Source organism: Agelaius phoeniceus, chromosome 22, assembly GCF_051311805.1.
Source record: "Agelaius phoeniceus isolate bAgePho1 chromosome 22, bAgePho1.hap1, whole genome shotgun sequence".
NCBI lineage: Eukaryota > Metazoa > Chordata > Aves > Passeriformes > Icteridae > Agelaius > Agelaius phoeniceus.
The window spans coordinates 8,037,344-8,109,110 of record NC_135286.1 but is presented as its reverse complement, the minus strand read 5'-3'; positions in this window follow the sequence as shown (position 1 = coordinate 8,109,110).

Genomic DNA, 71,767 nt, shown 5'->3' with positions numbered 1-71,767 from the left:
CCTGCATTTGACGCCTCTCGCCCTGACCAAGAGGGTGGGGCCTAGCAATATATTTGCAATCTTTGATGGATTTCTCCAAATCTAAAGGTGCCAGTAAGAAGTGCCCTGCAAGTCCTTAAAGCCCCAAAGGCCACCTTTCATCTGACACCCAGGCCCTTGGGATAGGACTTCTTTTTCCCATGGGAAATGGCCTCCGTTTGCAGCCCCTCACCCTGGCAGAAAGTGGGGAGCCAAGCTAGAATGACGCAATCTCTGCTGGATTTTTCCAAAAGAAAAGCTGGCAGCAACCTGGACCCTGTAAATACTTAGAGCCTCAAAGGCCACCTTGAACATATTACTGAGACCCTGGGTGAAGGACATTTTTCCCATGGAAAATGGCCTTCAATTTTGGCCATTTGGCCTGGCAGGCAGGGCAGTGTCAAGCGAGAAATTTGCAAACTGTGCTGGATTCTTCCAAAAGGAAAGCTGCCAGCAACGAGGACGCTGCCAGTCCTTAGAGCCCCAAAAGCCACCTTTCACCTGATACGCAGACCCTGGGCCAATGACTTCATTTTGCCCATGGAAAATGGCCTCCATTTCTGGCCTCTCACCCTGACCAACAGGGTGGGGCCCAGCAAGAAATTTGCAATCGTTGCTGGATTTCTCCAAATCTAAAGCTGCTGCCACTTGTTATTGTTCTATTTCTCTAGAGTCCCATAATGCTGTTATCAGATTTCTAAAGTCCATACCTCCTCGGTGTGTTCTTATGGCTGCAGATCTTCACAGCACAGACGCTTTCTTCTGCATGCTGTTCTTTCCCAGTTCAGGGCTCCTTCAAGGCTCTCCCTGAATGGCTAACCCGCCCCCTTTTATCCCAGTTCTCTTCAATGGTCCCAGCTGCAGCCCATCAAGGACAACCCGGAGCTCTGGGGCAAAGCCTCTATACAGATATTCAAATACAATACATTTCCTCTACTATAGCCAGTAAGTAGTACCCTGCAAGTCCTTAGAGCCCCAAAGGCCACCTTTCATCTGACACTCAGACCCTGGGGAAAGGAACTTCTTTTTCCCATGCAAAATGGCAACTCTTTGCAGCCACGTGCCCTGGCCAACAGGGCAGTGCCCAGTGAGAAATTTTAAACCTTGGCTGGATTCCTCCACAACTAAAGCTGGCAGCAACTAGGAGCTTGCAAGTCCTTAGAGGCCCAAAAGCCACCTTTCATTGATACCCAGACCCTGGGGACATGACTTCATTTTCCCCATGGAAAATTGGTTCAGTTTGAGGACACTCGGCCTGGCCATCGGCATCATTCCCTGTGGGAAATTGGCAAACTTGGCTGATTTTCTCCAAAACTAAAGCTGCTGGCAACGAGGACCCTGCAAGTCCTTAAGGTCCCAGATGCCACCTTTCATCTGATACCCAGACCCTGGGCCAATGACTTCATTTTCCCCATGGAAAATGGCCTCCATTTCTGGCCTCTCGCCCTGAGCAATAGTGTCGGGTCCAGCAAGAAATTTGAAATCTTTGCTGCATTTCTCAAAATATAAAGCTCCCAGTGAGAAGTAATCTGCAAGTCCTTTGAGCACCAAAAGCCACCTTTCATTGATTCCTAGACCCTGGAGACGTGACTTCATTTTCCCCATGGAAAATGGGGTCAGTTTGAGGTTGCTCGACCTGGCCATCTGCATCGTTCCCTGTGGGAAATTGGCAAACTTGGCTGATTTTCTCCAAAACTACAGCTGCTGGCAACGAGGACCCTGCAAGTCCTTAAGGTCCCAGATGCCACCTTTCATCTGATACCCAGACCCTGGGCCAATGACTTCATTTTCCCCATGGAAAATGGCCTGCATTTGACGCCTCTCGCCCTGACCAAGAGGGTGGGGCCCAGCAATATATTTGCAATCTTTGCTGGATTTCTCCAAATCTAAAGGTGCCAGTAAGAAGTACCCTGCAAGTCCTCAAAGCCCCAAAGGCCACCTTTCATCTGACACCCAGAGCCTGGGGATAGGACTTCTTCTTCCCATGGGAAATGGCCTCCGTTTGCAGCCCCTCACCCTGGCAGAAAGTGGGGAGCCAAGCTAGAATGACGCAATCTCTGCTGGATTTTTCCAAAAGAAAAGCTGGCAGCAACCTGGACCCTGTAAATACTTAGAGCCTCAAAGGCCACCTTGAACATATTACTGAGACCCTGGGTGAAGGACATTTTTCCCATGGAAAATGGCCTTCAATTTTGGCCATTTGGCCTGGCAGGCAGGGCAGTGTCAAGCGAGAAATTTGCAAACTGTGCTGGATTCTTCCAAAAGGAAAGCTGCCAGCAACTAGGACGCTGCAACTCCTTAGAGCCCCAAAGGCCACCTTTCATCTGACACTCAGACCCTGGGGAAATGACTTCTTTTTCCCATGGAAAATGGCAACCATTTGCAGCCATGTGCCCTGGCCAACAGGGCAATGCCCAGTGAGAAATTTTAAAACTTGGCTGCATTCTTCCACAACTAAAGCTGCCGGCAACAAGGAGCTTGCAAGTCCTTAGATCCCCAAAGGCCACCTTTCATTGATACCCAGACTCTGGAAAAGGACTTCTTTTCCCCATGGAAAATTGGTTCAGTTTGAGGCCACTTGCCCTGGCCATCTGCATCGTTCCCTGTGGGAAATTGGCAAACTTGGCTGATTTTCTCCAAAACTAAAGCTGCTGGCAACGAGGACCCTGCAAGTCCTTAGAGCCCCAGATGCCACCTTTCATCTGATACCCAGACCCTGGGCCAATGACTTCATTTTCCCCATGGAAAATGGCCTGCATTTGACGCCTCTCGCCCTGACCAAGAGGGTGGGGCCTAGCAATATATTTTCAATCTTTGATGGATTTCTCCAAATCTAAAGGTGCCAGTAAGAAGTGCCCTGCAAGTCCTTAAAGCCCCAAAGGCCACCTTTCATCTGACACCCAGGCCCTTGGGATAGGACTTCTTTTTCCCATGGGAAATGGCCTCCGTTTGCAGCCCCTCACCCTGGCAGAAAGTGGGGAGCCAAGCTAGAATGACGCAATCTCTGCTGGATTTTTCCAAAAGAAAAGCTGGCAGCAACCTGGACCCTGTAAATACTTAGAGCCTCAAAGGCCACCTTGAACATATTACTGAGACCCTGGGTGAAGGACATTTTTCCCATGGAAAATGGCCTTCAATTTTGGCCATTTGGCCTGGCAGGCAGGGCAGTGTCAAGCGAGAAATTTGCAAACTGTGCTGGATTCTTCCAAAAGGAAAGCTGCCAGCAACGAGGACGCTGCCAGTCCTTAGAGCCCCAAAAGCCACCTTTCACCTGATACGCAGACCCTGGGCCAATGACTTCATTTTGCCCATGGAAAATGGCCTCCATTTCTGGCCTCTCACCCTGACCAACAGGGTGGGGCCCAGCAAGAAATTTGCAATCGTTGCTGGATTTCTCCAAATCTAAAGCTGCTGCCACTTGTTATTGTTCTATTTCTCTAGAGTCCCATAATGCTGTTATCAGATTTCTAAAGTCCATACCTCCTCGGTGTGTTCTTATGGCTGCAGATCTTCACAGCACAGACGCTTTCTTCTGCATGCTGTTCTTTCCCAGTTCAGGGCTCCTTCAAGGCTCTCCCTGAATGGCTAACCCGCCCCCTTTTATCCCAGTTCTCTTCAATGGTCCCAGCTGCAGCCCATCAAGGACAACCCGGAGCTCTGGGGCAAAGCCTCTATACAGATATTCAAATACAATACATTTCCTCTACTATAGCCAGTAAGTAGTACCCTGCAAGTCCTTAGAGCCCCAAAGGCCACCTTTCATCTGACACTCAGACCCTGGGGAAAGGAACTTCTTTTTCCCATGCAAAATGGCAACTCTTTGCAGCCACGTGCCCTGGCCAACAGGGCAGTGCCCAGTGAGAAATTTTAAACCTTGGCTGGATTCCTCCACAACTAAAGCTGGCAGCAACTAGGAGCTTGCAAGTCCTTAGAGGCCCAAAAGCCACCTTTCATTGATACCCAGACCCTGGGGACATGACTTCATTTTCCCCATGGAAAATTGGTTCAGTTTGAGGACACTCGGCCTGGCCATCGGCATCATTCCCTGTGGGAAATTGGCAAACTTGGCTGATTTTCTCCAAAACTAAAGCTGCTGGCAACGAGGACCCTGCAAGTCCTTAAGGTCCCAGATGCCACCTTTCATCTGATACCCAGACCCTGGGCCAATGACTTCATTTTCCCCATGGAAAATGGCCTCCATTTCTGGCCTCTCGCCCTGAGCAATAGTGTCGGGTCCAGCAAGAAATTTGAAATCTTTGCTGCATTTCTCAAAATATAAAGCTCCCAGTGAGAAGTAATCTGCAAGTCCTTTGAGCACCAAAAGCCACCTTTCATTGATTCCTAGACCCTGGAGACGTGACTTCATTTTCCCCATGGAAAATGGGGTCAGTTTGAGGTTGCTCGACCTGGCCATCTGCATCGTTCCCTGTGGGAAATTGGCAAACTTGGCTGATTTTCTCCAAAACTACAGCTGCTGGCAACGAGGACCCTGCAAGTCCTTAAGGTCCCAGATGCCACCTTTCATCTGATACCCAGACCCTGGGCCAATGACTTCATTTTCCCCATGGAAAATGGCCTGCATTTGACGCCTCTCGCCCTGACCAAGAGGGTGGGGCCCAGCAATATATTTGCAATCTTTGCTGGATTTCTCCAAATCTAAAGGTGCCAGTAAGAAGTACCCTGCAAGTCCTCAAAGCCCCAAAGGCCACCTTTCATCTGACACCCAGAGCCTGGGGATAGGACTTCTTCTTCCCATGGGAAATGGCCTCCGTTTGCAGCCCCTCACCCTGGCAGAAAGTGGGGAGCCAAGCTAGAATGACGCAATCTCTGCTGGATTTTTCCAAAAGAAAAGCTGGCAGCAACCTGGACCCTGTAAATACTTAGAGCCTCAAAGGCCACCTTGAACATATTACTGAGACCCTGGGTGAAGGACATTTTTCCCATGGAAAATGGCCTTCAATTTTGGCCATTTGGCCTGGCAGGCAGGGCAGTGTCAAGCGAGAAATTTGCAAACTGTGCTGGATTCTTCCAAAAGGAAAGCTGCCAGCAACTAGGACGCTGCAACTCCTTAGAGCCCCAAAGGCCACCTTTCATCTGACACTCAGACCCTGGGGAAATGACTTCTTTTTCCCATGGAAAATGGCAACCATTTGCAGCCATGTGCCCTGGCCAACAGGGCAATGCCCAGTGAGAAATTTTAAAACTTGGCTGCATTCTTCCACAACTAAAGCTGCCGGCAACAAGGAGCTTGCAAGTCCTTAGATCCCCAAAGGCCACCTTTCATTGATACCCAGACTCTGGAAAAGGACTTCTTTTCCCCATGGAAAATTGGTTCAGTTTGAGGCCACTTGCCCTGGCCATCTGCATCGTTCCCTGTGGGAAATTGGCAAACTTGGCTGATTTTCTCCAAAACTAAAGCTGCTGGCAACGAGGACCCTGCAAGTCCTTAGAGCCCCAGATGCCACCTTTCATCTGATACCCAGACCCTGGGCCAATGACTTCATTTTCCCCATGGAAAATGGCCTGCATTTGACGCCTCTCGCCCTGACCAAGAGGGTGGGGCCTAGCAATATATTTTCAATCTTTGATGGATTTCTCCAAATCTAAAGGTGCCAGTAAGAAGTGCCCTGCAAGTCCTTAAAGCCCCAAAGGCCACCTTTCATCTGACACCCAGGCCCTTGGGATAGGACTTCTTTTTCCCATGGGAAATGGCCTCCGTTTGCAGCCCCTCACCCTGGCAGAAAGTGGGGAGCCAAGCTAGAATGACGCAATCTCTGCTGGATTTTTCCAAAAGAAAAGCTGGCAGCAACCTGGACCCTGTAAATACTTAGAGCCTCAAAGGCCACCTTGAACATATTACTGAGACCCTGGGTGAAGGACATTTTTCCCATGGAAAATGGCCTTCAATTTTGGCCATTTGGCCTGGCAGGCAGGGCAGTGTCAAGCGAGAAATTTGCAAACTGTGCTGGATTCTTCCAAAAGGAAAGCTGCCAGCAACGAGGACGCTGCCAGTCCTTAGAGCCCCAAAAGCCACCTTTCACCTGATACGCAGACCCTGGGCCAATGACTTCATTTTGCCCATGGAAAATGGCCTCCATTTCTGGCCTCTCACCCTGACCAACAGGGTGGGGCCCAGCAAGAAATTTGCAATCGTTGCTGGATTTCTCCAAATCTAAAGCTGCTGCCACTTGTTATTGTTCTATTTCTCTAGAGTCCCATAATGCTGTTATCAGATTTCTAAAGTCCATACCTCCTCGGTGTGTTCTTATGGCTGCAGATCTTCACAGCACAGACGCTTTCTTCTGCATGCTGTTCTTTCCCAGTTCAGGGCTCCTTCAAGGCTCTCCCTGAATGGCTAACCCGCCCCCTTTTATCCCAGTTCTCTTCAATGGTCCCAGCTGCAGCCCATCAAGGACAACCCGGAGCTCTGGGGCAAAGCCTCTATACAGATATTCAAATACAATACATTTCCTCTACTATAGCCAGTAAGTAGTACCCTGCAAGTCCTTAGAGCCCCAAAGGCCACCTTTCATCTGACACTCAGACCCTGGGGAAAGGAACTTCTTTTTCCCATGCAAAATGGCAACTCTTTGCAGCCACGTGCCCTGGCCAACAGGGCAGTGCCCAGTGAGAAATTTTAAACCTTGGCTGGATTCCTCCACAACTAAAGCTGGCAGCAACTAGGAGCTTGCAAGTCCTTAGAGGCCCAAAAGCCACCTTTCATTGATACCCAGACCCTGGGGACATGACTTCATTTTCCCCATGGAAAATTGGTTCAGTTTGAGGACACTCGGCCTGGCCATCGGCATCATTCCCTGTGGGAAATTGGCAAACTTGGCTGATTTTCTCCAAAACTAAAGCTGCTGGCAACGAGGACCCTGCAAGTCCTTAAGGTCCCAGATGCCACCTTTCATCTGATACCCAGACCCTGGGCCAATGACTTCATTTTCCCCATGGAAAATGGCCTCCATTTCTGGCCTCTCGCCCTGAGCAATAGTGTCGGGTCCAGCAAGAAATTTGAAATCTTTGCTGCATTTCTCAAAATATAAAGCTCCCAGTGAGAAGTAATCTGCAAGTCCTTTGAGCACCAAAAGCCACCTTTCATTGATTCCTAGACCCTGGAGACGTGACTTCATTTTCCCCATGGAAAATGGGGTCAGTTTGAGGTTGCTCGACCTGGCCATCTGCATCGTTCCCTGTGGGAAATTGGCAAACTTGGCTGATTTTCTCCAAAACTACAGCTGCTGGCAACGAGGACCCTGCAAGTCCTTAAGGTCCCAGATGCCACCTTTCATCTGATACCCAGACCCTGGGCCAATGACTTCATTTTCCCCATGGAAAATGGCCTGCATTTGACGCCTCTCGCCCTGACCAAGAGGGTGGGGCCCAGCAATATATTTGCAATCTTTGCTGGATTTCTCCAAATCTAAAGGTGCCAGTAAGAAGTACCCTGCAAGTCCTCAAAGCCCCAAAGGCCACCTTTCATCTGACACCCAGAGCCTGGGGATAGGACTTCTTCTTCCCATGGGAAATGGCCTCCGTTTGCAGCCCCTCACCCTGGCAGAAAGTGGGGAGCCAAGCTAGAATGACGCAATCTCTGCTGGATTTTTCCAAAAGAAAAGCTGGCAGCAACCTGGACCCTGTAAATACTTAGAGCCTCAAAGGCCACCTTGAACATATTACTGAGACCCTGGGTGAAGGACATTTTTCCCATGGAAAATGGCCTTCAATTTTGGCCATTTGGCCTGGCAGGCAGGGCAGTGTCAAGCGAGAAATTTGCAAACTGTGCTGGATTCTTCCAAAAGGAAAGCTGCCAGCAACGAGGACGCTGCCAGTCCTTAGAGCCCCAAAAGCCACCTTTCACCTGATACGCAGACCCTGGGCCAATGACTTCATTTTGCCCATGGAAAATGGCCTCCATTTCTGGCCTCTCACCCTGACCAACAGGGTGGGGCCCAGCAAGAAATTTGCAATCGTTGCTGGATTTCTCCAAATCTAAAGCTGCTGCCACTTGTTATTGTTCTATTTCTCTAGAGTCCCATAATGCTGTTATCAGATTTCTAAAGTCCATACCTCCTCGGTGTGTTCTTATGGCTGCAGATCTTCACAGCACAGACGCTTTCTTCTGCATGCTGTTCTTTCCCAGTTCAGGGCTCCTTCAAGGCTCTCCCTGAATGGCTAACCCGCCCCCTTTTATCCCAGTTCTCTTCAATGGTCCCAGCTGCAGCCCATCAAGGACAACCCGGAGCTCTGGGGCAAAGCCTCTATACAGATATTCAAATACAATACATTTCCTCTACTATAGCCAGTAAGTAGTACCCTGCAAGTCCTTAGAGCCCCAAAGGCCACCTTTCATCTGACACTCAGACCCTGAGGAAAGGAACTTCTTTTTCCCATGCAAAATGGCAACTCTTTGCAGCCACGTGCCCTGGCCAACAGGGCAGTGCCCAGTGAGAAATTTTAAACCTTGGCTGGATTCCTCCACAACTAAAGCTGGCAGCAACTAGGAGCTTGCAAGTCCTTAGAGGCCCAAAAGCCACCTTTCATTGATACCCAGACCCTGGGGACATGACTTCATTTTCCCCATGGAAAATTGGTTCAGTTTGAGGACACTCGGCCTGGCCATCGGCATCATTCCCTGTGGGAAATTGGCAAACTTGGCTGATTTTCTCCAAAACTAAAGCTGCTGGCAACGAGGACCCTGCAAGTCCTTAAGGTCCCAGATGCCACCTTTCATCTGATACCCAGACCCTGGGCCAATGACTTCATTTTCCCCATGGAAAATGGCCTCCATTTCTGGCCTCTCGCCCTGAGCAATAGTGTCGGGTCCAGCAAGAAATTTGAAATCTTTGCTGCATTTCTCAAAATATAAAGCTCCCAGTGAGAAGTAATCTGCAAGTCCTTTGAGCACCAAAAGCCACCTTTCATTGATTCCTAGACCCTGGAGACGTGACTTCATTTTCCCCATGGAAAATGGGGTCAGTTTGAGGTTGCTCGACCTGGCCATCTGCATCGTTCCCTGTGGGAAATTGGCAAACTTGGCTGATTTTCTCCAAAACTACAGCTGCTGGCAACGAGGACCCTGCAAGTCCTTAAGGTCCCAGATGCCACCTTTCATCTGATACCCAGACCCTGGGCCAATGACTTCATTTTCCCCATGGAAAATGGCCTGCATTTGACGCCTCTCGCCCTGACCAAGAGGGTGGGGCCCAGCAATATATTTGCAATCTTTGCTGGATTTCTCCAAATCTAAAGGTGCCAGTAAGAAGTACCCTGCAAGTCCTCAAAGCCCCAAAGGCCACCTTTCATCTGACACCCAGAGCCTGGGGATAGGACTTCTTCTTCCCATGGGAAATGGCCTCCGTTTGCAGCCCCTCACCCTGGCAGAAAGTGGGGAGCCAAGCTAGAATGACGCAATCTCTGCTGGATTTTTCCAAAAGAAAAGCTGGCAGCAACCTGGACCCTGTAAATACTTAGAGCCTCAAAGGCCACCTTGAACATATTACTGAGACCCTGGGTGAAGGACATTTTTCCCATGGAAAATGGCCTTCAATTTTGGCCATTTGGCCTGGCAGGCAGGGCAGTGTCAAGCGAGAAATTTGCAAACTGTGCTGGATTCTTCCAAAAGGAAAGCTGCCAGCAACGAGGACGCTGCCAGTCCTTAGAGCCCCAAAAGCCACCTTTCACCTGATACGCAGACCCTGGGCCAATGACTTCATTTTGCCCATGGAAAATGGCCTCCATTTCTGGCCTCTCACCCTGACCAACAGGGTGGGGCCCAGCAAGAAATTTGCAATCGTTGCTGGATTTCTCCAAATCTAAAGCTGCTGCCACTTGTTATTGTTCTATTTCTCTAGAGTCCCATAATGCTGTTATCAGATTTCTAAAGTCCATACCTCCTCGGTGTGTTCTTATGGCTGCAGATCTTCACAGCACAGACGCTTTCTTCTGCATGCTGTTCTTTCCCAGTTCAGGGCTCCTTCAAGGCTCTCCCTGAATGGCTAACCCGCCCCCTTTTATCCCAGTTCTCTTCAATGGTCCCAGCTGCAGCCCATCAAGGACAACCCGGAGCTCTGGGGCAAAGCCTCTATACAGATATTCAAATACAATACATTTCCTCTACTATAGCCAGTAAGTAGTACCCTGCAAGTCCTTAGAGCCCCAAAGGCCACCTTTCATCTGACACTCAGACCCTGAGGAAAGGAACTTCTTTTTCCCATGCAAAATGGCAACTCTTTGCAGCCACGTGCCCTGGCCAACAGGGCAGTGCCCAGTGAGAAATTTTAAACCTTGGCTGGATTCCTCCACAACTAAAGCTGGCAGCAACTAGGAGCTTGCAAGTCCTTAGAGGCCCAAAAGCCACCTTTCATTGATACCCAGACCCTGGGGACATGACTTCATTTTCCCCATGGAAAATTGGTTCAGTTTGAGGACACTCGGCCTGGCCATCGGCATCATTCCCTGTGGGAAATTGGCAAACTTGGCTGATTTTCTCCAAAACTAAAGCTGCTGGCAACGAGGACCCTGCAAGTCCTTAAGGTCCCAGATGCCACCTTTCATCTGATACCCAGACCCTGGGCCAATGACTTCATTTTCCCCATGGAAAATGGCCTCCATTTCTGGCCTCTCGCCCTGAGCAATAGTGTCGGGTCCAGCAAGAAATTTGAAATCTTTGCTGCATTTCTCAAAATATAAAGCTCCCAGTGAGAAGTAATCTGCAAGTCCTTTGAGCACCAAAAGCCACCTTTCATTGATTCCTAGACCCTGGAGACGTGACTTCATTTTCCCCATGGAAAATGGGGTCAGTTTGAGGTTGCTCGACCTGGCCATCTGCATCGTTCCCTGTGGGAAATTGGCAAACTTGGCTGATTTTCTCCAAAACTAAAGCTGCTGGCAACGAGGACCCTGCAAGTCCTTAAGGTCCCAGATGCCACCTTTCATCTGATACCCAGACCCTGGGCCAATGACTTCATTTTCCCCATGGAAAATGGCCTGCATTTGACGCCTCTCGCCCTGACCAAGAGGGTGGGGCCCAGCAATATATTTGCAATCTTTGCTGGATTTCTCCAAATCTAAAGGTGCCAGTAAGAAGTACCCTGCAAGTCCTCAAAGCCCCAAAGGCCACCTTTCATCTGACACCCAGAGCCTGGGGATAGGACTTCTTCTTCCCATGGGAAATGGCCTCCGTTTGCAGCCCCTCACCCTGGCAGAAAGTGGGGAGCCAAGCTAGAATGACGCAATCTCTGCTGGATTTTTCCAAAAGAAAAGCTGGCAGCAACCTGGACCCTGTAAATACTTAGAGCCTCAAAGGCCACCTTGAACATATTACTGAGACCCTGGGTGAAGGACATTTTTCCCATGGAAAATGGCCTTCAATTTTGGCCATTTGGCCTGGCAGGCAGGGCAGTGTCAAGCGAGAAATTTGCAAACTGTGCTGGATTCTTCCAAAAGGAAAGCTGCCAGCAACTAGGACGCTGCAACTCCTTAGAGCCCCAAAGGCCACCTTTCATCTGACACTCAGACCCTGGGGAAATGACTTCTTTTTCCCATGGAAAATGGCAACCATTTGCAGCCATGTGCCCTGGCCAACAGGGCAATGCCCAGTGAGAAATTTTAAAACTTGGCTGCATTCTTCCACAACTAAAGCTGCCGGCAACAAGGAGCTTGCAAGTCCTTAGATCCCCAAAGGCCACCTTTCATTGATACCCAGACTCTGGAAAAGGACTTCTTTTCCCCATGGAAAATTGGTTCAGTTTGAGGCCACTTGCCCTGGCCATCTGCATCGTTCCCTGTGGGAAATTGGCAAACTTGGCTGATTTTCTCCAAAACTAAAGCTGCTGGCAACGAGGACCCTGCAAGTCCTTAGAGCCCCAGATGCCACCTTTCATCTGATACCCAGACCCTGGGCCAATGACTTCATTTTCCCCATGGAAAATGGCCTGCATTTGACGCCTCTCGCCCTGACCAAGAGGGTGGGGCCTAGCAATATATTTGCAATCTTTGATGGATTTCTCCAAATCTAAAGGTGCCAGTAAGAAGTGCCCTGCAAGTCCTTAAAGCCCCAAAGGCCACCTTTCATCTGACACCCAGGCCCTTGGGATAGGACTTCTTTTTCCCATGGGAAATGGCCTCCGTTTGCAGCCCCTCACCCTGGCAGAAAGTGGGGAGCCAAGCTAGAATGACGCAATCTCTGCTGGATTTTTCCAAAAGAAAAGCTGGCAGCAACCTGGACCCTGTAAATACTTAGAGCCTCAAAGGCCACCTTGAACATATTACTGAGACCCTGGGTGAAGGACATTTTTCCCATGGAAAATGGCCTTCAATTTTGGCCATTTGGCCTGGCAGGCAGGGCAGTGTCAAGCGAGAAATTTGCAAACTGTGCTGGATTCTTCCAAAAGGAAAGCTGCCAGCAACGAGGACGCTGCCAGTCCTTAGAGCCCCAAAAGCCACCTTTCACCTGATACGCAGACCCTGGGCCAATGACTTCATTTTGCCCATGGAAAATGGCCTCCATTTCTGGCCTCTCACCCTGACCAACAGGGTGGGGCCCAGCAAGAAATTTGCAATCGTTGCTGGATTTCTCCAAATCTAAAGCTGCTGCCACTTGTTATTGTTCTATTTCTCTAGAGTCCCATAATGCTGTTATCAGATTTCTAAAGTCCATACCTCCTCGGTGTGTTCTTATGGCTGCAGATCTTCACAGCACAGACGCTTTCTTCTGCATGCTGTTCTTTCCCAGTTCAGGGCTCCTTCAAGGCTCTCCCTGAATGGCTAACCCGCCCCCTTTTATCCCAGTTCTCTTCAATGGTCCCAGCTGCAGCCCATCAAGGACAACCCGGAGCTCTGGGGCAAAGCCTCTATACAGATATTCAAATACAATACATTTCCTCTACTATAGCCAGTAAGTAGTACCCTGCAAGTCCTTAGAGCCCCAAAGGCCACCTTTCATCTGACACTCAGACCCTGGGGAAAGGAACTTCTTTTTCCCATGCAAAATGGCAACTCTTTGCAGCCACGTGCCCTGGCCAACAGGGCAGTGCCCAGTGAGAAATTTTAAACCTTGGCTGGATTCCTCCACAACTAAAGCTGGCAGCAACTAGGAGCTTGCAAGTCCTTAGAGGCCCAAAAGCCACCTTTCATTGATACCCAGACCCTGGGGACATGACTTCATTTTCCCCATGGAAAATTGGTTCAGTTTGAGGACACTCGGCCTGGCCATCGGCATCATTCCCTGTGGGAAATTGGCAAACTTGGCTGATTTTCTCCAAAACTAAAGCTGCTGGCAACGAGGACCCTGCAAGTCCTTAAGGTCCCAGATGCCACCTTTCATCTGATACCCAGACCCTGGGCCAATGACTTCATTTTCCCCATGGAAAATGGCCTCCATTTCTGGCCTCTCGCCCTGAGCAATAGTGTCGGGTCCAGCAAGAAATTTGAAATCTTTGCTGCATTTCTCAAAATATAAAGCTCCCAGTGAGAAGTAATCTGCAAGTCCTTTGAGCACCAAAAGCCACCTTTCATTGATTCCTAGACCCTGGAGACGTGACTTCATTTTCCCCATGGAAAATGGGGTCAGTTTGAGGTTGCTCGACCTGGCCATCTGCATCGTTCCCTGTGGGAAATTGGCAAACTTGGCTGATTTTCTCCAAAACTACAGCTGCTGGCAACGAGGACCCTGCAAGTCCTTAAGGTCCCAGATGCCACCTTTCATCTGATACCCAGACCCTGGGCCAATGACTTCATTTTCCCCATGGAAAATGGCCTGCATTTGACGCCTCTCGCCCTGACCAAGAGGGTGGGGCCCAGCAATATATTTGCAATCTTTGCTGGATTTCTCCAAATCTAAAGGTGCCAGTAAGAAGTACCCTGCAAGTCCTCAAAGCCCCAAAGGCCACCTTTCATCTGACACCCAGAGCCTGGGGATAGGACTTCTTCTTCCCATGGGAAATGGCCTCCGTTTGCAGCCCCTCACCCTGGCAGAAAGTGGGGAGCCAAGCTAGAATGACGCAATCTCTGCTGGATTTTTCCAAAAGAAAAGCTGGCAGCAACCTGGACCCTGGAAATACTTAGAGCCTCAAAGGCCACCTTGAACATATTACTGAGACCCTGGGTGAAGGACATTTTTCCCATGGAAAATGGCCTTCAATTTTGGCCATTTGGCCTGGCAGGCAGGGCAGTGTCAAGCGAGAAATTTGCAAACTGTGCTGGATTCTTCCAAAAGGAAAGCTGCCAGCAACTAGGACGCTGCAACTCCTTAGAGCCCCAAAGGCCACCTTTCATCTGACACTCAGACCCTGGGGAAATGACTTCTTTTTCCCATGGAAAATGGCAACCATTTGCAGCCATGTGCCCTGGCCAACAGGGCAATGCCCAGTGAGAAATTTTAAAACTTGGCTGCATTCTTCCACAACTAAAGCTGCCGGCAACGAGGACCCTGCAAGTCCTTAGATCCCCAAAGGCCACCTTTCATTGATACCCAGACTCTGGAAAAGGACTTCTTTTCCCCATGGAAAATGGGGTCAGTTTGAGGCCACTCGGCCTGGCCATCTGCATCGTTCCCTGTGGGAAAGTGGCAAACTTGGCTGATTTTCTCCAAAACTAAAGCTGCTGGCAACGAGGACCCTGCAAGTCCTTAAGGTCCCAGATGCCACCTTTCATCTGATACCCAGACCCTGGGCCAATGACTTCATTTTCCCCATGGAACATGGCCTCCATTTTGGGCCACTCGCCCTGACCAAGAGGGTGGGGCCTAGCAATATATTTGCAATCTTTGCTGGATTTCTCCAAATCTAAAGGTGCCAGTAAGAAGTACCCTGCAAGTCCTTAAAGCCCCAAAGGCCACCTTTCATCTGACACCCAGGCCCTTGGGATAGGACTTCTTTCTCCCATGGGAAATGGCCTCCGTTTGCAGCCCCTCACCCTGGCAGAAAGTGGGGAGCCAAGCTAGAATGACGCAATCTCTGCTGGATTTTTCCAAAAGAAAAGCTGGCAGCAACCTGGACCCTGTAAATACTTAGAGCCTCAAAGGCCACCTTGAACATATTACTGAGACCCTGGGTGAAGGACATTTTTCCCATGGAAAATGGCCTTCAATTTTGGCCATTTGGCCTGGCAGGCAGGGCAGTGTCAAGCGAGAAATTTGCAAACTGTGCTGGATTCTTCCAAAAGGAAAGCTGCCAGCAACGAGGACGCTGCCAGTCCTTAGAGCCCCAAAAGCCACCTTTCACCTGATACGCAGACCCTGGGCCAATGACTTCATTTTGCCCATGGAAAATGGCCTCCATTTCTGGCCTCTCACCCTGACCAACAGGGTGGGGCCCAGCAAGAAATTTGCAATCGTTGCTGGATTTCTCCAAATCTAAAGCTGCTGCCACTTGTTATTGTTCTATTTCTCTAGAGTCCCATAATGCTGTTATCAGATTTCTAAAGTCCATACCTCCTCGGTGTGTTCTTATGGCTGCAGATCTTCACAGCACAGACGCTTTCTTCTGCATGCTGTTCTTTCCCAGTTCAGGGCTCCTTCAAGGCTCTCCCTGAATGGCTAACCCGCCCCCTTTTATCCCAGTTCTCTTCAATGGTCCCAGCTGCAGCCCATCAAGGACAACCCGGAGCTCTGGGGCAAAGCCTCTATACAGATATTCAAATACAATACATTTCCTCTACTATAGCCAGTAAGTAGTACCCTGCAAGTCCTTAGAGCCCCAAAGGCCACCTTTCATCTGACACTCAGACCCTGGGGAAAGGAACTTCTTTTTCCCATGCAAAATGGCAACTCTTTGCAGCCACGTGCCCTGGCCAACAGGGCAGTGCCCAGTGAGAAATTTTAAACCTTGGCTGGATTCCTCCACAACTAAAGCTGGCAGCAACTAGGAGCTTGCAAGTCCTTAGAGGCCCAAAAGCCACCTTTCATTGATACCCAGACCCTGGGGACATGACTTCATTTTCCCCATGGAAAATTGGTTCAGTTTGAGGACACTCGGCCTGGCCATCGGCATCATTCCCTGTGGGAAATTGGCAAACTTGGCTGATTTTCTCCAAAACTAAAGCTGCTGGCAACGAGGACCCTGCAAGTCCTTAAGGTCCCAGATGCCACCTTTCATCTGATACCCAGACCCTGGGCCAATGACTTCATTTTCCCCATGGAAAATGGCCTCCATTTCTGGCCTCTCGCCCTGAGCAATAGTGTCGGGTCCAGCAAGAAATTTGAAATCTTTGCTGCATTTCTCAAAATATAAAGCTCCCAGTGAGAAGTAATCTGCAAGTCCTTTGAGCACCAAAAGCCACCTTTCATTGATTCCTAGACCCTGGAGACGTGACTTCATTTTCCCCATGGAAAATGGGGTCAGTTTGAGGTTGCTCGACCTGGCCATCTGCATCGTTCCCTGTGGGAAATTGGCAAACTTGGCTGATTTTCTCCAAAACTAAAGCTGCTGGCAACGAGGACCCTGCAAGTCCTTAAGGTCCCAGATGCCACCTTTCATCTGATACCCAGACCCTGGGCCAATGACTTCATTTTCCCCATGGAAAATGGCCTGCATTTGACGCCTCTCGCCCTGACCAAGAGGGTGGGGCCCAGCAATATATTTGCAATCTTTGCTGGATTTCTCCAAATCTAAAGGTGCCAGTAAGAAGTACCCTGCAAGTCCTCAAAGCCCCAAAGGCCACCTTTCATCTGACACCCAGAGCCTGGGGATAGGACTTCTTCTTCCCATGGGAAATGGCCTCCGTTTGCAGCCCCTCACCCTGGCAGAAAGTGGGGAGCCAAGCTAGAATGACGCAATCTCTGCTGGATTTTTCCAAAAGAAAAGCTGGCAGCAACCTGGACCCTGTAAATACTTAGAGCCTCAAAGGCCACCTTGAACATATTACTGAGACCCTGGGTGAAGGACATTTTTCCCATGGAAAATGGCCTTCAATTTTGGCCATTTGGCCTGGCAGGCAGGGCAGTGTCAAGCGAGAAATTTGCAAACTGTGCTGGATTCTTCCAAAAGGAAAGCTGCCAGCAACTAGGACGCTGCAACTCCTTAGAGCCCCAAAGGCCACCTTTCATCTGACACTCAGACCCTGGGGAAATGACTTCTTTTTCCCATGCAAAATGGCAACCATTTGCAGCCATGTGCCCTGGCCAACAGGGCAATGCCCAGTGAGAAATTTTAAAACTTGGCTGCATTCTTCCACAACTAAAGCTGCCGGCAACAAGGAGCTTGCAAGTCCTTAGATCCCCAAAGGCCACCTTTCATTGATACCCAGACTCTGGAAAAGGACTTCTTTTCCCCATGGAAAATTGGTTCAGTTTGAGGCCACTTGCCCTGGCCATCTGCATCGTTCCCTGTGGGAAATTGGCAAACTTGGCTGATTTTCTCCAAAACTAAAGCTGCTGGCAACGAGGACCCTGCAAGTCCTTAGAGCCCCAGATGCCACCTTTCATCTGATACCCAGACCCTGGGCCAATGACTTCATTTTCCCCATGGAAAATGGCCTGCATTTGACGCCTCTCGCCCTGACCAAGAGGGTGGGGCCTAGCAATATATTTGCAATCTTTGATGGATTTCTCCAAATCTAAAGGTGCCAGTAAGAAGTGCCCTGCAAGTCCTTAAAGCCCCAAAGGCCACCTTTCATCTGACACCCAGGCCCTTGGGATAGGACTTCTTTTTCCCATGGGAAATGGCCTCCGTTTGCAGCCCCTCACCCTGGCAGAAAGTGGGGAGCCAAGCTAGAATGACGCAATCTCTGCTGGATTTTTCCAAAAGAAAAGCTGGCAGCAACCTGGACCCTGTAAATACTTAGAGCCTCAAAGGCCACCTTGAACATATTACTGAGACCCTGGGTGAAGGACATTTTTCCCATGGAAAATGGCCTTCAATTTTGGCCATTTGGCCTGGCAGGCAGGGCAGTGTCAAGCGAGAAATTTGCAAACTGTGCTGGATTCTTCCAAAAGGAAAGCTGCCAGCAACGAGGACGCTGCCAGTCCTTAGAGCCCCAAAAGCCACCTTTCACCTGATACGCAGACCCTGGGCCAATGACTTCATTTTGCCCATGGAAAATGGCCTCCATTTCTGGCCTCTCACCCTGACCAACAGGGTGGGGCCCAGCAAGAAATTTGCAATCGTTGCTGGATTTCTCCAAATCTAAAGCTGCTGCCACTTGTTATTGTTCTATTTCTCTAGAGTCCCATAATGCTGTTATCAGATTTCTAAAGTCCATACCTCCTCGGTGTGTTCTTATGGCTGCAGATCTTCACAGCACAGACGCTTTCTTCTGCATGCTGTTCTTTCCCAGTTCAGGGCTCCTTCAAGGCTCTCCCTGAATGGCTAACCCGCCCCCTTTTATCCCAGTTCTCTTCAATGGTCCCAGCTGCAGCCCATCAAGGACAACCCGGAGCTCTGGGGCAAAGCCTCTATACAGATATTCAAATACAATACATTTCCTCTACTATAGCCAGTAAGTAGTACCCTGCAAGTCCTTAGAGCCCCAAAGGCCACCTTTCATCTGACACTCAGACCCTGGGGAAAGGAACTTCTTTTTCCCATGCAAAATGGCAACTCTTTGCAGCCACGTGCCCTGGCCAACAGGGCAGTGCCCAGTGAGAAATTTTAAACCTTGGCTGGATTCCTCCACAACTAAAGCTGGCAGCAACTAGGAGCTTGCAAGTCCTTAGAGGCCCAAAAGCCACCTTTCATTGATACCCAGACCCTGGGGACATGACTTCATTTTCCCCATGGAAAATTGGTTCAGTTTGAGGACACTCGGCCTGGCCATCGGCATCATTCCCTGTGGGAAATTGGCAAACTTGGCTGATTTTCTCCAAAACTAAAGCTGCTGGCAACGAGGACCCTGCAAGTCCTTAAGGTCCCAGATGCCACCTTTCATCTGATACCCAGACCCTGGGCCAATGACTTCATTTTCCCCATGGAAAATGGCCTCCATTTCTGGCCTCTCGCCCTGAGCAATAGTGTCGGGTCCAGCAAGAAATTTGAAATCTTTGCTGCATTTCTCAAAATATAAAGCTCCCAGTGAGAAGTAATCTGCAAGTCCTTTGAGCACCAAAAGCCACCTTTCATTGATTCCTAGACCCTGGAGACGTGACTTCATTTTCCCCATGGAAAATGGGGTCAGTTTGAGGTTGCTCGACCTGGCCATCTGCATCGTTCCCTGTGGGAAATTGGCAAACTTGGCTGATTTTCTCCAAAACTACAGCTGCTGGCAACGAGGACCCTGCAAGTCCTTAAGGTCCCAGATGCCACCTTTCATCTGATACCCAGACCCTGGGCCAATGACTTCATTTTCCCCATGGAAAATGGCCTGCATTTGACGCCTCTCGCCCTGACCAAGAGGGTGGGGCCCAGCAATATATTTGCAATCTTTGCTGGATTTCTCCAAATCTAAAGGTGCCAGTAAGAAGTACCCTGCAAGTCCTCAAAGCCCCAAAGGCCACCTTTCATCTGACACCCAGAGCCTGGGGATAGGACTTCTTCTTCCCATGGGAAATGGCCTCCGTTTGCAGCCCCTCACCCTGGCAGAAAGTGGGGAGCCAAGCTAGAATGACGCAATCTCTGCTGGATTTTTCCAAAAGAAAAGCTGGCAGCAACCTGGACCCTGTAAATACTTAGAGCCTCAAAGGCCACCTTGAACATATTACTGAGACCCTGGGTGAAGGACATTTTTCCCATGGAAAATGGCCTTCAATTTTGGCCATTTGGCCTGGCAGGCAGGGCAGTGTCAAGCGAGAAATTTGCAAACTGTGCTGGATTCTTCCAAAAGGAAAGCTGCCAGCAACGAGGACGCTGCCAGTCCTTAGAGCCCCAAAAGCCACCTTTCACCTGATACGCAGACCCTGGGCCAATGACTTCATTTTGCCCATGGAAAATGGCCTCCATTTCTGGCCTCTCACCCTGACCAACAGGGTGGGGCCCAGCAAGAAATTTGCAATCGTTGCTGGATTTCTCCAAATCTAAAGCTGCTGCCACTTGTTATTGTTCTATTTCTCTAGAGTCCCATAATGCTGTTATCAGATTTCTAAAGTCCATACCTCCTCGGTGTGTTCTTATGGCTGCAGATCTTCACAGCACAGACGCTTTCTTCTGCATGCTGTTCTTTCCCAGTTCAGGGCTCCTTCAAGGCTCTCCCTGAATGGCTAACCCGCCCCCTTTTATCCCAGTTCTCTTCAATGGTCCCAGCTGCAGCCCATCAAGGACAACCCGGAGCTCTGGGGCAAAGCCTCTATACAGATATTCAAATACAATACATTTCCTCTACTATAGCCAGTAAGTAGTACCCTGCAAGTCCTTAGAGCCCCAAAGGCCACCTTTCATCTGACACTCAGACCCTGAGGAAAGGAACTTCTTTTTCCCATGCAAAATGGCAACTCTTTGCAGCCACGTGCCCTGGCCAACAGGGCAGTGCCCAGTGAGAAATTTTAAACCTTGGCTGGATTCCTCCACAACTAAAGCTGGCAGCAACTAGGAGCTTGCAAGTCCTTAGAGGCCCAAAAGCCACCTTTCATTGATACCCAGACCCTGGGGACATGACTTCATTTTCCCCATGGAAAATTGGTTCAGTTTGAGGACACTCGGCCTGGCCATCGGCATCATTCCCTGTGGGAAATTGGCAAACTTGGCTGATTTTCTCCAAAACTAAAGCTGCTGGCAACGAGGACCCTGCAAGTCCTTAAGGTCCCAGATGCCACCTTTCATCTGATACCCAGACCCTGGGCCAATGACTTCATTTTCCCCATGGAAAATGGCCTCCATTTCTGGCCTCTCGCCCTGAGCAATAGTGTCGGGTCCAGCAAGAAATTTGAAATCTTTGCTGCATTTCTCAAAATATAAAGCTCCCAGTGAGAAGTAATCTGCAAGTCCTTTGAGCACCAAAAGCCACCTTTCATTGATTCCTAGACCCTGGAGACGTGACTTCATTTTCCCCATGGAAAATGGGGTCAGTTTGAGGTTGCTCGACCTGGCCATCTGCATCGTTCCCTGTGGGAAATTGGCAAACTTGGCTGATTTTCTCCAAAACTAAAGCTGCTGGCAACGAGGACCCTGCAAGTCCTTAAGGTCCCAGATGCCACCTTTCATCTGATACCCAGACCCTGGGCCAATGACTTCATTTTCCCCATGGAAAATGGCCTGCATTTGACGCCTCTCGCCCTGACCAAGAGGGTGGGGCCCAGCAATATATTTGCAATCTTTGCTGGATTTCTCCAAATCTAAAGGTGCCAGTAAGAAGTACCCTGCAAGTCCTCAAAGCCCCAAAGGCCACCTTTCATCTGACACCCAGAGCCTGGGGATAGGACTTCTTCTTCCCATGGGAAATGGCCTCCGTTTGCAGCCCCTCACCCTGGCAGAAAGTGGGGAGCCAAGCTAGAATGACGCAATCTCTGCTGGATTTTTCCAAAAGAAAAGCTGGCAGCAACCTGGACCCTGTAAATACTTAGAGCCTCAAAGGCCACCTTGAACATATTACTGAGACCCTGGGTGAAGGACATTTTTCCCATGGAAAATGGCCTTCAATTTTGGCCATTTGGCCTGGCAGGCAGGGCAGTGTCAAGCGAGAAATTTGCAAACTGTGCTGGATTCTTCCAAAAGGAAAGCTGCCAGCAACTAGGACGCTGCAACTCCTTAGAGCCCCAAAGGCCACCTTTCATCTGACACTCAGACCCTGGGGAAATGACTTCTTTTTCCCATGGAAAATGGCAACCATTTGCAGCCATGTGCCCTGGCCAACAGGGCAATGCCCAGTGAGAAATTTTAAAACTTGGCTGCATTCTTCCACAACTAAAGCTGCCGGCAACAAGGAGCTTGCAAGTCCTTAGATCCCCAAAGGCCACCTTTCATTGATACCCAGACTCTGGAAAAGGACTTCTTTTCCCCATGGAAAATTGGTTCAGTTTGAGGCCACTTGCCCTGGCCATCTGCATCGTTCCCTGTGGGAAATTGGCAAACTTGGCTGATTTTCTCCAAAACTAAAGCTGCTGGCAACGAGGACCCTGCAAGTCCTTAGAGCCCCAGATGCCACCTTTCATCTGATACCCAGACCCTGGGCCAATGACTTCATTTTCCCCATGGAAAATGGCCTGCATTTGACGCCTCTCGCCCTGACCAAGAGGGTGGGGCCTAGCAATATATTTGCAATCTTTGATGGATTTCTCCAAATCTAAAGGTGCCAGTAAGAAGTGCCCTGCAAGTCCTTAAAGCCCCAAAGGCCACCTTTCATCTGACACCCAGGCCCTTGGGATAGGACTTCTTTTTCCCATGGGAAATGGCCTCCGTTTGCAGCCCCTCACCCTGGCAGAAAGTGGGGAGCCAAGCTAGAATGACGCAATCTCTGCTGGATTTTTCCAAAAGAAAAGCTGGCAGCAACCTGGACCCTGTAAATACTTAGAGCCTCAAAGGCCACCTTGAACATATTACTGAGACCCTGGGTGAAGGACATTTTTCCCATGGAAAATGGCCTTCAATTTTGGCCATTTGGCCTGGCAGGCAGGGCAGTGTCAAGCGAGAAATTTGCAAACTGTGCTGGATTCTTCCAAAAGGAAAGCTGCCAGCAACGAGGACGCTGCCAGTCCTTAGAGCCCCAAAAGCCACCTTTCACCTGATACGCAGACCCTGGGCCAATGACTTCATTTTGCCCATGGAAAATGGCCTCCATTTCTGGCCTCTCACCCTGACCAACAGGGTGGGGCCCAGCAAGAAATTTGCAATCGTTGCTGGATTTCTCCAAATCTAAAGCTGCTGCCACTTGTTATTGTTCTATTTCTCTAGAGTCCCATAATGCTGTTATCAGATTTCTAAAGTCCATACCTCCTCGGTGTGTTCTTATGGCTGCAGATCTTCACAGCACAGACGCTTTCTTCTGCATGCTGTTCTTTCCCAGTTCAGGGCTCCTTCAAGGCTCTCCCTGAATGGCTAACCCGCCCCCTTTTATCCCAGTTCTCTTCAATGGTCCCAGCTGCAGCCCATCAAGGACAACCCGGAGCTCTGGGGCAAAGCCTCTATACAGATATTCAAATACAATACATTTCCTCTACTATAGCCAGTAAGTAGTACCCTGCAAGTCCTTAGAGCCCCAAAGGCCACCTTTCATCTGACACTCAGACCCTGGGGAAAGGAACTTCTTTTTCCCATGCAAAATGGCAACTCTTTGCAGCCACGTGCCCTGGCCAACAGGGCAGTGCCCAGTGAGAAATTTTAAACCTTGGCTGGATTCCTCCACAACTAAAGCTGGCAGCAACTAGGAGCTTGCAAGTCCTTAGAGGCCCAAAAGCCACCTTTCATTGATACCCAGACCCTGGGGACATGACTTCATTTTCCCCATGGAAAATTGGTTCAGTTTGAGGACACTCGGCCTGGCCATCGGCATCATTCCCTGTGGGAAATTGGCAAACTTGGCTGATTTTCTCCAAAACTAAAGCTGCTGGCAACGAGGACCCTGCAAGTCCTTAAGGTCCCAGATGCCACCTTTCATCTGATACCCAGACCCTGGGCCAATGACTTCATTTTCCCCATGGAAAATGGCCTCCATTTCTGGCCTCTCGCCCTGAGCAATAGTGTCGGGTCCAGCAAGAAATTTGAAATCTTTGCTGCATTTCTCAAAATATAAAGCTCCCAGTGAGAAGTAATCTGCAAGTCCTTTGAGCACCAAAAGCCACCTTTCATTGATTCCTAGACCCTGGAGACGTGACTTCATTTTCCCCATGGAAAATGGGGTCAGTTTGAGGTTGCTCGACCTGGCCATCTGCATCGTTCCCTGTGGGAAATTGGCAAACTTGGCTGATTTTCTCCAAAACTACAGCTGCTGGCAACGAGGACCCTGCAAGTCCTTAAGGTCCCAGATGCCACCTTTCATCTGATACCCAGACCCTGGGCCAATGACTTCATTTTCCCCATGGAAAATGGCCTGCATTTGACGCCTCTCGCCCTGACCAAGAGGGTGGGGCCCAGCAATATATTTGCAATCTTTGCTGGATTTCTCCAAATCTAAAGGTGCCAGTAAGAAGTACCCTGCAAGTCCTCAAAGCCCCAAAGGCCACCTTTCATCTGACACCCAGAGCCTGGGGATAGGACTTCTTCTTCCCATGGGAAATGGCCTCCGTTTGCAGCCCCTCACCCTGGCAGAAAGTGGGGAGCCAAGCTAGAATGACGCAATCTCTGCTGGATTTTTCCAAAAGAAAAGCTGGCAGCAACCTGGACCCTGTAAATACTTAGAGCCTCAAAGGCCACCTTGAACATATTACTGAGACCCTGGGTGAAGGACATTTTTCCCATGGAAAATGGCCTTCAATTTTGGCCATTTGGCCTGGCAGGCAGGGCAGTGTCAAGCGAGAAATTTGCAAACTGTGCTGGATTCTTCCAAAAGGAAAGCTGCCAGCAACTAGGACGCTGCAACTCCTTAGAGCCCCAAAGGCCACCTTTCATCTGACACTCAGACCCTGGGGAAATGACTTCTTTTTCCCATGGAAAATGGCAACCATTTGCAGCCATGTGCCCTGGCCAACAGGGCAATGCCCAGTGAGAAATTTTAAAACTTGGCTGCATTCTTCCACAACTAAAGCTGCCGGCAACAAGGAGCTTGCAAGTCCTTAGATCCCCAAAGGCCACCTTTCATTGATACCCAGACTCTGGAAAAGGACTTCTTTTCCCCATGGAAAATTGGTTCAGTTTGAGGCCACTTGCCCTGGCCATCTGCATCGTTCCCTGTGGGAAATTGGCAAACTTGGCTGATTTTCTCCAAAACTAAAGCTGCTGGCAACGAGGACCCTGCAAGTCCTTAGAGCCCCAGATGCCACCTTTCATCTGATACCCAGACCCTGGGCCAATGACTTCATTTTCCCCATGGAAAATGGCCTGCATTTGACGCCTCTCGCCCTGACCAAGAGGGTGGGGCCTAGCAATATATTTGCAATCTTTGATGGATTTCTCCAAATCTAAAGGTGCCAGTAAGAAGTGCCCTGCAAGTCCTTAAAGCCCCAAAGGCCACCTTTCATCTGACACCCAGGCCCTTGGGATAGGACTTCTTTTTCCCATGGGAAATGGCCTCCGTTTGCAGCCCCTCACCCTGGCAGAAAGTGGGGAGCCAAGCTAGAATGACGCAATCTCTGCTGGATTTTTCCAAAAGAAAAGCTGGCAGCAACCTGGACCCTGTAAATACTTAGAGCCTCAAAGGCCACCTTGAACATATTACTGAGACCCTGGGTGAAGGACATTTTTCCCATGGAAAATGGCCTTCAATTTTGGCCATTTGGCCTGGCAGGCAGGGCAGTGTCAAGCGAGAAATTTGCAAACTGTGCTGGATTCTTCCAAAAGGAAAGCTGCCAGCAACGAGGACGCTGCCAGTCCTTAGAGCCCCAAAAGCCACCTTTCACCTGATACGCAGACCCTGGGCCAATGACTTCATTTTGCCCATGGAAAATGGCCTCCATTTCTGGCCTCTCACCCTGACCAACAGGGTGGGGCCCAGCAAGAAATTTGCAATCGTTGCTGGATTTCTCCAAATCTAAAGCTGCTGCCACTTGTTATTGTTCTATTTCTCTAGAGTCCCATAATGCTGTTATCAGATTTCTAAAGTCCATACCTCCTCGGTGTGTTCTTATGGCTGCAGATCTTCACAGCACAGACGCTTTCTTCTGCATGCTGTTCTTTCCCAGTTCAGGGCTCCTTCAAGGCTCTCCCTGAATGGCTAACCCGCCCCCTTTTATCCCAGTTCTCTTCAATGGTCCCAGCTGCAGCCCATCAAGGACAACCCGGAGCTCTGGGGCAAAGCCTCTATACAGATATTCAAATACAATACATTTCCTCTACTATAGCCAGTAAGTAGTACCCTGCAAGTCCTTAGAGCCCCAAAGGCCACCTTTCATCTGACACTCAGACCCTGGGGAAAGGAACTTCTTTTTCCCATGCAAAATGGCAACTCTTTGCAGCCACGTGCCCTGGCCAACAGGGCAGTGCCCAGTGAGAAATTTTAAACCTTGGCTGGATTCCTCCACAACTAAAGCTGGCAGCAACTAGGAGCTTGCAAGTCCTTAGAGGCCCAAAAGCCACCTTTCATTGATACCCAGACCCTGGGGACATGACTTCATTTTCCCCATGGAAAATTGGTTCAGTTTGAGGACACTCGGCCTGGCCATCGGCATCATTCCCTGTGGGAAATTGGCAAACTTGGCTGATTTTCTCCAAAACTAAAGCTGCTGGCAACGAGGACCCTGCAAGTCCTTAAGGTCCCAGATGCCACCTTTCATCTGATACCCAGACCCTGGGCCAATGACTTCATTTTCCCCATGGAAAATGGCCTCCATTTCTGGCCTCTCGCCCTGAGCAATAGTGTCGGGTCCAGCAAGAAATTTGAAATCTTTGCTGCATTTCTCAAAATATAAAGCTCCCAGTGAGAAGTAATCTGCAAGTCCTTTGAGCACCAAAAGCCACCTTTCATTGATTCCTAGACCCTGGAGACGTGACTTCATTTTCCCCATGGAAAATGGGGTCAGTTTGAGGTTGCTCGACCTGGCCATCTGCATCGTTCCCTGTGGGAAATTGGCAAACTTGGCTGATTTTCTCCAAAACTACAGCTGCTGGCAACGAGGACCCTGCAAGTCCTTAAGGTCCCAGATGCCACCTTTCATCTGATACCCAGACCCTGGGCCAATGACTTCATTTTCCCCATGGAAAATGGCCTGCATTTGACGCCTCTCGCCCTGACCAAGAGGGTGGGGCCCAGCAATATATTTGCAATCTTTGCTGGATTTCTCCAAATCTAAAGGTGCCAGTAAGAAGTACCCTGCAAGTCCTCAAAGCCCCAAAGGCCACCTTTCATCTGACACCCAGAGCCTGGGGATAGGACTTCTTCTTCCCATGGGAAATGGCCTCCGTTTGCAGCCCCTCACCCTGGCAGAAAGTGGGGAGCCAAGCTAGAATGACGCAATCTCTGCTGGATTTTTCCAAAAGAAAAGCTGGCAGCAACCTGGACCCTGTAAATACTTAGAGCCTCAAAGGCCACCTTGAACATATTACTGAGACCCTGGGTGAAGGACATTTTTCCCATGGAAAATGGCCTTCAATTTTGGCCATTTGGCCTGGCAGGCAGGGCAGTGTCAAGCGAGAAATTTGCAAACTGTGCTGGATTCTTCCAAAAGGAAAGCTGCCAGCAACTAGGACGCTGCAACTCCTTAGAGCCCCAAAGGCCACCTTTCATCTGACACTCAGACCCTGGGGAAATGACTTCTTTTTCCCATGGAAAATGGCAACCATTTGCAGCCATGTGCCCTGGCCAACAGGGCAATGCCCAGTGAGAAATTTTAAAACTTGGCTGCATTCTTCCACAACTAAAGCTGCCGGCAACAAGGAGCTTGCAAGTCCTTAGATCCCCAAAGGCCACCTTTCATTGATACCCAGACTCTGGAAAAGGACTTCTTTTCCCCATGGAAAATTGGTTCAGTTTGAGGCCACTTGCCCTGGCCATCTGCATCGTTCCCTGTGGGAAATTGGCAAACTTGGCTGATTTTCTCCAAAACTACAGCTGCTGGCAACGAGGACCCTGCAAGTCCTTAGAGCCCCAGATGCCACCTTTCATCTGATACCCAGACCCTGGGCCAATGACTTCATTTTCCCCATGGAAAATGGCCTGCATTTGACGCCTCTCGCCCTGACCAAGAGGGTGGGGCCTAGCAATATATTTTCAATCTTTGATGGATTTCTCCAAATCTAAAGGTGCCAGTAAGAAGTGCCCTGCAAGTCCTTAAAGCCCCAAAGGCCACCTTTCATCTGACACCCAGGCCCTTGGGATAGGACTTCTTTTTCCCATGGGAAATGGCCTCCGTTTGCAGCCCCTCACCCTGGCAGAAAGTGGGGAGCCAAGCTAGAATGACGCAATCTCTGCTGGATTTTTCCAAAAGAAAAGCTGGCAGCAACCTGGACCCTGTAAATACTTAGAGCCTCAAAGGCCACCTTGAACATATTACTGAGACCCTGGGTGAAGGACATTTTTCCCATGGAAAATGGCCTTCAATTTTGGCCATTTGGCCTGGCAGGCAGGGCAGTGTCAAGCGAGAAATTTGCAAACTGTGCTGGATTCTTCCAAAAGGAAAGCTGCCAGCAACGAGGACGCTGCCAGTCCTTAGAGCCCCAAAAGCCACCTTTCACCTGATACGCAGACCCTGGGCCAATGACTTCATTTTGCCCATGGAAAATGGCCTCCATTTCTGGCCTCTCACCCTGACCAACAGGGTGGGGCCCAGCAAGAAATTTGCAATCGTTGCTGGATTTCTCCAAATCTAAAGCTGCTGCCACTTGTTATTGTTCTATTTCTCTAGAGTCCCATAATGCTGTTATCAGATTTCTAAAGTCCATACCTCCTCGGTGTGTTCTTATGGCTGCAGATCTTCACAGCACAGACGCTTTCTTCTGCATGCTGTTCTTTCCCAGTTCAGGGCTCCTTCAAGGCTCTCCCTGAATGGCTAACCCGCCCCCTTTTATCCCAGTTCTCTTCAATGGTCCCAGCTGCAGCCCATCAAGGACAACCCGGAGCTCTGGGGCAAAGCCTCTATACAGATATTCAAATACAATACATTTCCTCTACTATAGCCAGTAAGTAGTACCCTGCAAGTCCTTAGAGCCCCAAAGGCCACCTTTCATCTGACACTCAGACCCTGGGGAAAGGAACTTCTTTTTCCCATGCAAAATGGCAACTCTTTGCAGCCACGTGCCCTGGCCAACAGGGCAGTGCCCAGTGAGAAATTTTAAACCTTGGCTGGATTCCTCCACAACTAAAGCTGGCAGCAACTAGGAGCTTGCAAGTCCTTAGAGGCCCAAAAGCCACCTTTCATTGATACCCAGACCCTGGGGACATGACTTCATTTTCCCCATGGAAAATTGGTTCAGTTTGAGGACACTCGGCCTGGCCATCGGCATCATTCCCTGTGGGAAATTGGCAAACTTGGCTGATTTTCTCCAAAACTACAGCTGCTGGCAACGAGGACCCTGCAAGTCCTTAAGGTCCCAGATGCCACCTTTCATCTGATACCCAGACCCTGGGCCAATGACTTCATTTTCCCCATGGAAAATGGCCTCCATTTCTGGCCTCTCGCCCTGAGCAATAGTGTCGGGTCCAGCAAGAAATTTGAAATCTTTGCTGCATTTCTCAAAATATAAAGCTCCCAGTGAGAAGTAATCTGCAAGTCCTTTGAGCACCAAAAGCCACCTTTCATTGATTCCTAGACCCTGGAGACGTGACTTCATTTTCCCCATGGAAAATGGGGTCAGTTTGAGGTTGCTCGACCTGGCCATCTGCATCGTTCCCTGTGGGAAATTGGCAAACTTGGCTGATTTTCTCCAAAACTACAGCTGCTGGCAACGAGGACCCTGCAAGTCCTTAAGGTCCCAGATGCCACCTTTCATCTGATACCCAGACCCTGGGCCAATGACTTCATTTTCCCCATGGAAAATGGCCTGCATTTGACGCCTCTCGCCCTGACCAAGAGGGTGGGGCCCAGCAATATATTTGCAATCTTTGCTGGATTTCTCCAAATCTAAAGGTGCCAGTAAGAAGTACCCTGCAAGTCCTCAAAGCCCCAAAGGCCACCTTTCATCTGACACCCAGAGCCTGGGGATAGGACTTCTTCTTCCCATGGGAAATGGCCTCCGTTTGCAGCCCCTCACCCTGGCAGAAAGTGGGGAGCCAAGCTAGAATGACGCAATCTCTGCTGGATTTTTCCAAAAGAAAAGCTGGCAGCAACCTGGACCCTGTAAATACTTAGAGCCTCAAAGGCCACCTTGAACATATTACTGAGACCCTGGGTGAAGGACATTTTTCCCATGGAAAATGGCCTTCAATTTTGGCCATTTGGCCTGGCAGGCAGGGCAGTGTCAAGCGAGAAATTTGCAAACTGTGCTGGATTCTTCCAAAAGGAAAGCTGCCAGCAACGAGGACGCTGCCAGTCCTTAGAGCCCCAAAAGCCACCTTTCACCTGATACGCAGACCCTGGGCCAATGACTTCATTTTGCCCATGGAAAATGGCCTCCATTTCTGGCCTCTCACCCTGACCAACAGGGTGGGGCCCAGCAAGAAATTTGCAATCGTTGCTGGATTTCTCCAAATCTAAAGCTGCTGCCACTTGTTATTGTTCTATTTCTCTAGAGTCCCATAATGCTGTTATCAGATTTCTAAAGTCCATACCTCCTCGGTGTGTTCTTATGGCTGCAGATCTTCACAGCACAGACGCTTTCTTCTGCATGCTGTTCTTTCCCAGTTCAGGGCTCCTTCAAGGCTCTCCCTGAATGGCTAACCCGCCCCCTTTTATCCCAGTTCTCTTCAATGGTCCCAGCTGCAGCCCATCAAGGACAACCCGGAGCTCTGGGGCAAAGCCTCTATACAGATATTCAAATACAATACATTTCCTCTACTATAGCCAGTAAGTAGTACCCTGCAAGTCCTTAGAGCCCCAAAGGCCACCTTTCATCTGACACTCAGACCCTGGGGAAAGGAACTTCTTTTTCCCATGCAAAATGGCAACTCTTTGCAGCCACGTGCCCTGGCCAACAGGGCAGTGCCCAGTGAGAAATTTTAAACCTTGGCTGGATTCCTCCACAACTAAAGCTGGCAGCAACTAGGAGCTTGCAAGTCCTTAGAGGCCCAAAAGCCACCTTTCATTGATACCCAGACCCTGGGGACATGACTTCATTTTCCCCATGGAAAATTGGTTCAGTTTGAGGACACTCGGCCTGGCCATCGGCATCATTCCCTGTGGGAAATTGGCAAACTTGGCTGATTTTCTCCAAAACTAAAGCTGCTGGCAACGAGGACCCTGCAAGTCCTTAAGGTCCCAGATGCCACCTTTCATCTGATACCCAGACCCTGGGCCAATGACTTCATTTTCCCCATGGAAAATGGCCTCCATTTCTGGCCTCTCGCCCTGAGCAATAGTGTCGGGTCCAGCAAGAAATTTGAAATCTTTGCTGCATTTCTCAAAATATAAAGCTCCCAGTGAGAAGTAATCTGCAAGTCCTTTGAGCACCAAAAGCCACCTTTCATTGATTCCTAGACCCTGGAGACGTGACTTCATTTTCCCCATGGAAAATGGGGTCAGTTTGAGGTTGCTCGACCTGGCCATCTGCATCGTTCCCTGTGGGAAATTGGCAAACTTGGCTGATTTTCTCCAAAACTACAGCTGCTGGCAACGAGGACCCTGCAAGTCCTTAAGGTCCCAGATGCCACCTTTCATCTGATACCCAGACCCTGGGCCAATGACTTCATTTTCCCCATGGAAAATGGCCTGCATTTGACGCCTCTCGCCCTGACCAAGAGGGTGGGGCCCAGCAATATATTTGCAATCTTTGCTGGATTTCTCCAAATCTAAAGGTGCCAGTAAGAAGTACCCTGCAAGTCCTCAAAGCCCCAAAGGCCACCTTTCATCTGACACCCAGAGCCTGGGGATAGGACTTCTTCTTCCCATGGGAAATGGCCTCCGTTTGCAGCCCCTCACCCTGGCAGAAAGTGGGGAGCCAAGCTAGAATGACGCAATCTCTGCTGGATTTTTCCAAAAGAAAAGCTGGCAGCAACCTGGACCCTGTAAATACTTAGAGCCTCAAAGGCCACCTTGAACATATTACTGAGACCCTGGGTGAAGGACATTTTTCCCATGGAAAATGGCCTTCAATTTTGGCCATTTGGCCTGGCAGGCAGGGCAGTGTCAAGCGAGAAATTTGCAAACTGTGCTGGATTCTTCCAAAAGGAAAGCTGCCAGCAACTAGGACGCTGCAACTCCTTAGAGCCCCAAAGGCCACCTTTCATCTGACACTCAGACCCTGGGGAAATGACTTCTTTTTCCCATGGAAAATGGCAACCATTTGCAGCCATGTGCCCTGGCCAACAGGGCAATGCCCAGTGAGAAATTTTAAAACTTGGCTGCATTCTTCCACAACTAAAGCTGCCGGCAACAAGGAGCTTGCAAGTCCTTAGATCCCCAAAGGCCACCTTTCATTGATACCCAGACTCTGGAAAAGGACTTCTTTTCCCCATGGAAAATTGGTTCAGTTTGAGGCCACTTGCCCTGGCCATCTGCATCGTTCCCTGTGGGAAATTGGCAAACTTGGCTGATTTTCTCCAAAACTAAAGCTGCTGGCAACGAGGACCCTGCAAGTCCTTAGAGCCCCAGATGCCACCTTTCATCTGATACCCAGACCCTGGGCCAATGACTTCATTTTCCCCATGGAAAATGGCCTGCATTTGACGCCTCTCGCCCTGACCAAGAGGGTGGGGCCTAGCAATATATTTTCAATCTTTGATGGATTTCTCCAAATCTAAAGGTGCCAGTAAGAAGTGCCCTGCAAGTCCTTAAAGCCCCAAAGGCCACCTTTCATCTGACACCCAGGCCCTTGGGATAGGACTTCTTTTTCCCATGGGAAATGGCCTCCGTTTGCAGCCCCTCACCCTGGCAGAAAGTGGGGAGCCAAGCTAGAATGACGCAATCTCTGCTGGATTTTTCCAAAAGAAAAGCTGGCAGCAACCTGGACCCTGTAAATACTTAGAGCCTCAAAGGCCACCTTGAACATATTACTGAGACCCTGGGTGAAGGACATTTTTCCCATGGAAAATGGCCTTCAATTTTGGCCATTTGGCCTGGCAGGCAGGGCAGTGTCAAGCGAGAAATTTGCAAACTGTGCTGGATTCTTCCAAAAGGAAAGCTGCCAGCAACGAGGACGCTGCCAGTCCTTAGAGCCCCAAAAGCCACCTTTCACCTGATACGCAGACCCTGGGCCAATGACTTCATTTTGCCCATGGAAAATGGCCTCCATTTCTGGCCTCTCACCCTGACCAACAGGGTGGGGCCCAGCAAGAAATTTGCAATCGTTGCTGGATTTCTCCAAATCTAAAGCTGCTGCCACTTGTTATTGTTCTATTTCTCTAGAGTCCCATAATGCTGTTATCAGATTTCTAAAGTCCATACCTCCTCGGTGTGTTCTTATGGCTGCAGATCTTCACAGCACAGACGCTTTCTTCTGCATGCTGTTCTTTCCCAGTTCAGGGCTCCTTCAAGGCTCTCCCTGAATGGCTAACCCGCCCCCTTTTATCCCAGTTCTCTTCAATGGTCCCAGCTGCAGCCCATCAAGGACAACCCGGAGCTCTGGGGCAAAGCCTCTATACAGATATTCAAATACAATACATTTCCTCTACTATAGCCAGTAAGTAGTACCCTGCAAGTCCTTAGAGCCCCAAAGGCCACCTTTCATCTGACACTCAGACCCTGGGGAAAGGAACTTCTTTTTCCCATGCAAAATGGCAACTCTTTGCAGCCACGTGCCCTGGCCAACAGGGCAGTGCCCAGTGAGAAATTTTAAACCTTGGCTGGATTCCTCCACAACTAAAGCTGGCAGCAACTAGGAGCTTGCAAGTCCTTAGAGGCCCAAAAGCCACCTTTCATTGATACCCAGACCCTGGGGACATGACTTCATTTTCCCCATGGAAAATTGGTTCAGTTTGAGGACACTCGGCCTGGCCATCGGCATCATTCCCTGTGGGAAATTGGCAAACTTGGCTGATTTTCTCCAAAACTAAAGCTGCTGGCAACGAGGACCCTGCAAGTCCTTAAGGTCCCAGATGCCACCTTTCATCTGATACCCAGACCCTGGGCCAATGACTTCATTTTCCCCATGGAAAATGGCCTCCATTTCTGGCCTCTCGCCCTGAGCAATAGTGTCGGGTCCAGCAAGAAATTTGAAATCTTTGCTGCATTTCTCAAAATATAAAGCTCCCAGTGAGAAGTAATCTGCAAGTCCTTTGAGCACCAAAAGCCACCTTTCATTGATTCCTAGACCCTGGAGACGTGACTTCATTTTCCCCATGGAAAATGGGGTCAGTTTGAGGTTGCTCGACCTGGCCATCTGCATCGTTCCCTGTGGGAAATTGGCAAACTTGGCTGATTTTCTCCAAAACTACAGCTGCTGGCAACGAGGACCCTGCAAGTCCTTAAGGTCCCAGATGCCACCTTTCATCTGATACCCAGACCCTGGGCCAATGACTTCATTTTCCCCATGGAAAATGGCCTGCATTTGACGCCTCTCGCCCTGACCAAGAGGGTGGGGCCCAGCAATATATTTGCAATCTTTGCTGGATTTCTCCAAATCTAAAGGTGCCAGTAAGAAGTACCCTGCAAGTCCTCAAAGCCCCAAAGGCCACCTTTCATCTGACACCCAGAGCCTGGGGATAGGACTTCTTCTTCCCATGGGAAATGGCCTCCGTTTGCAGCCCCTCACCCTGGCAGAAAGTGGGGAGCCAAGCTAGAATGACGCAATCTCTGCTGGATTTTTCCAAAAGAAAAGCTGGCAGCAACCTGGACCCTGTAAATACTTAGAGCCTCAAAGGCCACCTTGAACATATTACTGAGACCCTGGGTGAAGGACATTTTTCCCATGGAAAATGGCCTTCAATTTTGGCCATTTGGCCTGGCAGGCAGGGCAGTGTCAAGCGAGAAATTTGCAAACTGTGCTGGATTCTTCCAAAAGGAAAGCTGCCAGCAACTAGGACGCTGCAACTCCTTAGAGCCCCAAAGGCCACCTTTCATCTGACACTCAGACCCTGGGGAAATGACTTCTTTTTCCCATGGAAAATGGCAACCATTTGCAGCCATGTGCCCTGGCCAACAGGGCAATGCCCAGTGAGAAATTTTAAAACTTGGCTGCATTCTTCCACAACTAAAGCTGCCGGCAACAAGGAGCTTGCAAGTCCTTAGATCCCCAAAGGCCACCTTTCATTGATACCCAGACTCTGGAAAAGGACTTCTTTTCCCCATGGAAAATTGGTTCAGTTTGAGGCCACTTGCCCTGGCCATCTGCATCGTTCCCTGTGGGAAATTGGCAAACTTGGCTGATTTTCTCCAAAACTAAAGCTGCTGGCAACGAGGACCCTGCAAGTCCTTAGAGCCCCAGATGCCACCTTTCATCTGATACCCAGACCCTGGGCCAATGACTTCATTTTGCCCATGGAAAATGGCCTGCATTTGACGCCTCTCGCCCTGACCAAGAGGGTGGGGCCTAGCAATATATTTTCAATCTTTGATGGATTTCTCCAAATCTAAAGGTGCCAGTAAGAAGTGCCCTGCAAGTCCTTAAAGCCCCAAAGGCCACCTTTCATCTGACACCCAGGCCCTTGGGATAGGACTTCTTTTTCCCATGGGAAATGGCCTCCGTTTGCAGCCCCTCACCCTGGCAGAAAGTGGGGAGCCAAGCTAGAATGACGCAATCTCTGCTGGATTTTTCCAAAAGAAAAGCTGGCAGCAACCTGGACCCTGTAAATACTTAGAGCCTCAAAGGCCACCTTGAACATATTACTGAGACCCTGGGTGAAGGACATTTTTCCCATGGAAAATGGCCTTCAATTTTGGCCATTTGGCCTGGCAGGCAGGGCAGTGTCAAGCGAGAAATTTGCAAACTGTGCTGGATTCTTCCAAAAGGAAAGCTGCCAGCAACGAGGACGCTGCCAGTCCTTAGAGCCCCAAAAGCCACCTTTCACCTGATACGCAGACCCTGGGCCAATGACTTCATTTTGCCCATGGAAAATGGCCTCCATTTCTGGCCTCTCACCCTGACCAACAGGGTGGGGCCCAGCAAGAAATTTGCAATCGTTGCTGGATTTCTCCAAATCTAAAGCTGCTGCCACTTGTTATTGTTCTATTTCTCTAGAGTCCCATAATGCTGTTATCAGATTTCTAAAGTCCATACCTCCTCGGTGTGTTCTTATGGCTGCAGATCTTCACAGCACAGACGCTTTCTTCTGCATGCTGTTCTTTCCCAGTTCAGGGCTCCTTCAAGGCTCTCCCTGAATGGCTAACCCGCCCCCTTTTATCCCAGTTCTCTTCAATGGTCCCAGCTGCAGCCCATCAAGGACAACCCGGAGCTCTGGGGCAAAGCCTCTATACAGATATTCAAATACAATACATTTCCTCTACTATAGCCAGTAAGTAGTACCCTGCAAGTCCTTAGAGCCCCAAAGGCCACCTTTCATCTGACACTCAGACCCTGGGGAAAGGAACTTCTTTTTCCCATGCAAAATGGCAACTCTTTGCAGCCACGTGCCCTGGCCAACAGGGCAGTGCCCAGTGAGAAATTTTAAACCTTGGCTGGATTCCTCCACAACTAAAGCTGGCAGCAACTAGGAGCTTGCAAGTCCTTAGAGGCCCAAAAGCCACCTTTCATTGATACCCAGACCCTGGGGACATGACTTCATTTTCCCCATGGAAAATTGGTTCAGTTTGAGGACACTCGGCCTGGCCATCGGCATCATTCCCTGTGGGAAATTGGCAAACTTGGCTGATTTTCTCCAAAACTAAAGCTGCTGGCAACGAGGACCCTGCAAGTCCTTAAGGTCCCAGATGCCACCTTTCATCTGATACCCAGACCCTGGGCCAATGACTTCATTTTCCCCATGGAAAATGGCCTCCATTTCTGGCCTCTCGCCCTGAGCAATAGTGTCGGGTCCAGCAAGAAATTTGAAATCTTTGCTGCATTTCTCAAAATATAAAGCTCCCAGTGAGAAGTAATCTGCAAGTCCTTTGAGCACCAAAAGCCACCTTTCATTGATTCCTAGACCCTGGAGACGTGACTTCATTTTCCCCATGGAAAATGGGGTCAGTTTGAGGTTGCTCGACCTGGCCATCTGCATCATTCCCTGTGGGAAATTGGCAAACTTGGCTGATTTTCTCCAAAACTAAAGCTGCTGGCAACAAGGACCCTGCAAGTCCTTAAGGTCCCAGATGCCACCTTTCATCTGATACCCAGACCCTGGGCCAATGACTTCATTTTCCCCATGGAAAATGGCCTGCATTTGACGCCTCTCGCCCTGACCAAGAGGGTGGGGCCCAGCAATATATTTGCAATCTTTGCTGGATTTCTCCAAATCTAAAGGTGCCAGTAAGAAGTACCCTGCAAGTCCTCAAAGCCCCAAAGGCCACCTTTCATCTGACACCCAGAGCCTGGGGATAGGACTTCTTCTTCCCATGGGAAATGGCCTCCGTTTGCAGCCCCTCACCCTGGCAGAAAGTGGGGAGCCAAGCTAGAATGACGCAATCTCTGCTGGATTTTTCCAAAAGAAAAGCTGGCAGCAACCTGGACCCTGTAAATACTTAGAGCCTCAAAGGCCACCTTGAACATATTACTGAGACCCTGGGTGAAGGACATTTTTCCCATGGAAAATGGCCTTCAATTTTGGCCATTTGGCCTGGCAGGCAGGGCAGTGTCAAGCGAGAAATTTGCAAACTGTGCTGGATTCTTCCAAAAGGAAAGCTGCCAGCAACTAGGACGCTGCAACTCCTTAGAGCCCCAAAGGCCACCTTTCATCTGACACTCAGACCCTGGGGAAATGACTTCTTTTTCCCATGCAAAATGGCAACCATTTGCAGCCATGTGCCCTGGCCAACAGGGCAATGCCCAGTGAGAAATTTTAAAACTTGGCTGCATTCTTCCACAACTAAAGCTGCCGGCAACAAGGAGCTTGCAAGTCCTTAGATCCCCAAAGACCACCTTTCATTGATACCCAGACTCTGGAAAAGGACTTCTTTTCCCCATGGAAAATGGGGTCAGTTTGAGGCCACTCGGCCTGGCCATCTGCATCGTTCCCTGTGGGAAAGTGGCAAACTTGGCTGATTTTCTCCAAAACTAAAGCTGCTGGCAACGAGGACCCTGCAAGTCCTTAAGGTCCCAGATGCCACCTTTCATCTGATACCCAGACCCTGGGCCAATGACTTCATTTTCCCCATGGAACATGGCCTCCATTTTGGGCCACTCGCCCTGACCGATAGGGTGGTGCCCAGCAAGAAATTTGCAATCTTTGCTGGATTTCTACACAACTAAAAGTGCCAACAACTAAGAGCTTGCAAGTTCTTAGAGCTCCAAAAGCCACCTTTCATTGATTCCCAGACCCTGGAGACGTGACTTCATTTTCCCCATGGAAAATGGGGTCAGTCTGGGGCCACTTGCCCTGGCCATCTGCATCGTTCCCTGTGGGAAATTGGCAAACTTGGATGATTTTCTCCAAAACTAAAGATGCTGGCAACGAGGACCCTGCAAGTCCTTAGTGCTCCAAAAGCCACCTTTCATTTTTTCCCAGAACCTGGAGACGTGACTTCATTTTCCCCATGGAAAATGGGGTCAGTTTGAGGCCACTTGCCCTGGCCATCTGCATCGTTCCCTGTGGGAAATTGGCAAACTTGGCTGATTTTCTCCAAAACTAAAGCTGCTGGCAACGAGGACCCTGCAAGTCCTTAGAGCCCCAGATGCCACCTTTCATCTGATACCCAGACCCTGGGCCAATGACTTCATTTTGCCCATGGAAAATGGCCTGCATTTGACGCCTCTCGCCCTGACCAAGAGGGTGGGGCCTAGCAATATATTTTCAATCTTTGATGGATTTCTCCAAATCTAAAGGTGCCAGTAAGAAGTGCCCTGCAAGTCCTTAAAGCCCCAAAGGCCACCTTTCATCTGACACCCAGGCCCTTGGGATAGGACTTCTTTTTCCCATGGGAAATGGCCTCCGTTTGCAGCCCCTCACCCTGGCAGAAAGTGGGGAGCCAAGCTAGAATGACGCAATCTCTGCTGGATTTTTCCAAAAGAAAAGCTGGCAGCAACCTGGACCCTGTAAATACTTAGAGCCTCAAAGGCCACCTTGAACATATTACTGAGACCCTGGGTGAAGGACATTTTTCTCATGGAAAATGGCCTTCAATTTTGGCCATTTGGCCTGGCAGGCAGGGCAGTGTCAAGCGAGAAATTTGCAAACTGTGCTGGATTCTTCCAAAAGGAAAGCTGCCAGCAACGAGGACGCTGCCAGTCCTTAGAGCCCCAAAAGCCACCTTTCACCTGATACGCAGACCCTGGGCCAATGACTTCATTTTGCCCATGGAAAATGGCCTCCATTTCTGGCCTCTCACCCTGACCAACAGGGTGGGGCCCAGCAAGAAATTTGCAATCGTTGCTGGATTTCTCCAAATCTAAAGCTGCTGCCACTTGTTATTGTTCTATTTCTCTAGAGTCCCATAATGCTGTTATCAGATTTCTAAAGTCCATACCTCCTCGGTGTGTTCTTATGGCTGCAGATCTTCACAGCACAGACGCTTTCTTCTGCATGCTGTTCTTTCCCAGTTCAGGGCTCCTTCAAGGCTCTCCCTGAATGGCTAACCCGCCCCCTTTTATCCCAGTTCTCTTCAATGGTCCCAGCTGCAGCCCATCAAGGACAACCCGGAGCTCTGGGGCAAAGCCTCTATACAGATATTCAAATACAATACATTTCCTCTACTATAGCCAGTAAGTAGTACCCTGCAAGTCCTTAGAGCCCCAAAGGCCACCTTTCATCTGACACTCAGACCCTGGGGAAAGGAACTTCTTTTTCCCATGCAAAATGGCAACTCTTTGCAGCCACGTGCCCTGGCCAACAGGGCAGTGCCCAGTGAGAAATTTTAAACCTTGGCTGGATTCCTCCACAACTAAAGCTGGCAGCAACTAGGAGCTTGCAAGTCCTTAGAGGCCCAAAAGCCACCTTTCATTGATACCCAGACCCTGGGGACATGACTTCATTTTCCCCATGGAAAATTGGTTCAGTTTGAGGACACTCGGCCTGGCCATCGGCATCATTCCCTGTGGGAAATTGGCAAACTTGGCTGATTTTCTCCAAAACTAAAGCTGCTGGCAACGAGGACCCTGCAAGTCCTTAAGGTCCCAGATGCCACCTTTCATCTGATACCCAGACCCTGGGCCAATGACTTCATTTTCCCCATGGAAAATGGCCTCCATTTCTGGCCTCTCGCCCTGAGCAATAGTGTCGGGTCCAGCAAGAAATTTGAAATCTTTGCTGCATTTCTCAAAATATAAAGCTCCCAGTGAGAAGTAATCTGCAAGTCCTTTGAGCACCAAAAGCCACCTTTCATTGATTCCTAGACCCTGGAGACGTGACTTCATTTTCCCCATGGAAAATGGGGTCAGTTTGAGGTTGCTCGACCTGGCCATCTGCATCGTTCCCTGTGGGAAATTGGCAAACTTGGCTGATTTTCTCCAAAACTACAGCTGCTGGCAACGAGGACCCTGCAAGTCCTTAGGGATCCAGATGCCACCTTTCATCTGATACCCAGACCCTGGGCCAATGACTTCATTTTCCCCATGGAACATGGCCTGCATTTGACGCCTCTCGCCCTGACCAAGAGGGTGGGGCCCAGCAATATATTTGCAATCTTTGCTGGATTTCTCCAAATCTAAAGGTGCCAGTAAGAAGTACCCTGCAAGTCCTCAAAGCCCCAAAGGCCACCTTTCATCTGACACCCAGAGCCTGGGGATAGGACTTCTTCTTCCCATGGGAAATGGCCTCCGTTTGCAGCCCCTCACCCTGGCAGAAAGTGGGGAGCCAAGCTAGAATGACGCAATCTCTGCTGGATTTTTCCAAAAGAAAAGCTGGCAGCAACCTGGACCCTGTAAATACTTAGAGCCTCAAAGGCCACCTTGAACATATTACTGAGACCCTGGGTGAAGGACATTTTTCCCATGGAAAATGGCCTTCAATTTTGGCCATTTGGCCTGGCAGGCAGGGCAGTGTCAAGCGAGAAATTTGCAAACTGTGCTGGATTCTTCCAAAAGGAAAGCTGCCAGCAACTAGGACGCTGCAACTCCTTAGAGCCCCAAAGGCCACCTTTCATCTGACACTCAGACCCTGGGGAAATGACTTCTTTTTCCCATGCAAAATGGCAACCATTTGCAGCCATGTGCCCTGGCCAACAGGGCAATGCCCAGTGAGAAATTTTAAAACTTGGCTGCATTCTTCCACAACTAAAGCTGCCGGCAACAAGGAGCTTGCAAGTCCTTAGATCCCCAAAGACCACCTTTCATTGATACCCAGACTCTGGAAAAGGACTTCTTTTCCCCATGGAAAATGGGGTCAGTTTGAGGCCACTCGGCCTGGCCATCTGCATCGTTCCCTGTGGGAAAGTGGCAAACTTGGCTGATTTTCTCCAAAACTAAAGCTGCTGGCAACGAGGACCCTGCAAGTCCTTAAGGTCCCAGATGCCACCTTTCATCTGATACCCAGACCCTGGGCCAATGACTTCATTTTCCCCATGGAACATGGCCTCCATTTTGGGCCACTCGCCCTGACCGATAGGGTGGTGCCCAGCAAGAAATTTGCAATCTTTGCTGGATTTCTACACAACTAAAAGTGCCAACAACTAAGAGCTTGCAAGTTCTTAGAGCTCCAAAAGCCACCTTTCATTGATTCCCAGACCCTGGAGACGTGACTTCATTTTCCCCATGGAAAATGGGGTCAGTCTGGGGCCACTTGCCCTGGCCATCTGCATCGTTCCCTGTGGGAAATTGGCAAACTTGGATGATTTTCTCCAAAACTAAAGATGCTGGCAACGAGGACCCTGCAAGTCCTTAGTGCTCCAAAAGCCACCTTTCATTTTTTCCCAGAACCTGGAGACGTGACTTCATTTTCCCCATGGAAAATGGGGTCAGTTTGAGGCCACTTGCCCTGGCCATCTGCATCGTTCCCTGTGGGAAATTGGCAAACTTGGCTGATTTTCTCCAAAACTAAAGCTGCTGGCAACGAGGACCCTGCAAGTCCTTAGAGCCCCAGATGCCACCTTTCATCTGATACCCAGACCCTGGGCCAATGACTTCATTTTGCCCATGGAAAATGGCCTGCATTTGACGCCTCTCGCCCTGACCAAGAGGGTGGGGCCTAGCAATATATTTTCAATCTTTGATGGATTTCTCCAAATCTAAAGGTGCCAGTAAGAAGTGCCCTGCAAGTCCTTAAAGCCCCAAAGGCCACCTTTCATCTGACACCCAGGCCCTTGGGATAGGACTTCTTTTTCCCATGGGAAATGGCCTCCGTTTGCAGCCCCTCACCCTGGCAGAAAGTGGGGAGCCAAGCTAGAATGACGCAATCTCTGCTGGATTTTTCCAAAAGAAAAGCTGGCAGCAACCTGGACCCTGTAAATACTTAGAGCCTCAAAGGCCACCTTGAACATATTACTGAGACCCTGGGTGAAGGACATTTTTCCCATGGAAAATGGCCTTCAATTTTGGCCATTTGGCCTGGCAGGCAGGGCAGTGTCAAGCGAGAAATTTGCAAACTGTGCTGGATTCTTCCAAAAGGAAAGCTGCCAGCAACGAGGACGCTGCCAGTCCTTAGAGCCCCAAAAGCCACCTTTCACCTGATACGCAGACCCTGGGCCAATGACTTCATTTTGCCCATGGAAAATGGCCTCCATTTCTGGCCTCTCACCCTGACCAACAGGGTGGGGCCCAGCAAGAAATTTGCAATCGTTGCTGGATTTCTCCAAATCTAAAGCTGCTGCCACTTGTTATTGTTCTATTTCTCTAGAGTCCCATAATGCTGTTATCAGATTTCTAAAGTCCATACCTCCTCGGTGTGTTCTTATGGCTGCAGATCTTCACAGCACAGACGCTTTCTTCTGCATGCTGTTCTTTCCCAGTTCAGGGCTCCTTCAAGGCTCTCCCTGAATGGCTAACCCGCCCCCTTTTATCCCAGTTCTCTTCAATGGTCCCAGCTGCAGCCCATCAAGGACAACCCGGAGCTCTGGGGCAAAGCCTCTATACAGATATTCAAATACAATACATTTCCTCTACTATAGCCAGTAAGTAGTACCCTGCAAGTCCTTAGAGCCCCAAAGGCCACCTTTCATCTGACACTCAGACCCTGGGGAAAGGAACTTCTTTTTCCCATGCAAAATGGCAACTCTTTGCAGCCACGTGCCCTGGCCAACAGGGCAGTGCCCAGTGAGAAATTTTAAACCTTGGCTGGATTCCTCCACAACTAAAGCTGGCAGCAACTAGGAGCTTGCAAGTCCTTAGAGGCCCAAAAGCCACCTTTCATTGATACCCAGACCCTGGGGACATGACTTCATTTTCCCCATGGAAAATTGGTTCAGTTTGAGGACACTCGGCCTGGCCATCGGCATCATTCCCTGTGGGAAATTGGCAAACTTGGCTGATTTTCTCCAAAACTAAAGCTGCTGGCAACGAGGACCCTGCAAGTCCTTAAGGTCCCAGATGCCACCTTTCATCTGATACCCAGACCCTGGGCCAATGACTTCATTTTCCCCATGGAAAATGGCCTCCATTTCTGGCCTCTCGCCCTGAGCAATAGTGTCGGGTCCAGCAAGAAATTTGAAATCTTTGCTGCATTTCTCAAAATATAAAGCTCCCAGTGAGAAGTAATCTGCAAGTCCTTTGAGCACCAAAAGCCACCTTTCATTGATTCCTAGACCCTGGAGACGTGACTTCATTTTCCCCATGGAAAATGGGGTCAGTTTGAGGTTGCTCGACCTGGCCATCTGCATCGTTCCCTGTGGGAAATTGGCAAACTTGGCTGATTTTCTCCAAAACTACAGCTGCTGGCAACGAGGACCCTGCAAGTCCTTAGGGATCCAGATGCCACCTTTCATCTGATACCCAGACCCTGGGCCAATGACTTCATTTTCCCCATGGAACATGGCCTGCATTTGACGCCTCTCGCCCTGACCAAGAGGGTGGGGCCCAGCAATATATTTGCAATCTTTGCTGGATTTCTCCAAATCTAAAGGTGCCAGTAAGAAGTACCCTGCAAGTCCTCAAAGCCCCAAAGGCCACCTTTCATCTGACACCCAGAGCCTGGGGATAGGACTTCTTCTTCCCATGGGAAATGGCCTCCGTTTGCAGCCCCTCACCCTGGCAGAAAGTGGGGAGCCAAGCTAGAATGACGCAATCTCTGCTGGATTTTTCCAAAAGAAAAGCTGGCAGCAACCTGGACCCTGTAAATACTTAGAGCCTCAAAGGCCACCTTGAACATATTACTGAGACCCTGGGTGAAGGACATTTTTCCCATGGAAAATGGCCTTCAATTTTGGCCATTTGGCCTGGCAGGCAGGGCAGTGTCAAGCGAGAAATTTGCAAACTGTGCTGGATTCTTCCAAAAGGAAAGCTGCCAGCAACTAGGACGCTGCAACTCCTTAGAGCCCCAAAGGCCACCTTTCATCTGACACTCAGACCCTGGGGAAATGACTTCTTTTTCCCATGCAAAATGGCAACCATTTGCAGCCATGTGCCCTGGCCAACAGGGCAATGCCCAGTGAGAAATTTTAAAACTTGGCTGCATTCTTCCACAACTAAAGCTGCCGGCAACAAGGAGCTTGCAAGTCCTTAGATCCCCAAAGACCACCTTTCATTGATACCCAGACTCTGGAAAAGGACTTCTTTTCCCCATGGAAAATGGGGTCAGTTTGAGGCCACTCGGCCTGGCCATCTGCATCGTTCCCTGTGGGAAAGTGGCAAACTTGGCTGATTTTCTCCAAAACTAAAGCTGCTGGCAACGAGGACCCTGCAAGTCCTTAAGGTCCCAGATGCCACCTTTCATCTGATACCCAGACCCTGGGCCAATGACTTCATTTTCCCCATGGAACATGGCCTCCATTTTGGGCCACTCGCCCTGACCGATAGGGTGGTGCCCAGCAAGAAATTTGCAATCTTTTCTGGATTTCTACACAACTAAAAGTGCCAACAACTAAGAGCTTGCAAGTTCTTAGAGCTCCAAAAGCCACCTTTCATTGATTCCCAGACCCTGGAGACGTGACTTCATTTTCCCCATGGAAAATGGGGTCAGTCTGGGGCCACTTGCCCTGGCCATCTGCATCGTTCCCTGTGGGAAATTGGCAAACTTGGATGATTTTCTCCAAAACTAAAGATGCTGGCAACGAGGACCCTGCAAGTCCTTAGTGCTCCAAAAGCCACCTTTCATTTTTTCCCAGAACCTGGAGACGTGACTTCATTTTCCCCATGGAAAATGGGGTCAGTTTGAGGCCACTTGCCCTGGCCATCTGCATCGTTCCCTGTGGGAAATTGGCAAACTTGGCTGATTTTCTCCAAAACTAAAGCTGCTGGCAACGAGGACCCTGCAAGTCCTTAGAGCCCCAGATGCCACCTTTCATCTGATACCCAGACCCTGGGCCAATGACTTCATTTTGCCCATGGAAAATGGCCTGCATTTGACGCCTCTCGCCCTGACCAAGAGGGTGGGGCCTAGCAATATATTTTCAATCTTTGATGGATTTCTCCAAATCTAAAGGTGCCAGTAAGAAGTGCCCTGCAAGTCCTTAAAGCCCCAAAGGCCACCTTTCATCTGACACCCAGGCCCTTGGGATAGGACTTCTTTTTCCCATGGGAAATGGCCTCCGTTTGCAGCCCCTCACCCTGGCAGAAAGTGGGGAGCCAAGCTAGAATGACGCAATCTCTGCTGGATTTTTCCAAAAGAAAAGCTGGCAGCAACCTGGACCCTGTAAATACTTAGAGCCTCAAAGGCCACCTTGAACATATTACTGAGACCCTGGGTGAAGGACATTTTTCTCATGGAAAATGGCCTTCAATTTTGGCCATTTGGCCTGGCAGGCAGGGCAGTGTCAAGCGAGAAATTTGCAAACTGTGCTGGATTCTTCCAAAAGGAAAGCTGCCAGCAACGAGGACGCTGCCAGTCCTTAGAGCCCCAAAAGCCACCTTTCACCTGATACGCAGACCCTGGGCCAATGACTTCATTTTGCCCATGGAAAATGGCCTCCATTTCTGGCCTCTCACCCTGACCAACAGGGTGGGGCCCAGCAAGAAATTTGCAATCGTTGCTGGATTTCTCCAAATCTAAAGCTGCTGCCACTTGTTATTGTTCTATTTCTCTAGAGTCCCATAATGCTGTTATCAGATTTCTAAAGTCCATACCTCCTCGGTGTGTTCTTATGGCTGCAGATCTTCACAGCACAGACGCTTTCTTCTGCATGCTGTTCTTTCCCAGTTCAGGGCTCCTTCAAGGCTCTCCCTGAATGGCTAACCCGCCCCCTTTTATCCCAGTTCTCTTCAATGGTCCCAGCTGCAGCCCATCAAGGACAACCCGGAGCTCTGGGGCAAAGCCTCTATACAGATATTCAAATACAATACATTTCCTCTACTATAGCCAGTAAGTAGTACCCTGCAAGTCCTTAGAGCCCCAAAGGCCACCTTTCATCTGACACTCAGACCCTGGGGAAAGGAACTTCTTTTTCCCATGCAAAATGGCAACTCTTTGCAGCCACGTGCCCTGGCCAACAGGGCAGTGCCCAGTGAGAAATTTTAAACCTTGGCTGGATTCCTCCACAACTAAAGCTGGCAGCAACTAGGAGCTTGCAAGTCCTTAGAGGCCCAAAAGCCACCTTTCATTGATACCCAGACCCTGGGGACATGACTTCATTTTCCCCATGGAAAATTGGTTCAGTTTGAGGACACTCGGCCTGGCCATCGGCATCATTCCCTGTGGGAAATTGGCAAACTTGGCTGATTTTCTCCAAAACTAAAGCTGCTGGCAACGAGGACCCTGCAAGTCCTTAAGGTCCCAGATGCCACCTTTCATCTGATACCCAGACCCTGGGCCAATGACTTCATTTTCCCCATGGAAAATGGCCTCCATTTCTGGCCTCTCGCCCTGAGCAATAGTGTCGGGTCCAGCAAGAAATTTGAAATCTTTGCTGCATTTCTCAAAATATAAAGCTCCCAGTGAGAAGTAATCTGCAAGTCCTTTGAGCACCAAAAGCCACCTTTCATTGATTCCTAGACCCTGGAGACGTGACTTCATTTTCCCCATGGAAAATGGGGTCAGTTTGAGGTTGCTCGACCTGGCCATCTGCATCGTTCCCTGTGGGAAATTGGCAAACTTGGCTGATTTTCTCCAAAACTACAGCTGCTGGCAACGAGGACCCTGCAAGTCCTTAGGGATCCAGATGCCACCTTTCATCTGATACCCAGACCCTGGGCCAATGACTTCATTTTCCCCATGGAACATGGCCTGCATTTGACGCCTCTCGCCCTGACCAAGAGGGTGGGGCCCAGCAATATATTTGCAATCTTTGCTGGATTTCTCCAAATCTAAAGGTGCCAGTAAGAAGTACCCTGCAAGTCCTCAAAGCCCCAAAGGCCACCTTTCATCTGACACCCAGAGCCTGGGGATAGGACTTCTTCTTCCCATGGGAAATGGCCTCCGTTTGCAGCCCCTCACCCTGGCAGAAAGTGGGGAGCCAAGCTAGAATGACGCAATCTCTGCTGGATTTTTCCAAAAGAAAAGCTGGCAGCAACCTGGACCCTGTAAATACTTAGAGCCTCAAAGGCCACCTTGAACATATTACTGAGACCCTGGGTGAAGGACATTTTTCCCATGGAAAATGGCCTTCAATTTTGGCCATTTGGCCTGGCAGGCAGGGCAGTGTCAAGCGAGAAATTTGCAAACTGTGCTGGATTCTTCCAAAAGGAAAGCTGCCAGCAACTAGGACGCTGCAACTCCTTAGAGCCCCAAAGGCCACCTTTCATCTGACACTCAGACCCTGGGGAAATGACTTCTTTTTCCCATGCAAAATGGCAACCATTTGCAGCCATGTGCCCTGGCCAACAGGGCAATGCCCAGTGAGAAATTTTAAAACTTGGCTGCATTCTTCCACAACTAAAGCTGCCGGCAACAAGGAGCTTGCAAGTCCTTAGATCCCCAAAGACCACCTTTCATTGATACCCAGACTCTGGAAAAGGACTTCTTTTCCCCATGGAAAATGGGGTCAGTTTGAGGCCACTCGGCCTGGCCATCTGCATCGTTCCCTGTGGGAAAGTGGCAAACTTGGCTGATTTTCTCCAAAACTAAAGCTGCTGGCAACGAGGACCCTGCAAGTCCTTAAGGTCCCAGATGCCACCTTTCATCTGATACCCAGACCCTGGGCCAATGACTTCATTTTCCCCATGGAACATGGCCTCCATTTTGGGCCACTCGCCCTGACCGATAGGGTGGTGCCCAGCAAGAAATTTGCAATCTTTGCTGGATTTCTACACAACTAAAAGTGCCAACAACTAAGAGCTTGCAAGTTCTTAGAGCTCCAAAAGCCACCTTTCATTGATTCCCAGACCCTGGAGACGTGACTTCATTTTCCCCATGGAAAATGGGGTCAGTCTGGGGCCACTTGCCCTGGCCATCTGCATCGTTCCCTGTGGGAAATTGGCAAACTTGGATGATTTTCTCCAAAACTAAAGATGCTGGCAACGAGGACCCTGCAAGTCCTTAGTGCTCCAAAAGCCACCTTTCATTTTTTCCCAGAACCTGGAGACGTGACTTCATTTTCCCCATGGAAAATGGGGTCAGTTTGAGGCCACTTGCCCTGGCCATCTGCATCGTTCCCTGTGGGAAATTGGCAAACTTGGCTGATTTTCTCCAAAACTAAAGCTGCTGGCAACGAGGACCCTGCAAGTCCTTAGAGCCCCAGATGCCACCTTTCATCTGATACCCAGACCCTGGGCCAATGACTTCATTTTGCCCATGGAAAATGGCCTGCATTTGACGCCTCTCGCCCTGACCAAGAGGGTGGGGCCTAGCAATATATTTTCAATCTTTGATGGATTTCTCCAAATCTAAAGGTGCCAGTAAGAAGTGCCCTGCAAGTCCTTAAAGCCCCAAAGGCCACCTTTCATCTGACACCCAGGCCCTTGGGATAGGACTTCTTTTTCCCATGGGAAATGGCCTCCGTTTGCAGCCCCTCACCCTGGCAGAAAGTGGGGAGCCAAGCTAGAATGACGCAATCTCTGCTGGATTTTTCCAAAAGAAAAGCTGGCAGCAACCTGGACCCTGTAAATACTTAGAGCCTCAAAGGCCACCTTGAACATATTACTGAGACCCTGGGTGAAGGACATTTTTCTCATGGAAAATGGCCTTCAATTTTGGCCATTTGGCCTGGCAGGCAGGGCAGTGTCAAGCGAGAAATTTGCAAACTGTGCTGGATTCTTCCAAAAGGAAAGCTGCCAGCAACGAGGACGCTGCCAGTCCTTAGAGCCCCAAAAGCCACCTTTCACCTGATACGCAGACCCTGGGCCAATGACTTCATTTTGCCCATGGAAAATGGCCTCCATTTCTGGCCTCTCACCCTGACCAACAGGGTGGGGCCCAGCAAGAAATTTGCAATCGTTGCTGGATTTCTCCAAATCTAAAGCTGCTGCCACTTGTTATTGTTCTATTTCTCTAGAGTCCCATAATGCTGTTATCAGATTTCTAAAGTCCATACCTCCTCGGTGTGTTCTTATGGCTGCAGATCTTCACAGCACAGACGCTTTCTTCTGCATGCTGTTCTTTCCCAGTTCAGGGCTCCTTCAAGGCTCTCCCTGAATGGCTAACCCGCCCCCTTTTATCCCAGTTCTCTTCAATGGTCCCAGCTGCAGCCCATCAAGGACAACCCGGAGCTCTGGGGCAAAGCCTCTATACAGATATTCAAATACAATACATTTCCTCTACTATAGCCAGTAAGTAGTACCCTGCAAGTCCTTAGAGCCCCAAAGGCCACCTTTCATCTGACACTCAGACCCTGGGGAAAGGAACTTCTTTTTCCCATGCAAAATGGCAACTCTTTGCAGCCACGTGCCCTGGCCAACAGGGCAGTGCCCAGTGAGAAATTTTAAACCTTGGCTGGATTCCTCCACAACTAAAGCTGGCAGCAACTAGGAGCTTGCAAGTCCTTAGAGGCCCAAAAGCCACCTTTCATTGATACCCAGACCCTGGGGACATGACTTCATTTTCCCCATGGAAAATTGGTTCAGTTTGAGGACACTCGGCCTGGCCATCGGCATCATTCCCTGTGGGAAATTGGCAAACTTGGCTGATTTTCTCCAAAACTAAAGCTGCTGGCAACGAGGACCCTGCAAGTCCTTAAGGTCCCAGATGCCACCTTTCATCTGATACCCAGACCCTGGGCCAATGACTTCATTTTCCCCATGGAAAATGGCCTCCATTTCTGGCCTCTCGCCCTGAGCAATAGTGTCGGGTCCAGCAAGAAATTTGAAATCTTTGCTGCATTTCTCAAAATATAAAGCTCCCAGTGAGAAGTAATCTGCAAGTCCTTTGAGCACCAAAAGCCACCTTTCATTGATTCCTAGACCCTGGAGACGTGACTTCATTTTCCCCATGGAAAATGGGGTCAGTTTGAGGTTGCTCGACCTGGCCATCTGCATCGTTCCCTGTGGGAAATTGGCAAACTTGGCTGATTTTCTCCAAAACTACAGCTGCTGGCAACGAGGACCCTGCAAGTCCTTAGGGATCCAGATGCCACCTTTCATCTGATACCCAGACCCTGGGCCAATGACTTCATTTTCCCCATGGAACATGGCCTGCATTTGACGCCTCTCGCCCTGACCAAGAGGGTGGGGCCCAGCAATATATTTGCAATCTTTGCTGGATTTCTCCAAATCTAAAGGTGCCAGTAAGAAGTACCCTGCAAGTCCTCAAAGCCCCAAAGGCCACCTTTCATCTGACACCCAGAGCCTGGGGATAGGACTTCTTCTTCCCATGGGAAATGGCCTCCGTTTGCAGCCCCTCACCCTGGCAGAAAGTGGGGAGCCAAGCTAGAATGACGCAATCTCTGCTGGATTTTTCCAAAAGAAAAGCTGGCAGCAACCTGGACCCTGTAAATACTTAGAGCCTCAAAGGCCACCTTGAACATATTACTGAGACCCTGGGTGAAGGACATTTTTCCCATGGAAAATGGCCTTCAATTTTGGCCATTTGGCCTGGCAGGCAGGGCAGTGTCAAGCGAGAAATTTGCAAACTGTGCTGGATTCTTCCAAAAGGAAAGCTGCCAGCAACTAGGACGCTGCAACTCCTTAGAGCCCCAAAGGCCACCTTTCATCTGACACTCAGACCCTGGGGAAATGACTTCTTTTTCCCATGCAAAATGGCAACCATTTGCAGCCATGTGCCCTGGCCAACAGGGCAATGCCCAGTGAGAAATTTTAAAACTTGGCTGCATTCTTCCACAACTAAAGCTGCCGGCAACAAGGAGCTTGCAAGTCCTTAGATCCCCAAAGACCACCTTTCATTGATACCCAGACTCTGGAAAAGGACTTCTTTTCCCCATGGAAAATGGGGTCAGTTTGAGGCCACTCGGCCTGGCCATCTGCATCGTTCCCTGTGGGAAAGTGGCAAACTTGGCTGATTTTCTCCAAAACTAAAGCTGCTGGCAACGAGGACCCTGCAAGTCCTTAAGGTCCCAGATGCCACCTTTCATCTGATACCCAGACCCTGGGCCAATGACTTCATTTTCCCCATGGAACATGGCCTCCATTTTGGGCCACTCGCCCTGACCGATAGGGTGGTGCCCAGCAAGAAATTTGCAATCTTTTCTGGATTTCTACACAACTAAAAGTGCCAACAACTAAGAGCTTGCAAGTTCTTAGAGCTCCAAAAGCCACCTTTCATTGATTCCCAGACCCTGGAGACGTGACTTCATTTTCCCCATGGAAAATGGGGTCAGTCTGGGGCCACTTGCCCTGGCCATCTGCATCGTTCCCTGTGGGAAATTGGCAAACTTGGATGATTTTCTCCAAAACTAAAGATGCTGGCAACGAGGACCCTGCAAGTCCTTAGTGCTCCAAAAGCCACCTTTCATTTTTTCCCAGAACCTGGAGACGTGACTTCATTTTCCCCATGGAAAATGGGGTCAGTTTGAGGCCACTTGCCCTGGCCATCTGCATCGTTCCCTGTGGGAAATTGGCAAACTTGGCTGATTTTCTCCAAAACTAAAGCTGCTGGCAACGAGGACCCTGCAAGTCCTTAGAGCCCCAGATGCCACCTTTCATCTGATACCCAGACCCTGGGCCAATGACTTCATTTTGCCCATGGAAAATGGCCTGCATTTGACGCCTCTCGCCCTGACCAAGAGGGTGGGGCCTAGCAATATATTTTCAATCTTTGATGGATTTCTCCAAATCTAAAGGTGCCAGTAAGAAGTGCCCTGCAAGTCCTTAAAGCCCCAAAGGCCACCTTTCATCTGACACCCAGGCCCTTGGGATAGGACTTCTTTTTCCCATGGGAAATGGCCTCCGTTTGCAGCCCCTCACCCTGGCAGAAAGTGGGGAGCCAAGCTAGAATGACGCAATCTCTGCTGGATTTTTCCAAAAGAAAAGCTGGCAGCAACCTGGACCCTGTAAATACTTAGAGCCTCAAAGGCCACCTTGAACATATTACTGAGACCCTGGGTGAAGGACATTTTTCTCATGGAAAATGGCCTTCAATTTTGGCCATTTGGCCTGGCAGGCAGGGCAGTGTCAAGCGAGAAATTTGCAAACTGTGCTGGATTCTTCCAAAAGGAAAGCTGCCAGCAACGAGGACGCTGCCAGTCCTTAGAGCCCCAAAAGCCACCTTTCACCTGATACGCAGACCCTGGGCCAATGACTTCATTTTGCCCATGGAAAATGGCCTCCATTTCTGGCCTCTCACCCTGACCAACAGGGTGGGGCCCAGCAAGAAATTTGCAATCGTTGCTGGATTTCTCCAAATCTAAAGCTGCTGCCACTTGTTATTGTTCTATTTCTCTAGAGTCCCATAATGCTGTTATCAGATTTCTAAAGTCCATACCTCCTCGGTGTGTTCTTATGGCTGCAGATCTTCACAGCACAGACGCTTTCTTCTGCATGCTGTTCTTTCCCAGTTCAGGGCTCCTTCAAGGCTCTCCCTGAATGGCTAACCCGCCCCCTTTTATCCCAGTTCTCTTCAATGGTCCCAGCTGCAGCCCATCAAGGACAACCCGGAGCTCTGGGGCAAAGCCTCTATACAGATATTCAAATACAATACATTTCCTCTACTATAGCCAGTAAGTAGTACCCTGCAAGTCCTTAGAGCCCCAAAGGCCACCTTTCATCTGACACTCAGACCCTGGGGAAAGGAACTTCTTTTTCCCATGCAAAATGGCAACTCTTTGCAGCCACGTGCCCTGGCCAACAGGGCAGTGCCCAGTGAGAAATTTTAAACCTTGGCTGGATTCCTCCACAACTAAAGCTGGCAGCAACTAGGAGCTTGCAAGTCCTTAGAGGCCCAAAAGCCACCTTTCATTGATACCCAGACCCTGGGGACATGACTTCATTTTCCCCATGGAAAATTGGTTCAGTTTGAGGACACTCGGCCTGGCCATCGGCATCATTCCCTGTGGGAAATTGGCAAACTTGGCTGATTTTCTCCAAAACTAAAGCTGCTGGCAACGAGGACCCTGCAAGTCCTTAAGGTCCCAGATGCCACCTTTCATCTGATACCCAGACCCTGGGCCAATGACTTCATTTTCCCCATGGAAAATGGCCTCCATTTCTGGCCTCTCGCCCTGAGCAATAGTGTCGGGTCCAGCAAGAAATTTGAAATCTTTGCTGCATTTCTCAAAATATAAAGCTCCCAGTGAGAAGTAATCTGCAAGTCCTTTGAGCACCAAAAGCCACCTTTCATTGATTCCTAGACCCTGGAAACGTGACTTCATTTTCCCCATGGAAAATGGGGTCAGTTTGAGGTTGCTCGACCTGGCCATCTGCATCGTTCCCTGTGGGAAATTGGCAAACTTGGCTGATTTTCTCCAAAACTACAGCTGCTGGCAACGAGGACCCTGCAAGTCCTTAGGGATCCAGATGCCACCTTTCATCTGATACCCAGACCCTGGGCCAATGACTTCATTTTCCCCATGGAACATGGCCTGCATTTGACGCCTCTCGCCCTGACCAAGAGGGTGGGGCCCAGCAATATATTTGCAATCTTTGCTGGATTTCTCCAAATCTAAAGGTGCCAGTAAGAAGTACCCTGCAAGTCCTCAAAGCCCCAAAGGCCACCTTTCATCTGACACCCAGAGCCTGGGGATAGGACTTCTTCTTCCCATGGGAAATGGCCTCCGTTTGCAGCCCCTCACCCTGGCAGAAAGTGGGGAGCCAAGCTAGAATGACGCAATCTCTGCTGGATTTTTCCAAAAGAAAAGCTGGCAGCAACCTGGACCCTGTAAATACTTAGAGCCTCAAAGGCCACCTTGAACATATTACTGAGACCCTGGGTGAAGGACATTTTTCCCATGGAAAATGGCCTTCAATTTTGGCCATTTGGCCTGGCAGGCAGGGCAGTGTCAAGCGAGAAATTTGCAAACTGTGCTGGATTCTTCCAAAAGGAAAGCTGCCAGCAACTAGGACGCTGCAACTCCTTAGAGCCCCAAAGGCCACCTTTCATCTGACACTCAGACCCTGGGGAAATGACTTCTTTTTCCCATGCAAAATGGCAACCATTTGCAGCCATGTGCCCTGGCCAACAGGGCAATGCCCAGTGAGAAATTTTAAAACTTGGCTGCATTCTTCCACAACTAAAGCTGCCGGCAACGAGGACCCTGCAAGTCCTTAGATCCCCAAAGGCCACCTTTCATTGATACCCAGACTCTGGAAAAGGACTTTTTTTCCCCATGGAAAATGGGGTCAGTTTGAGGCCACTCGGCCTGGCCATCTGCATCGTTCCCTGTGGGAAAGTGGCAAACTTGGCTGATTTTCTCCAAAACTATAGCTGCTGGCAACGAGGACCCTGCAAGTCCTTAAGGTCCCAGATGCCACCTTTCATCTGATACCCAGACCCTGGGCCAATGACTTCATTTTCCCCATGGAACATGGCCTGCATTTGACGCCTCTCGCCCTGACCAAGAGGGTGGGGCCCAGCAATATATTTTCAATCTTTGATGGATTTCTCCAAATCTAAAGGTGCCAGTAAGAAGTGCCCTGCAAGTCCTTAAAGCCCCAAAGGCCACCTTTCATCTGACACCCAGGCCCTTGGGATAGGACTTCTTTATCCCATGGGAAATGGCCTCCGTTTGCAGCCCCTCACCCTGGCAGAAAGTGGGGAGCCAAGCTAGAATGACGCAATCTCTGCTGGATTTTTCCAAAAGAAAAGCTGGCAGCAACCTGGACCCTGTAAATACTTAGAGCCTCAAAGGCCACCTTGAACATATTACTGAGACCCTGGGTGAAGGACATTTTTCCCATGGAAAATGGCCTTCAATTTTGGCCATTTGGCCTGGCAGGCAGGGCAGTGTCAAGCGAGAAATTTGCAAACTGTGCTGGATTCTTCCAAAAGGAAAGCTGCCAGCAACGAGGACGCTGCCAGTCCTTAGAGCCCCAAAAGCCACCTTTCACCTGATACGCAGACCCTGGGCCAATGACTTCATTTTGCCCATGGAAAATGGCCTCCATTTCTGGCCTCTCACCCTGACCAACAGGGTGGGGCCCAGCAAGAAATTTGCAATCGTTGCTGGATTTCTCCAAATCTAAAGCTGCTGCCACTTGTTATTGTTCTATTTCTCTAGAGTCCCATAATGCTGTTATCAGATTTCTAAAGTCCATACCTCCTCGGTGTGTTCTTATGGCTGCAGATCTTCACAGCACAGACGCTTTCTTCTGCATGCTGTTCTTTCCCAGTTCAGGGCTCCTTCAAGGCTCTCCCTGAATGGCTAACCCGCCCCCTTTTATCCCAGTTCTCTTCAATGGTCCCAGCTGCAGCCCATCAAGGACAACCCGGAGCTCTGGGGCAAAGCCTCTATACAGATATTCAAATACAATACATTTCCTCTACTATAGCCAGTAAGTAGTACCCTGCAAGTCCTTAGAGCCCCAAAGGCCACCTTTCATCTGACACTCAGACCCTGGGGAAAGGAACTTCTTTTTCCCATGCAAAATGGCAACTCTTTGCAGCCACGTGCCCTGGCCAACAGGGCAGTGCCCAGTGAGAAATTTTAAACCTTGGCTGGATTCCTCCACAACTAAAGCTGGCAGCAACTAGGAGCTTGCAAGTCCTTAGAGGCCCAAAAGCCACCTTTCATTGATACCCAGACCCTGGGGACATGACTTCATTTTCCCCATGGAAAATTGGTTCAGTTTGAGGACACTCGGCCTGGCCATCGGCATCATTCCCTGTGGGAAATTGGCAAACTTGGCTGATTTTCTCCAAAACTAAAGCTGCTGGCAACGAGGACCCTGCAAGTCCTTAAGGTCCCAGATGCCACCTTTCATCTGATACCCAGACCCTGGGCCAATGACTTCATTTTCCCCATGGAAAATGGCCTGCATTTGACGCCTCTCGCCCTGACCAAGAGGGTGGGGCCCAGCAATATATTTGCAATCTTTGCTGGATTTCTCCAAATCTAAAGGTGCCAGTAAGAAGTACCCTGCAAGTCCTCAAAGCCCCAAAGGCCACCTTTCATCTGACACCCAGAGCCTGGGGATAGGACTTCTTCTTCCCATGGGAAATGGCCTCCGTTTGCAGCCCCTCACCCTGGCAGAAAGTGGGGAGCCAAGCTAGAATGACGCAATCTCTGCTGGATTTTTCCAAAAGAAAAGCTGGCAGCAACCTGGACCCTGTAAATACTTAGAGCCTCAAAGGCCACCTTGAACATATTACTGAGACCCTGGGTGAAGGACATTTTTCCCATGGAAAATGGCCTTCAATTTTGGCCATTTGGCCTGGCAGGCAGGGCAGTGTCAAGCGAGAAATTTGCAAACTGTGCTGGATTCTTCCAAAAGGAAAGCTGCCAGCAACTAGGACGCTGCAACTCCTTAGAGCCCCAAAGGCCACCTTTCATCTGACACTCAGACCCTGGGGAAATGACTTCTTTTTCCCATGCAAAATGGCAACCATTTGCAGCCATGTGCCCTGGCCAACAGGGCAATGCCCAGTGAGAAATTTTAAAACTTGGCTGCATTCTTCCACAACTAAAGCTGCCGGCAACAAGGAGCTTGCAAGTCCTTAGATCCCCAAAGACCACCTTTCATTGATACCCAGACTCTGGAAAAGGACTTCTTTTCCCCATGGAAAATGGGGTCAGTTTGAGGCCACTCGGCCTGGCCATCTGCATCGTTCCCTGTGGGAAAGTGGCAAACTTGGCTGATTTTCTCCAAAACTAAAGCTGCTGGCAACGAGGACCCTGCAAGTCCTTAAGGTCCCAGATGCCACCTTTCATCTGATACCCAGACCCTGGGCCAATGACTTCATTTTCCCCATGGAACATGGCCTCCATTTTGGGCCACTCGCCCTGACCGATAGGGTGGTGCCCAGCAAGAAATTTGCAATCTTTGCTGGATTTCTACACAACTAAAAGTGCCAACAACTAAGAGCTTGCAAGTTCTTAGAGCTCCAAAAGCCACCTTTCATTGATTCCCAGACCCTGGAGACGTGACTTCATTTTCCCCATGGAAAATGGGGTCAGTCTGGGGCCACTTGCCCTGGCCATCTGCATCGTTCCCTGTGGGAAATTGGCAAACTTGGATGATTTTCTCCAAAACTAAAGATGCTGGCAACGAGGACCCTGCAAGTCCTTAGTGCTCCAAAAGCCACCTTTCATTTTTTCCCAGAACCTGGAGACGTGACTTCATTTTCCCCATGGAAAATGGGGTCAGTTTGAGGCCACTTGCCCTGGCCATCTGCATCGTTCCCTGTGGGAAATTGGCAAACTTGGCTGATTTTCTCCAAAACTAAAGCTGCTGGCAACGAGGACCCTGCAAGTCCTTAGAGCCCCAGATGCCACCTTTCATCTGATACCCAGACCCTGGGCCAATGACTTCATTTTGCCCATGGAAAATGGCCTGCATTTGACGCCTCTCGCCCTGACCAAGAGGGTGGGGCCTAGCAATATATTTTCAATCTTTGATGGATTTCTCCAAATCTAAAGGTGCCAGTAAGAAGTGCCCTGCAAGTCCTTAAAGCCCCAAAGGCCACCTTTCATCTGACACCCAGGCCCTTGGGATAGGACTTCTTTTTCCCATGGGAAATGGCCTCCGTTTGCAGCCCCTCACCCTGGCAGAAAGTGGGGAGCCAAGCTAGAATGACGCAATCTCTGCTGGATTTTTCCAAAAGAAAAGCTGGCAGCAACCTGGACCCTGTAAATACTTAGAGCCTCAAAGGCCACCTTGAACATATTACTGAGACCCTGGGTGAAGGACATTTTTCCCATGGAAAATGGCCTTCAATTTTGGCCATTTGGCCTGGCAGGCAGGGCAGTGTCAAGCGAGAAATTTGCAAACTGTGCTGGATTCTTCCAAAAGGAAAGCTGCCAGCAACGAGGACGCTGCCAGTCCTTAGAGCCCCAAAAGCCACCTTTCACCTGATACGCAGACCCTGGGCCAATGACTTCATTTTGCCCATGGAAAATGGCCTCCATTTCTGGCCTCTCACCCTGACCAACAGGGTGGGGCCCAGCAAGAAATTTGCAATCGTTGCTGGATTTCTCCAAATCTAAAGCTGCTGCCACTTGTTATTGTTCTATTTCTCTAGAGTCCCATAATGCTGTTATCAGATTTCTAAAGTCCATACCTCCTCGGTGTGTTCTTATGGCTGCAGATCTTCACAGCACAGACGCTTTCTTCTGCATGCTGTTCTTTCCCAGTTCAGGGCTCCTTCAAGGCTCTCCCTGAATGGCTAACCCGCCCCCTTTTATCCCAGTTCTCTTCAATGGTCCCAGCTGCAGCCCATCAAGGACAACCCGGAGCTCTGGGGCAAAGCCTCTATACAGATATTCAAATACAATACATTTCCTCTACTATAGCCAGTAAGTAGTACCCTGCAAGTCCTTAGAGCCCCAAAGGCCACCTTTCATCTGACACTCAGACCCTGGGGAAAGGAACTTCTTTTTCCCATGCAAAATGGCAACTCTTTGCAGCCACGTGCCCTGGCCAACAGGGCAGTGCCCAGTGAGAAATTTTAAACCTTGGCTGGATTCCTCCACAACTAAAGCTGGCAGCAACTAGGAGCTTGCAAGTCCTTAGAGGCCCAAAAGCCACCTTTCATTGATACCCAGACCCTGGGGACATGACTTCATTTTCCCCATGGAAAATTGGTTCAGTTTGAGGACACTCGGCCTGGCCATCGGCATCATTCCCTGTGGGAAATTGGCAAACTTGGCTGATTTTCTCCAAAACTAAAGCTGCTGGCAACGAGGACCCTGCAAGTCCTTAAGGTCCCAGATGCCACCTTTCATCTGATACCCAGACCCTGGGCCAATGACTTCATTTTCCCCATGGAAAATGGCCTCCATTTCTGGCCTCTCGCCCTGAGCAATAGTGTCGGGTCCAGCAAGAAATTTGAAATCTTTGCTGCATTTCTCAAAATATAAAGCTCCCAGTGAGAAGTAATCTGCAAGTCCTTTGAGCACCAAAAGCCACCTTTCATTGATTCCTAGACCCTGGAAACGTGACTTCATTTTCCCCATGGAAAATGGGGTCAGTTTGAGGTTGCTCGACCTGGCCATCTGCATCGTTCCCTGTGGGAAATTGGCAAACTTGGCTGATTTTCTCCAAAACTACAGCTGCTGGCAACGAGGACCCTGCAAGTCCTTAGGGATCCAGATGCCACCTTTCATCTGATACCCAGACCCTGGGCCAATGACTTCATTTTCCCCATGGAACATGGCCTGCATTTGACGCCTCTCGCCCTGACCAAGAGGGTGGGGCCCAGCAATATATTTGCAATCTTTGCTGGATTTCTCCAAATCTAAAGGTGCCAGTAAGAAGTACCCTGCAAGTCCTCAAAGCCCCAAAGGCCACCTTTCATCTGACACCCAGAGCCTGGGGATAGGACTTCTTCTTCCCATGGGAAATGGCCTCCGTTTGCAGCCCCTCACCCTGGCAGAAAGTGGGGAGCCAAGCTAGAATGACGCAATCTCTGCTGGATTTTTCCAAAAGAAAAGCTGGCAGCAACCTGGACCCTGTAAATACTTAGAGCCTCAAAGGCCACCTTGAACATATTACTGAGACCCTGGGTGAAGGACATTTTTCCCATGGAAAATGGCCTTCAATTTTGGCCATTTGGCCTGGCAGGCAGGGCAGTGTCAAGCGAGAAATTTGCAAACTGTGCTGGATTCTTCCAAAAGGAAAGCTGCCAGCAACTAGGACGCTGCAACTCCTTAGAGCCCCAAAGGCCACCTTTCATCTGACACTCAGACCCTGGGGAAATGACTTCTTTTTCCCATGGAAAATGGCAACCATTTGCAGCCATGTGCCCTGGCCAACAGGGCAATGCCCAGTGAGAAATTTTAAAACTTGGCTGCATTCTTCCACAACTAAAGCTGCCGGCAACGAGGACCCTGCAAGTCCTTAGATCCCCAAAGGCCACCTTTCATTGATACCCAGACTCTGGAAAAGGACTTTTTTTCCCCATGGAAAATGGGGTCAGTTTGAGGCCACTCGGCCTGGCCATCTGCATCGTTCCCTGTGGGAAAGTGGCAAACTTGGCTGATTTTCTCCAAAACTATAGCTGCTGGCAACGAGGACCCTGCAAGTCCTTAAGGTCCCAGATGCCACCTTTCATCTGATACCCAGACCCTGGGCCAATGACTTCATTTTCCCCATGGAACATGGCCTGCATTTGACGCCTCTCGCCCTGACCAAGAGGGTGGGGCCCAGCAATATATTTTCAATCTTTGATGGATTTCTCCAAATCTAAAGGTGCCAGTAAGAAGTGCCCTGCAAGTCCTTAAAGCCCCAAAGGCCACCTTTCATCTGACACCCAGGCCCTTGGGATAGGACTTCTTCTTCCCATGGGAAATGGCCTCCGTTTGCAGCCCCTCACCCTGGCAGAAAGTGGGGAGCCAAGCTAGAATGACGCAATCTCTGCTGGATTTTTCCAAAAGAAAAGCTGGCAGCAACCTGGACCCTGTAAATACTTAGAGCCTCAAAGGCCACCTTGAACATATTACTGAGACCCTGGGTGAAGGACATTTTTCCCATGGAAAATGGCCTTCAATTTTGGCCATTTGGCCTGGCAGGCAGGGCAGTGTCAAGCGAGAAATTTGCAAACTGTGCTGGATTCTTCCAAAAGGAAAGCTGCCAGCAACGAGGACGCTGCCAGTCCTTAGAGCCCCAAAAGCCACCTTTCACCTGATACGCAGACCCTGGGCCAATGACTTCATTTTGCCCATGGAAAATGGCCTCCATTTCTGGCCTCTCACCCTGACCAACAGGGTGGGGCCCAGCAAGAAATTTGCAATCGTTGCTGGATTTCTCCAAATCTAAAGCTGCTGCCACTTGTTATTGTTCTATTTCTCTAGAGTCCCATAATGCTGTTATCAGATTTCTAAAGTCCATACCTCCTCGGTGTGTTCTTATGGCTGCAGATCTTCACAGCACAGACGCTTTCTTCTGCATGCTGTTCTTTCCCAGTTCAGGGCTCCTTCAAGGCTCTCCCTGAATGGCTAACCCGCCCCCTTTTATCCCAGTTCTCTTCAATGGTCCCAGCTGCAGCCCATCAAGGACAACCCGGAGCTCTGGGGCAAAGCCTCTATACAGATATTCAAATACAATACATTTCCTCTACTATAGCCAGTAAGTAGTACCCTGCAAGTCCTTAGAGCCCCAAAGGCCACCTTTCATCTGACACTCAGACCCTGGGGAAAGGAACTTCTTTTTCCCATGCAAAATGGCAACTCTTTGCAGCCACGTGCCCTGGCCAACAGGGCAGTGCCCAGTGAGAAATTTTAAACCTTGGCTGGATTCCTCCACAACTAAAGCTGGCAGCAACTAGGAGCTTGCAAGTCCTTAGAGGCCCAAAAGCCACCTTTCATTGATACCCAGACCCTGGGGACATGACTTCATTTTCCCCATGGAAAATTGGTTCAGTTTGAGGACACTCGGCCTGGCCATCGGCATCATTCCCTGTGGGAAATTGGCAAACTTGGCTGATTTTCTCCAAAACTAAAGCTGCTGGCAACGAGGACCCTGCAAGTCCTTAAGGTCCCAGATGCCACCTTTCATCTGATACCCAGACCCTGGGCCAATGACTTCATTTTCCCCATGGAAAATGGCCTCCATTTCTGGCCTCTCGCCCTGAGCAATAGGGTCGGGTCCAGCAAGAAATTTGAAATCTTTGCTGCATTTCTCAAAATATAAAGCTCCCAATGAGAAGTAATCTGCAAGTCCTTTGAGCACCAAAAGCCACCTTTCATTGATTCCTAGACCCTGGAGACGTGACTTCATTTTCCCCATGGAAAATGGGGTCAGTTTGAGGTTGCTCGACCTGGCCATCTGCATCGTTCCCTGTGGGAAATTGGCAAACTTGGCTGATTTTCTCCAAAACTACAGCTGCTGGCAACGAGGACCCTGCAAGTCCTTAGGGATCCAGATGCCACCTTTCATCTGATACCCAGACCCTGGGCCAATGACTTCATTTTCCCCATGGAACATGGCCTGCATTTGACGCCTCTCGCCCTGACCAAGAGGGTGGGGCCCAGCAATATATTTGCAATCTTTGCTGGATTTCTCCAAATCTAAAGGTGCCAGTAAGAAGTACCCTGCAAGTCCTCAAAGCCCCAAAGGCCACCTTTCATCTGACACCCAGAGCCTGGGGATAGGACTTCTTCTTCCCATGGGAAATGGCCTCCGTTTGCAGCCCCTCACCCTGGCAGAAAGTGGGGAGCCAAGCTAGAATGACGCAATCTCTGCTGGATTTTTCCAAAAGAAAAGCTGGCAGCAACCTGGACCCTGTAAATACTTAGAGCCTCAAAGGCCACCTTGAACATATTACTGAGACCCTGGGTGAAGGACATTTTTCCCATGGAAAATGGCCTTCAATTTTGGCCATTTGGCCTGGCAGGCAGGGCAGTGTCAAGCGAGAAATTTGCAAACTGTGCTGGATTCTTCCAAAAGGAAAGCTGCCAGCAACTAGGACGCTGCCAGTCCTTAGAGCCCCAAAGGCCACCTTTCATCTGACACTCAGACCCTGGGGAAATGACTTCTTTTTCCCATGGAAAATGGCAACCATTTGCAGCCATGTGCCCTGGCCAACAGGGCAATGCCCAGTGAGAAATTTTAAAACTTGGCTGCATTCTTCCACAACTAAAGCTGCCGGCAACGAGGACCCTGCAAGTCCTTAGATCCCCAAAGGCCACCTTTCATTGATACCCAGACTCTGGAAAAGGACTTTTTTTCCCCATGGAAAATGGGGTCAGTTTGAGGCCACTCGGCCTGGCCATCTGCATCGTTCCCTGTGGGAAAGTGGCAAACTTGGCTGATTTTCTCCAAAACTATAGCTGCTGGCAACGAGGACCCTGCAAGTCCTTAAGGTCCCAGATGCCACCTTTCATCTGATACCCAGACCCTGGGCCAATGACTTCATTTTCCCCATGGAACATGGCCTGCATTTGACGCCTCTCGCCCTGACCAAGAGGGTGGGGCCCAGCAATATATTTTCAATCTTTGATGGATTTCTCCAAATCTAAAGGTGCCAGTAAGAAGTGCCCTGCAAGTCCTTAAAGCCCCAAAGGCCACCTTTCATCTGACACCCAGGCCCTTGGGATAGGACTTCTTTATCCCATGGGAAATGGCCTCCGTTTGCAGCCCCTCACCCTGGCAGAAAGTGGGGAGCCAAGCTAGAATGACGCAATCTCTGCTGGATTTTTCCAAAAGAAAAGCTGGCAGCAACCTGGACCTTGTAAATACTTAGAGCCTCAAAGGCCACCTTGAACATATTACTGAGACCCTGGGTGAAGGACATTTTTCCCATGGAAAATGGCCTTCAATTTTGGCCATTTGGCCTGGCAGGCAGGGCAGTGTCAAGCGAGAAATTTGCAAACTGTGCTGGATTCTTCCAAAAGGAAAGCTGCCAGCAACGAGGACGCTGCCAGTCCTTAGAGCCCCAAAAGCCACCTTTCACCTGATACGCAGACCCTGGGCCAATGACTTCATTTTGCCCATGGAAAATGGCCTCCATTTCTGGCCTCTCTCCCTGACCAACAGGGTGGGGCCCAGCAAGAAATTTGCAATCGTTGCTGGATTTCTCCAAATCTAAAGCTGCTGCCACTTGTTATTGTTCTATTTCTCTAGAGTCCCATAATGCTGTTATCAGATTTCTAAAGTCCATACCTCCTCGGTGTGTTCTTATGGCTGCAGATCTTCACAGCACAGACGCTTTCTTCTGCATGCTGTTCTTTCCCAGTTCAGGGCTCCTTCAAGGCTCTCCCTGAATGGCTAACCCGCCCCCTTTTATCCCAGTTCTCTTCAATGGTCCCAGCTGCAGCCCATCAAGGACAACCCGGAGCTCTGGGGCAAAGCCTCTATACAGATATTCAAATACAATACATTTCCTCTACTATAGCCAGTAAGTAGTACCCTGCAAGTCCTTAGAGCCCCAAAGGCCACCTTTCATCTGACACTCAGACCCTGGGGAAAGGAACTTCTTTTTCCCATGCAAAATGGCAACTCTTTGCAGCCACGTGCCCTGGCCAACAGGGCAGTGCCCAGTGAGAAATTTTAAACCTTGGCTGGATTCCTCCACAACTAAAGCTGGCAGCAACTAGGAGCTTGCAAGTCCTTAGAGGCCCAAAAGCCACCTTTCATTGATACCCAGACCCTGGGGACATGACTTCATTTTCCCCATGGAAAATTGGTTCAGTTTGAGGACACTCGGCCTGGCCATCGGCATCATTCCCTGTGGGAAATTGGCAAACTTGGCTGATTTTCTCCAAAACTAAAGCTGCTGGCAACGAGGACCCTGCAAGTCCTTAAGGTCCCAGATGCCACCTTTCATCTGATACCCAGACCCTGGGCCAATGACTTCATTTTCCCCATGGAAAATGGCCTCCATTTCTGGCCTCTCGCCCTGAGCAATAGTGTCGGGTCCAGCAAGAAATTTGAAATCTTTGCTGCATTTCTCAAAATATAAAGCTCCCAGTGAGAAGTAATCTGCAAGTCCTTTGAGCACCAAAAGCCACCTTTCATTGATTCCTAGACCCTGGAGACGTGACTTCATTTTCCCCATGGAAAATGGGGTCAGTTTGAGGTTGCTCGACCTGGCCATCTGCATCGTTCCCTGTGGGAAATTGGCAAACTTGGCTGATTTTCTCCAAAACTAAAGCTGCTGGCAACGAGGACCCTGCAAGTCCTTAAGGTCCCAGATGCCACCTTTCATCTGATACCCAGACCCTGGGCCAATGACTTCATTTTCCCCATGGAAAATGGCCTGCATTTGACGCCTCTCGCCCTGACCAAGAGGGTGGGGCCCAGCAATATATTTGCAATCTTTGCTGGATTTCTCCAAATCTAAAGGTGCCAGTAAGAAGTACCCTGCAAGTCCTCAAAGCCCCAAAGGCCACCTTTCATCTGACACCCAGAGCCTGGGGATAGGACTTCTTCTTCCCATGGGAAATGGCCTCCGTTTGCAGCCCCTCACCCTGGCAGAAAGTGGGGAGCCAAGCTAGAATGACGCAATCTCTGCTGGATTTTTCCAAAAGAAAAGCTGGCAGCAACCTGGACCCTGTAAATACTTAGAGCCTCAAAGGCCACCTTGAACATATTACTGAGACCCTGGGTGAAGGACATTTTTCCCATGGAAAATGGCCTTCAATTTTGGCCATTTGGCCTGGCAGGCAGGGCAGTGTCAAGCGAGAAATTTGCAAACTGTGCTGGATTCTTCCAAAAGGAAAGCTGCCAGCAACTAGGACGCTGCAACTCCTTAGAGCCCCAAAGGCCACCTTTCATCTGACACTCAGACCCTGGGGAAATGACTTCTTTTTCCCATGGAAAATGGCAACCATTTGCAGCCATGTGCCCTGGCCAACAGGGCAATGCCCAGTGAGAAATTTTAAAACTTGGCTGCATTCTTCCACAACTAAAGCTGCCAGCAACAAGGAGCTTGCAAGTCCTTAGATCCCCAAAGGCCACCTTTCATTGATACCCAGACTCTGGAAAAGGACTTCTTTTCCCCATGGAAAATGGGGTCAGTTTGAGGCCACTCGGCCTGGCCATCTGCATCGTTCCCTGTGGGAAAGTGGCAAACTTGGCTGATTTTCTCCAAAACTAAAGCTGCTGGCAACGAGGACCCTGCAAGTCCTTAAGGTCCCAGATGCCACCTTTCATCTGATACCCAGACCCTGGGCCAATGACTTCATTTTCCCCATGGAACATGGCCTCCATTTGACGCCTCTCGCCCTGACCAAGAGGGTGGGGCCCAGCAATATATTTGCAATCTTTGCTGGATTTCTCCAAATCTAAAGGTGCCAGTAAGAAGTACCCTGCAAGTCCTTAAAGCCCCAAAGGCCACCTTTCATCTGACACCCAGAGCCTGGGGATAGGACTTCTTCTTCCCATGGGAAATGGCCTCCGTTTGCAGCCCCTCACCCTGGCAGAAAGTGGGGAGCCAAGCTAGAATGACGCAATCTCTGCTGGATTTTTCCAAAAGAAAAGCTGGCAGCAACCTGGACCCTGTAAATACTTAGAGCCTCAAAGGCCACCTTGAACATATTACTGAGACCCTGGGTGAAGGACATTTTTCCCATGGAAAATGGCCTTCAATTTTGGCCATTTGGCCTGGCAGGCAGGGCAGTGTCAAGCGAGAAATTTGCAAACTGTGCTGGATTCTTCCAAAAGGAAAGCTGCCAGCAACGAGGACGCTGCCAGTCCTTAGAGCCCCAAAAGCCACCTTTCACCTGATACGCAGACCCTGGGCCAATGACTTCATTTTGCCCATGGAAAATGGCCTCCATTTCTGGCCTCTCACCCTGACCAACAGGGTGGGGCCCAGCAAGAAATTTGCAATCGTTGCTGGATTTCTCCAAATCTAAAGCTGCTGCCACTTGTTATTGTTCTATTTCTCTAGAGTCCCATAATGCTGTTATCAGATTTCTAAAGTCCATACCTCCTCGGTGTGTTCTTATGGCTGCAGATCTTCACAGCACAGACGCTTTCTTCTGCATGCTGTTCTTTCCCAGTTCAGGGCTCCTTCAAGGCTCTCCCTGAATGGCTAACCCGCCCCCTTTTATCCCAGTTCTCTTCAATGGTCCCAGCTGCAGCCCATCAAGGACAACCCGGAGCTCTGGGGCAAAGCCTCTATACAGATATTCAAATACAATACATTTCCTCTACTATAGCCAGTAAGTAGTACCCTGCAAGTCCTTAGAGCCCCAAAGGCCACCTTTCATCTGACACTCAGACCCTGGGGAAAGGAACTTCTTTTTCCCATGCAAAATGGCAACTCTTTGCAGCCACGTGCCCTGGCCAACAGGGCAGTGCCCAGTGAGAAATTTTAAACCTTGGCTGGATTCCTCCACAACTAAAGCTGGCAGCAACTAGGAGCTTGCAAGTCCTTAGAGGCCCAAAAGCCACCTTTCATTGATACCCAGACCCTGGGGACATGACTTCATTTTCCCCATGGAAAATTGGTTCAGTTTGAGGACACTCGGCCTGGCCATCGGCATCATTCCCTGTGGGAAATTGGCAAACTTGGCTGATTTTCTCCAAAACTAAAGCTGCTGGCAACGAGGACCCTGCAAGTCCTTAAGGTCCCAGATGCCACCTTTCATCTGATACCCAGACCCTGGGCCAATGACTTCATTTTCCCCATGGAAAATGGCCTCCATTTCTGGCCTCTCGCCCTGAGCAATAGGGTCGGGTCCAGCAAGAAATTTGAAATCTTTGCTGCATTTCTCAAAATATAAAGCTCCCAATGAGAAGTAATCTGCAAGTCCTTTGAGCACCAAAAGCCACCTTTCATTGATTCCTAGACCCTGGAGACGTGACTTCATTTTCCCCATGGAAAATGGGGTCAGTTTGAGGTTGCTCGACCTGGCCATCTGCATCGTTCCCTGTGGGAAATTGGCAAACTTGGCTGATTTTCTCCAAAACTACAGCTGCTGGCAACGAGGACCCTGCAAGTCCTTAGGGATCCAGATGCCACCTTTCATCTGATACCCAGACCCTGGGCCAATGACTTCATTTTCCCCATGGAACATGGCCTGCATTTGACGCCTCTCGCCCTGACCAAGAGGGTGGGGCCCAGCAATATATTTGCAATCTTTGCTGGATTTCTCCAAATCTAAAGGTGCCAGTAAGAAGTACCCTGCAAGTCCTCAAAGCCCCAAAGGCCACCTTTCATCTGACACCCAGAGCCTGGGGATAGGACTTCTTCTTCCCATGGGAAATGGCCTCCGTTTGCAGCCCCTCACCCTGGCAGAAAGTGGGGAGCCAAGCTAGAATGACGCAATCTCTGCTGGATTTTTCCAAAAGAAAAGCTGGCAGCAACCTGGACCCTGTAAATACTTAGAGCCTCAAAGGCCACCTTGAACATATTACTGAGACCCTGGGTGAAGGACATTTTTCCCATGGAAAATGGCCTTCAATTTTGGCCATTTGGCCTGGCAGGCAGGGCAGTGTCAAGCGAGAAATTTGCAAACTGTGCTGGATTCTTCCAAAAGGAAAGCTGCCAGCAACTAGGACGCTGCCAGTCCTTAGAGCCCCAAAGGCCACCTTTCATCTGACACTCAGACCCTGGGGAAATGACTTCTTTTTCCCATGGAAAATGGCAACCATTTGCAGCCATGTGCCCTGGCCAACAGGGCAATGCCCAGTGAGAAATTTTAAAACTTGGCTGCATTCTTCCACAACTAAAGCTGCCGGCAACGAGGACCCTGCAAGTCCTTAGATCCCCAAAGGCCACCTTTCATTGATACCCAGACTCTGGAAAAGGACTTTTTTTCCCCATGGAAAATGGGGTCAGTTTGAGGCCACTCGGCCTGGCCATCTGCATCGTTCCCTGTGGGAAAGTGGCAAACTTGGCTGATTTTCTCCAAAACTATAGCTGCTGGCAACGAGGACCCTGCAAGTCCTTAAGGTCCCAGATGCCACCTTTCATCTGATACCCAGACCCTGGGCCAATGACTTCATTTTCCCCATGGAACATGGCCTGCATTTGACGCCTCTCGCCCTGACCAAGAGGGTGGGGCCCAGCAATATATTTTCAATCTTTGATGGATTTCTCCAAATCTAAAGGTGCCAGTAAGAAGTGCCCTGCAAGTCCTTAAAGCCCCAAAGGCCACCTTTCATCTGACACCCAGGCCCTTGGGATAGGACTTCTTTATCCCATGGGAAATGGCCTCCGTTTGCAGCCCCTCACCCTGGCAGAAAGTGGGGAGCCAAGCTAGAATGACGCAATCTCTGCTGGATTTTTCCAAAAGAAAAGCTGGCAGCAACCTGGACCTTGTAAATACTTAGAGCCTCAAAGGCCACCTTGAACATATTACTGAGACCCTGGGTGAAGGACATTTTTCCCATGGAAAATGGCCTTCAATTTTGGCCATTTGGCCTGGCAGGCAGGGCAGTGTCAAGCGAGAAATTTGCAAACTGTGCTGGATTCTTCCAAAAGGAAAGCTGCCAGCAACGAGGACGCTGCCAGTCCTTAGAGCCCCAAAAGCCACCTTTCACCTGATACGCAGACCCTGGGCCAATGACTTCATTTTGCCCATGGAAAATGGCCTCCATTTCTGGCCTCTCTCCCTGACCAACAGGGTGGGGCCCAGCAAGAAATTTGCAATCGTTGCTGGATTTCTCCAAATCTAAAGCTGCTGCCACTTGTTATTGTTCTATTTCTCTAGAGTCCCATAATGCTGTTATCAGATTTCTAAAGTCCATACCTCCTCGGTGTGTTCTTATGGCTGCAGATCTTCACAGCACAGACGCTTTCTTCTGCATGCTGTTCTTTCCCAGTTCAGGGCTCCTTCAAGGCTCTCCCTGAATGGCTAACCCGCCCCCTTTTATCCCAGTTCTCTTCAATGGTCCCAGCTGCAGCCCATCAAGGACAACCCGGAGCTCTGGGGCAAAGCCTCTATACAGATATTCAAATACAATACATTTCCTCTACTATAGCCAGTAAGTAGTACCCTGCAAGTCCTTAGAGCCCCAAAGGCCACCTTTCATCTGACACTCAGACCCTGGGGAAAGGAACTTCTTTTTCCCATGCAAAATGGCAACTCTTTGCAGCCACGTGCCCTGGCCAACAGGGCAGTGCCCAGTGAGAAATTTTAAACCTTGGCTGGATTCCTCCACAACTAAAGCTGGCAGCAACTAGGAGCTTGCAAGTCCTTAGAGGCCCAAAAGCCACCTTTCATTGATACCCAGACCCTGGGGACATGACTTCATTTTCCCCATGGAAAATTGGTTCAGTTTGAGGACACTCGGCCTGGCCATCGGCATCATTCCCTGTGGGAAATTGGCAAACTTGGCTGATTTTCTCCAAAACTAAAGCTGCTGGCAACGAGGACCCTGCAAGTCCTTAAGGTCCCAGATGCCACCTTTCATCTGATACCCAGACCCTGGGCCAATGACTTCATTTTCCCCATGGAAAATGGCCTCCATTTCTGGCCTCTCGCCCTGAGCAATAGTGTCGGGTCCAGCAAGAAATTTGAAATCTTTGCTGCATTTCTCAAAATATAAAGCTCCCAGTGAGAAGTAATCTGCAAGTCCTTTGAGCACCAAAAGCCACCTTTCATTGATTCCTAGACCCTGGAGACGTGACTTCATTTTCCCCATGGAAAATGGGGTCAGTTTGAGGTTGCTCGACCTGGCCATCTGCATCGTTCCCTGTGGGAAATTGGCAAACTTGGCTGATTTTCTCCAAAACTAAAGCTGCTGGCAACGAGGACCCTGCAAGTCCTTAAGGTCCCAGATGCCACCTTTCATCTGATACCCAGACCCTGGGCCAATGACTTCATTTTCCCCATGGAAAATGGCCTGCATTTGACGCCTCTCGCCCTGACCAAGAGGGTGGGGCCCAGCAATATATTTGCAATCTTTGCTGGATTTCTCCAAATCTAAAGGTGCCAGTAAGAAGTACCCTGCAAGTCCTCAAAGCCCCAAAGGCCACCTTTCATCTGACACCCAGAGCCTGGGGATAGGACTTCTTCTTCCCATGGGAAATGGCCTCCGTTTGCAGCCCCTCACCCTGGCAGAAAGTGGGGAGCCAAGCTAGAATGACGCAATCTCTGCTGGATTTTTCCAAAAGAAAAGCTGGCAGCAACCTGGACCCTGTAAATACTTAGAGCCTCAAAGGCCACCTTGAACATATTACTGAGACCCTGGGTGAAGGACATTTTTCCCATGGAAAATGGCCTTCAATTTTGGCCATTTGGCCTGGCAGGCAGGGCAGTGTCAAGCGAGAAATTTGCAAACTGTGCTGGATTCTTCCAAAAGGAAAGCTGCCAGCAACTAGGACGCTGCAACTCCTTAGAGCCCCAAAGGCCACCTTTCATCTGACACTCAGACCCTGGGGAAATGACTTCTTTTTCCCATGGAAAATGGCAACCATTTGCAGCCATGTGCCCTGGCCAACAGGGCAATGCCCAGTGAGAAATTTTAAAACTTGGCTGCATTCTTCCACAACTAAAGCTGCCAGCAACAAGGAGCTTGCAAGTCCTTAGATCCCCAAAGGCCACCTTTCATTGATACCCAGACTCTGGAAAAGGACTTCTTTTCCCCATGGAAAATGGGGTCAGTTTGAGGCCACTCGGCCTGGCCATCTGCATCGTTCCCTGTGGGAAAGTGGCAAACTTGGCTGATTTTCTCCAAAACTAAAGCTGCTGGCAACGAGGACCCTGCAAGTCCTTAAGGTCCCAGATGCCACCTTTCATCTGATACCCAGACCCTGGGCCAATGACTTCATTTTCCCCATGGAACATGGCCTCCATTTGACGCCTCTCGCCCTGACCAAGAGGGTGGGGCCCAGCAATATATTTGCAATCTTTGCTGGATTTCTCCAAATCTAAAGGTGCCAGTAAGAAGTACCCTGCAAGTCCTTAAAGCCCCAAAGGCCACCTTTCATCTGACACCCAGAGCCTGGGGATAGGACTTCTTCTTCCCATGGGAAATGGCCTCCGTTTGCAGCCCCTCACCCTGGCAGAAAGTGGGGAGCCAAGCTAGAATGACGCAATCTCTGCTGGATTTTTCCAAAAGAAAAGCTGGCAGCAACCTGGACCCTGTAAATACTTAGAGCCTCAAAGGCCACCTTGAACATATTACTGAGACCCTGGGTGAAGGACATTTTTCCCATGGAAAATGGCCTTCAATTTTGGCCATTTGGCCTGGCAGGCAGGGCAGTGTCAAGCGAGAAATTTGCAAACTGTGCTGGATTCTTCCAAAAGGAAAGCTGCCAGCAACGAGGACGCTGCCAG